This window comes from Lycium barbarum, chromosome 11 (genome assembly GCF_019175385.1).
Source record: "Lycium barbarum isolate Lr01 chromosome 11, ASM1917538v2, whole genome shotgun sequence".
In the NCBI taxonomy this organism is placed as follows: Eukaryota; Viridiplantae; Streptophyta; class Magnoliopsida; order Solanales; family Solanaceae; genus Lycium; species Lycium barbarum.
In genome coordinates, this window is record NC_083347.1 from 50,100,528 (window position 1) to 50,172,616 (window position 72,089).

At 40.7% G+C, this 72,089-nt stretch overlaps 1 long non-coding RNA gene across 1 annotated transcript; it reads left to right on the forward strand.

Annotated features, from left to right (window-relative positions):
• Nucleotides 1-31,360: 31,360 nt before the first annotated feature.
• On the forward strand, nucleotides 31,361-34,231 carry LOC132617882 (uncharacterized). The gene is made up of 3 exons (XR_009573859.1): nucleotides 31,361-32,221; nucleotides 32,305-32,603; nucleotides 32,914-34,231. It is a non-coding gene; the product is annotated as an uncharacterized LOC132617882 (long non-coding RNA).
• Nucleotides 34,232-72,089: the final 37,858 nt, after the last annotated feature.

Below are 72,089 nucleotides of genomic sequence, written 5' to 3' on the forward strand. Positions count from 1 at the left end.
ATTTTCTTTCGAACAACATTCGGAAACATAACAACTAGAGTCTTCGAATATCACAAATATGCATCAAGCCGTATAAATAACTTATGGAAGTCAACGATGGTCGTCATCCTCGTGGCTCTAAGAGTAGGATTTCATTTATAAGCGTACATATACATTTTTGTTCATTTCCAAAAGGATCGTGCCAAAAGAAGGAAAGGTTAAGCCTTACATACCTCGATCGCTCGCTAACAAATCTCGATCACTCGCCAAGCAAATGCTGACTCAAGTCTCGGGCTCTCCAATATCTACAATAACGTTATTAATTACCAAACATTAGCTACAAGTACTTAGAAATTTAATTCTAACTAGTACTTGTCTACAGAAATTTCGGCAGCACCTCCCTTGTAAATTCAACATCCTCGAGAATTTAACTCAGCCAAATTCATCAACAACCATACCAACAATACCAACAACCATACCAATATCATCAATAATCAATTCAAAACCATTCTAACATTAGTAACTTTCTTTTCAACATAATTCATCATTATTCAATTCAACTACGAAATTTCAAGTCGATTCCAATGTTCACATATTCATTACTCATTCAAGATCAACCAACTACAATTTAAAGCATTTCATACAATTCTATCAAACATACAACAATCTCGCCAAAAAATATAATTCACCCGAAGCCTCCAATCTTCGACACAAACATTCACAACACATTTTAGTCCTCCAATTTCATCAACAACAACAACAACAATAATTTACACCTTAACAACTTCATTCCCATAATTACATAAACTTATAATAAAATCACATAATTTTCCTACAACAACTTGCAACAAATTTTCATGCCAATCTTGAACCATAAATCTTCCATTCACATCACAAGGCCACAACAACACAATTAACATACTAAATAAATTTAATTCATGTTCCTCCACCAACTTGATACACACGGCCATACCCACACACACCCACAACACACAAATTTCATACTTTTCATTTATTTCCACATACTACTATATATATATATATATATATATATATATATATATATATATATATATATATATATATATATATATATATATATATTTCTTCCAAGACAAAAGGATAGAATCTTTACCTTTTTCCAATTTTTTTCCACTTGCTAAAAAAGTACTTTCTTGCCTCGAAATTTATATCCCGTTGAAGAGGGTCTTGAGCTTAGTAGGAATTCAAAGAGAGATGAATTTTTGAACCAAAGATTAAGGCTCCAAGAATATTTTTTTCTCTTCTTTTTTTTCTCTATGGCCCTGTGGCTCTTTTTTTTTGTGCTTTACAATATTTGTTTTTCTTGAACACTCTAGAATGAAGACAAGTAAAGGCCCTTCATTTATTTATAACTTGGATGAAATTGTTCCACATGGGCCTTGGGCCATTGGATCCATGGCCGGCCACCCCCTTGAATTTGGGCTTCTCTTTTTCTTTTATTTTTTTGATTTTTAAAGCCCAATTTCTTTTAATCCACATTTTGTAATTCACGAGACTAACTTCCAAAATTCCCATTTTGCCCTTAGCCTTCCTCGATATTTCCGCACCAATATTTTTCATAAACAACATATATATATATTAAATAAAATCAAAATATGGCCTTATCTCTTACAAGTCACAATTATTTCAATTTATCCGAATGTACAAAATTACGGGATATAACACTTCAGCTCCAACGCCTATGGCTACCGTTCCTCCACCGGCCGCTTTGGGTCAACAAATGACCGTAGCTATTAATTTATTGACACAGTTAGTTGCCGCTCAGGCACAGTGGCAGAGTATGGGCCCAAGCGACAGAGCGGCTAGTACTCGAGCCCAGGACTTTATGAGTTTAAACCCTCCAGAGTTTTTCGGGTTAAAGCCGGATGAAAACCCGCAAGGTTTTATTGATGAAATGTTGAGAACATTGAAAATTATCCATGCCTCCGAAACTGAATCCGTGGAGTTGGTATCTATAGAAGGGAATCGAGGCAGTTCTATTCTAGATACTCTGGCCAGTCGGTGATTAGTACACCTCCCTGGTTTGCAGGTAGGAGATTTGACCGCTCCATTCAGTCAGGGAAAGGTCTGAGCTCGAGACCTTCAGGTTCCTAGTTTGGGGGTGATTATAGCAGTGGAGACCACCGGTCTCACGATGTATTCAGTGCAGAAAGTTACATTCGGGGCCATGTCGCCAAGGTACAGATGCTTGTTATGTTTGTGGACAGACTGGTCACGTAGTGCGTGATTGTCCCTCGAGGTACGGTAGAGGTGGGGTTCAACCCACAGGCTCAGCAGCTGGTTCTTCTTCTGTACGCCTGATAGGGCAGACTCCCCAAATTCCAGCAGGTTGAGGTAGAGGCAGAGGGGGAGCATCCAGTTCAGGTGGTACCCAGACCCGTATCTATGCTTTAGCCGGACGACAAGATCTTGAGTCCTCCCCGGATGTGGTTACAGGTATATTATCGATATTCTCTCATGAGGTTTATGTATTGATAGATCCGGATTCCACGTTTTCTTATATTACCCCTTATATTGTTGGCCGTATTAGGGTGAACCCCGAGCCAATTAATCCTTTCGAGGTATCTACTCCGGTTGGTGATCCCATGATAGCTAGACAAGTATACAAGAATTGTATAATTGTAGTATGTGATCGTCAGACCAAAGTTGATTTAGTTGAGCTGAAGATGTTAGATTTTGATGTGATTATGGTTATGGATTTGTTGGCCTCATGTTGTGCCAATGTCGATTGCCGAGGGAAAGTAGTTCGATTTCAATTTCTGGGAGAACCCGTACTAGAATGGAAAGGTAATACAGCGTCTCCCAGAGGTAGGTTTATTTCCTACCTTAAGGCAAGAAAGATGATAGCTAAAGGCTATATTTATCACCTAGTCCGAGTTCATGACACCGAAGCAAAGCCACCGACCTTTCAGTCTATCCCGGTAGTGAATGAATTTCTGGATGTATTTCCAGATGAACTCCCAGGTATCCCTCCGGAAAGAGAAATTGATTTCGCTATTGATGTGTTACCGGACACCAAGCCTATTTCTATTCCTCCTTACCGAATGGCTCCTGCAGAATTGAAAGATCTAAAGGTACAACTGAAAGATTTGCTTGAGAAGGGTTTCATTAGCCCCAGCTCATCGCCGTGGGGAGCACCCGTCATATTTGTGAGAAAGAAAGATGGTTCCCTACGGATGTGCATTGATTATAGGCAGTTGAACAAGGTGACGATAAAGAACAAATATCCTCTCTTGAAAATCGATGATTTGTTTGACCAATTATAGGGTGCCAAGTAGTTTTCCAAAATAGACTTGAGATAAGGTTATCATCAAGTAAGGGTTATGGAAGAAGATATTCCCAAGACAACTTTGAGGATGAGATATGGTCATTATGAATTCCGGGTGATGTCATTCAGGTTAACTAATGCTCTGGCAGTGTTTATGAATTTGATGAATAATGTATTTAGGCCTCTCTTGGATCTGTTCATGATCGTGTTCATTGATGATATTCTAGTATACTCTCGGACAGAATCAGAGCATGCAGACCATTAGCGTATTGTCCTTGGGATTCTTCGGACTCATGAATTGTATGCAAAATTTTCTAAATGTGAGTTTTGGCTAAATTCTGTGACTTTTCTGGGTCATATTATTTCAGCTGATGGTATTCGGGTGAATACTCAGAAAATTGAAGCTGTGAAGACTTGGCCAAGGCCTACAACACCTATAGAAGTTCGTAGTTTCTTGGGATTGGCAGGTTACTACTGAAGGTTCGTGGAAGGATTTTTCTCTATTTCAGCCCAATTGATAAAGCTAACCAGGAGTCAGCTAAATTTCAGTGGACTGATGCTTGTGAATGCAGTTTCCAAGAATTGAAGGATAGGTTAACTTCAACTCTTGTCCTGACACTTCCAGAAGGACAAGACAGTTATGTTGTGTATTGTGATGCCTCTGGTGTTGGTTTAGGATGTGTGTTAATGTAGCACGGTAAGGTCATTGCCTATGCTTCAAGGCAGTAGCGAAAACATAAAAAGAACTATCCAACTCATGATCTTGAATTGGCTGCGGATATTCATGCACTAAAGATGTGGAGACATTATTTGTATGGTGTTCATGTTGATATTTATACGGATCATAAGAGTCTCCAATATATTTTCAAACAAAAGGAGTTAAATCTTCGGCAGAGGCGGTAGTTAGAGCTGTTGAAGGATTATGATGTGATTATTTTATACCACCCCGGAAAAGCAAATGTAGTAGCTGATGCACTGAGCCGCAAATTAATGGGTAGTCTATGTGATATCCCTCCGGGGAAGAAAGAATTAGTCTGTGAGCTACATCGGCTAGCCATCCTCGGAGTTCGTCTAATTGATTCAGGCAGTCCAGGAATTGACATTAATAATCCAACCGTTTCATCTTGGGATATGGAGATAAAAGAGCGTCAATATGAAGATCCTCAGTTGAGTCATTATAGAGATACATTTCATGAGAAAGAGAAGTCTCAATTTGAAACTTCTTTAGATGAAGTTCTTAGATACCGAGGCAGGCTATGTGTTCCGAATGTTGCGGAATTATGTCGTCAAATTATGGAAGAAGCTCATTATTCTTGATATTCTATTCACCCAGGAGCAACAAAAATGTATCATGATCTCAAGCTAATGTATTGGTGGGATGGAATGAAGAAGGACATAGCGGAATTTGTAGCTCAATGTCTAAATTGCCAACAAGTAAAGATTGAACATCAAAAGTCAGGAGGATTATTACAAGCCATGGAAATCCCTACTTGGAAATGGGAAGTGATTAACCTAGACTTCATTGTAGGGTTACCTCGTTCCCGAAGTAAGTACGACTCTATATGGGTGATCGTGGACAGACTCACGAAAGAAGCTCATTTTCTTCCAGTCAGAAGTACATATTTAGCAGAAGATTATGCAAGGTTATATCTTAAGGAGATAGTGCGGCTCCATGGTATTTTGATGTCTATTATCACAGATCGAGGAGCACAATTTACAGCCAAATTCTGGAAGTCTTTCCAAGAAGGTTTGGGTACTCAGGTAAAGCTTAGCACAGTGTTCCAACCACAAACTAATGGGCAAGCCGAACGCACTATTCAGACCTTGGAGGATATGTTACGAGCATGTGTGTTAGATTTCGGTGGTAGCTGGGATGGCCACTTACCTCTCATTGAGTTTGCATACAATAACAGTTATCACTCCATTATTCAAATGGCACTGTATGAAGCTCTATATGAAAGAAAGTGTAGATCCCCAATTGGATGGTTTGAAGTAGGAGAAGTATAGCTAATAGGCCCTGAGCTGATTCAACAAGCATGGAAAACGTCAAGGCTATCCGAGATCGGTTATTGACAGCCCAAAGTCGCCAGAAATTCTATGCTGACAACCGTCGACAAGACTTAGAATTTCATGTCAATGATTGGGTGTTCTTAAAGGTATCATCGATTAAAGGAGTGATGAGATTTGGTAAGAAAGGGAAGTTGAGTCCTCGATACATTGGACCTTATAAGATTGTCCGCAAAGTGGGTCAAATAGCTTATGAATTGGGCTTACCCCCAGAACTAGAAGCAGTCCACCCAGTTTTCCATGTCTCAATGCTCTGAAAATGTGTCGGGGATCCTACTAGAATTATGCCAGTAGCAGATGTGCAAGTTACGGAGAAGTTGACTTATGAAGAGGTACCTATTGCCATACTAGATAGGCAAGTACGGAGACTCAGGAACAAAGAAGTAGCTTCAGTCAAAGTCTTGTGGCGAAACAATAACCGAGAAGAAATGGCTTGGGAAGCGGAAGAAAATATGAAGTTCAAGTACCCACACTTGTTTTCACCCCCTGGAAGAGGTCTAAGATGAGGCATAAACACTATGAGGTATGTATGATTTCTTTTTATGTTTTTGGTCGTGTGTGGCTATAATTTCTTGCTACTATGTTATGGCCCTGGGAGGCATTGTTACTGTAGGCTGTTGTGATAGGACGGTAGTGCCCTATTACAGGAGAAACTCTGGCGAAATTTTCGTAGAATTTCTGAGAACTTAACATTCGAGGACGAATGTTTTTAAAGGGGGGAAGAATGTTACACCTCGGAAAAATTCCATGTCGTTGTGCAGTGAATAGACTAATGAAGGGTATGAATTACATGATGTTTCCATAAGTAAGAAATAGTATTTAATGGTCCTAATTTAAGAAATAGTATTTAATGGTCCTAATTGAGATTTCAAAGACGTTTGAAGCAAGAGAAGAAAGTTCGTCAAGAAAGGCGAGGTATATATTGTGTATCGGAAAGGATTTGCAAAGTACCAAGTTAATGATGGCTAAATGGTGTCTTAGAGAAGAGTTATAATATCTCTTAGATCATTAATGAAGTGTTAAACAAGTGTTAAGAAGGTTCCATAAGGATTGGAGATCAAACGAGTCGACGAGAACAAGTTTCGAAAACTGTGGATTGTACGGTCCACTATACGGACCGTATAAAAGATACTGGCCATATATTAGACCATATAAGCTGCCCAGAATTGGAGCCTTCACTGGACCAAAGATACGGTCACACATACGGCCTATATAAATTATACAGACCATATGTGTGTCCGTATAACCGAGTTGGGACAGATTTTTAAGTTGATATACGAGACCCCAACCTCATTTATTTCATTTCATTTTTCACTCCACACCTCAAGGACTCTCTAGAATACTCTCTACACTTCTTCTACAAGAATCCAAGAGAAGTTAAGGATCAACTTCATCAAACCAAGAAAATTAAGTGCAAGAAGCTCTCTAGGGTTCATCCAAGACAAGAAGTCCCTTTGGAAGTGGAACGAGGGTTTTGTTCAAGTAGTATTTCCACCTAAAGATCATTCCCACACTATCCAATGTAAGTTTTATGATCTATTCATGTCATTTAAAGTATTGAGAGGTTGAAAGACTTGGATTATGGAAGGGAATAGGAAATGGGTGACAAATATAAGAATAGTGACATAGTTGAGTAGTAGCTTAATATGAATCATGATTCTTGATATGTTGTGATTATAATTACGTTATAAATGATATTAAGAGCATGGGAGGAACATTATATAAGACTGAATGTAATATTGCACTTTGGCCATGGTTATGGATGATTTGAAGTGAAATTAGGAGACTTGGATGATGTAAGGTGAATAAAGATTGTTGCTTATGATATTATGAATGTTATTATTGATTCTTGGGAGTTGATATATGATATGGAGAAAGTTGTATAAATAAAGGAGATGCTGCCCAATTTTCTCTAGCTTTAGTCAAGTATGCTTAAGCTATCGATTATCTAATGTTAGTATGAACTCTCTTGAAGGTAGAAACGTGAATATTGGAGGGGAACGTTCAAGTGATAGAGTAGCTAAACGAAAAGGTATGTAAGGACAGTCCCTTCATTCTAAGGCATGATTCCTATGGCATGAATCGTCCTATTTTTCCATGACTTTCTTACATTCCGAAAATTATGAGTCTATAATTACACCGAGCCTGTAGGGCCGGGAATGACACTGCTAAGGCGGGCTGCTTATGATTACACCATGCCTAGAGGGCCGGACATGACACCACTAGTGGGCGGCGTGTGATGGTTACTCAGACGTGGGTTAACGATGACGGTATACAGGATATGTTGATATATGTGATATGTATAGCATGTGTTCTCTTTAAAAGGTTAAGCAGGTTATATCTTCATCTCATGTTTCATGATTTCTTTATTATGTCGATTTTGTTCATGCATTACATACTCAGTACAATGTTCATACTGACGTCCTTTCTTTTTGGTCGCTGTGTTCATGCCCACAGGTAGACAGGGAGGCGACCCAGACTCATAGGAGCTGATCAGCAGAGTCACGAGAACACTCCATTATTTCAGAGGTGATATTTGATTTATTGTTTTGTCTACATATTTGGGCACGATGGGGTCCTGTCCCGTCCTTATGTCTATTACTCTAGTACAGGCTCGTAGACACGTATGTGTGGTTAATATGGTCTCATGATTTCCTCATTGTATGATATATGATTTTTGATAGCCGAAGGGCTTATGAATATAAAAGTAGTTATGTTCTTAGAAGTGATAACGGGTTTCCCTATGATTAGAAGTATGGGTATAATAAATGAATGCAGGATAAGCATGATGGGTAGTAGAATGTGTGGTGCTCGGTAGTTAGACGGGTCGTGACAGGCCAGGCAAAATAAAAATGTCTCACTGACCAAGTGGCCAGGCTAAATAAAATGTCTCACTGACCATGTGGCCAGGCTAAATAAAAATATATGTATATCATGCATGTGCTGAAAAGTACCGATACTGTAACGTGTCTCTTCTGCCTCTCAATGAACTCATGAACATAGGGAGCGGATATGGCCCCTCAGAAAGAATAACATAGCACTCAAAACTATGCGACAATATGACAAGCTCTACTTTAATAAATCTCTAGTCATAATGTTCATTACCCTCTTACCTTATATGGAATCATGCCAAGAAAAGAAAGAACAACCTTAACATACCTGAAGCTTACTTCCCGACTTTCCAACCTACTTCCTATCTTACAATCTTCATACGATCATTCGTAATCTCGTAATCTACACATAAAACCATTCATACTATTGTTAGGCCTATCGTCATGTGCTTGTCTTAAGCCTTCAAATTAAATCCTCTTAGATCCTGCTGAAATTCGGGTAGCACCTCCTCTATTTATATCCCTAGCCCAAATTCACAATATCAACAACTAACAACAACAAAAGCAACATTAACATCAACAACATCATTATCAATACCAAAACACTCCGTAAAACATCCCACACGATGTTTTTCCAACTTCTCTATCAACTAATCCATTATACGACTATTTAATAGCTCTATCTTCATAAGTAAACCTAAATCAATATCAATAAGGAGATATTCATGCGTTTTTCTTACTAGAACAACAATATTTTCAATATTCACCTTGAATCCAAGCCAAGATCCACCGCAATACGATACTATAATCAAAACTATACGCTATTCGGGCCTCGATTAATACTCCGCCACTCGAAATCACCCCAATTCCTCACTTTTATGATACACACACTCCTATATGGTACTGGGTTTGAAACTCCCCCTAATGTCACCCTGCTGATTAGTAGTCCTAGCCCTCTTATGATGCTTCCTCTCTATCCTCTCAATCGCCTACCGCTGGCTTCTACGATCCTCGCTGTTATATCCCGTATTTTTGAACGTCGGATTATTTGTAAGCTGAGGTGGGGCCCACACGTCAAGATTTTTTTTGGAACATGTAACAAGTTATATGAATCACATATGTAAAGTTAAACACAACTCATGAAGGACCCTTGGGCCGAATCAAAGTGGAAGCCCTCCAAACGAATATTTTTAAGAAAACGTTTTCGGGTGATCTGACTTCGAGGGGCAAAAACGGTATTATAAGTTTGGAATTTGGAAAAATACCACGAAATAGAAGTTGTAGATAATTGAATTAGCTTTCCAACCATAGATCGTGGGTTCCCAGGTGACGTCTGTACAATGAGATATGGACGTTTTAAGGTCAAAAGGTCAGTGGGCTAGGCCCAACTCGGGGCCAACCGGGTTAGGCCCATGACAAAAAAAAAAAGAGAAGAAGAGGCCCAATAGAGGGCCATCCGGCCATGGTCCATAAAAAAGGACCAAGTCCATGGGTTTTAATTATTTTCCATGTGACAAATTAAATATAAAGGGAGTCTTAGTCATGGAACTTTCAAGAGAAGTTGAGAAGGAGAAAAAGTAAACAAGAAGAGCAAAAAAATTGAAGGCCATACGGCCATGACCCAGGAAAATTCACCCCTTAAAATATTCTCCCAAAAATTATTTTCTTGTGGTATTCCTACTAATTCAAGGGTCCTCTACAACGTGGCATAATTGTTTCGGAAGATAAGTCATCCGTTTCGTCGTTTCCGCATTCTAGTCCAGTGAAGAAGTTGAAGAAGAAAGGTAAGATTTAATCCCTTTTTATTATGTTATGAAGGTTTGTTTATGTTGTAATATGTAGAAATGAGTAGAATTTATGGAAATATGGAAGTTTGCAAAGTGGGTGTGTATATGGGTATATGGCCGTGTATATGTATTGATGCATAGGCAATATGAGTTGAATTTTATGTAGTATTCTAGTTGTGTTGTTGAAACTTTGTGATGGAAATGGAAGAAAATGGGTTAAGATGGCATGAGAAATTGTTGAAAATGATTATAGGAGCTTATGTGATTTTAATGTAGTTTTTATGTAATTATGGGAGTGGAGTCCTAAATGAGAATTATTATGTTAGTTGGTGAATTTGGAGGGATGCAAGTCCATATTGGCATGAAAGATTGGTTGGTAAGTTGTTATGGGGAATTTTGTGATTTTATGGAAGATTTATGTAATGATGAAAATGAAATTGTTAAGATGTAAATCATGATTATGGTTGATGAAATTGGAAGATGGAAATATGTTATGAATATGTATGTTGAAGATTAGAAGTTTTGGATGGATTATGGTTTTGGTGAAAAATTTGTATACTTTGTATATTTTGTGAATATTTCGTAGAAATGATATGAAATATTTCCAAATTGTATTGTAATGATCTTGATTTGTAAATGAATATGAGAAGGTTGGTAATGATTTGAAAATGTGAAGTTGGAATGAAAACTATTACACTATGTTGGAAAGGAGACTAGTTATGCTATATTGTGTTTTGTGATGATTATTGGTATGGTTGTTGATATTTGAGCCGAGTTAAATCTCGGGGATGTTGTATGTATAGGGGAGATACTACCCAAATTTTTGTAGACAAGTATTGGTTAAGATTGAAATCTTAAAGCCTTACAATTAACATTTGGTAATTGTGACCAAATTATAGATTTTGGCGAACTTGAAACTTGATTTTGGAGACGTGTATGAAGCGGAAAAGGTATGTAAGGCTTCACTCTTCCTTCTTTGGCATGTCTTAGACATAATAGGTTTGAATACGAGCCTCGGGGACGATCCTATCCCTGGAAATCCGAGATTGAAATTAGCCCTTTTTCATTCAATAGAATTGAATTAAGTTTTTCATATCTTATTGAACAATTGCATCTAACATCTATAACTTGTCAAATGAAATCGGATTACACTAAAACCTTCATAAGTGTTATAATTACTCTAATGAGAATATTTCGATGATGATTATGACGGATATGGTTTCATAGTCGAAAATCTCGAGTTATGGGCTCAATATGAATATGAGATAATAGAGTTAGTTCCTAATCCTCAATCTTATTTCTTTGAACTTGACTCTACTTTCTAAAGACTTCAAGAATACAAGTTGACGCCTTATGAGGGTTGTGATCTTATTATGTGTCTTCTCTTAATACTACTCTACGTTTATGGTCTCGCTTTATAGTAATAGTTCCTCCAAGGCGAGACAAAGTGATCATGGTTATTCCATAAGATAATCGGAGCCTACCGACCTTATGTCACTCCAATACGGACATGATTTTCTTTAGGCTCTCATGCATGATGTTTATATGTTATAAGTATATGTATATGTATATGTATATGGGGAAGATTGGAAAAGGGAAGGCGCTATAGACGCACAACCACCTGATCAGTTGGAGTATGGTACATGATATCGTCCCGGACGCGGGATGCCCGGACGCGGGATATATGGTTAAATGGATCGGAGCCGACGCCTCGGTAATATGACATGTTCTATTTTCTATATATATGAAAAGAAATGTCTTCCTAAGAAAGTAAAGTAATATATGTATATGGACCGGGCTGCACGTTCCGCAGCAATATGTTATAGTATATGCACATATGGATCGGGCTGCACGTTCCGCAGCGTCAAACATGCATGGTATTCGCCCAAGGGCACTTATATGCACATGTTATTTTTCTACCTCATGATATGCTCAGTATTTCTTTGATGTCGTTATCCATGTTCTATATTTCCTGTATGTTATTATTCATGCCTTACATACTCGGTACATTACTCGTACTGACGTCCCTTCTTGTGGACGCTGCGTCTCATGCCACGCAGGTGAGCAGGCAGACAGGTTTGGTTCCTAGGAGCCCTATCGGCGGTACACTAGCAGAGCTCCAGTTGTTCCGGAGCCTCAGTTTCTTGGTACCTTTTTTTTGGTGTACATATTCGGGCACGGCAGTACCCGGCCCTCCTTGTTACCATATGTATTTTGTTTAGAGGCTCGTAGACAGACATGTACAGTAAGATGTTTCATAATCTTGGTTGTCCCCGTCGATGTATATTAAATTAGTAAAGTTTATTAGTACATGCTTATAATAATGTTATTAGTGATAATGCTAAAAAAAAAATAAAAAAAAAATAACGGTATAACTTATGTGGCCCACTTAGTAATAAAAGTATGATGCGAGATAAGGGGTGCTCGGTACAAGTATCGAGTACCCATCGCGGCCCCTAGTCGGGTCGTGACACTCGTAGTTCTACGCGAATAGCTGGATACGAGCAAAGTCCATATTATCACTCACCGCCGCGGTGGTACAGGCCTCAACATAATCGGGGTGCAAACCCGCTATGAACCTTTGAATCCTGGCCAAAGAGTCAAATCGGAGGCAATAATCACGAACGCTGGAGCTGCCTTGATGAACAGTCAAGAACTGATCTACCGACGCCTCTCGTATCTCTAATAGTAATTAAATGATCAAGAAAGGCCTCTAAAAACTCAGACCAATGCGCTGGAGGTGCCTCAGGACCTATGGCATTCTCCCACCTCTCATTCCACAAAACTGCTATATCACGAAGCCTGAAAGCCACTAACTCTGCTGCCTCGGTCTCGGTAGCATGCATGACCTTAAAATAGAATGAAGCTTATCAACGAAGTTCTGCGGATGCTCATCCCGCTTAATCCCTGAGTGCTCCGGGGGGTCAAGTTCTAAGAACTCACAAACCCTCGAACTGCTGGACCCATCAGTGGTCACTGTTCTAGCAGGTGCTCTCGGCTGCCTCTGTGTTGCCACAAGCTGAGTTAATAAGTGCACCGCACTCCTCGGATCCTAGTCTGTCAGTGGGGGAGGGGGTACTGGAGGTACTGCCTCCCTCGGGAGCTCCTCAAGTGGTGGAGTTGTCGATAATGGCTGAGATAGGGTCTCACCCTGGCCCTCGAACAGGGCCTCAGCTCTCGAGTGTGTCCTACTGCTTCCCTCACCAGTTGTCGTATCACCTCTTCGGTTAGCTACAGCCTTCCTAGTCACCAGCATAGCTGTGTACAGATATGGAAGGGTAAGTTTAACCCAAATCTCCTATGACTTGGCTCTATAACACGATTTAGATCTGAAAGAAAGGTAACCAATTCCTAAATGACCTGTAGCTTGCTGTTTATATGACATGGTGCATAACACATCTATAAACAAGACTCTACCAGACACGACTTGTAGACTATCTAGGACAGACCTACTCTGATACCAAGTTTTTCACACCCCAAATCTGGAGTGGCGTGACCGGCACTCGATGCCCAACTAGGCCCGAGCGAACTACTCTAAATCTGAAACTTTGGGGAAGTAACCCGCATCTTGAACCGATAAGGCTTACCTGCACACAGATAATATCAACACACCAGCGAGGCCATAATCTGGATGTATATATAAATAATAACTATATCATCTGACTAGGTACACACACCCAAAATATATATACACAATTGAGCAAGCCGATGAGACTACTATGATCGTACAAAGCCAGCAGTATCCAAACAGGTATACAAGCCGACAAGGCTATCACACATACACACTATACACATGACTCGTCTACAATCCAATAGGGAAAGTATGACTGTACCACGACCGAAACAGGGCCCCAGCCGTACAATCTGTAATCAAAAGGGAGAGACTCCAAAGACCTGGCAACTCCGAACAAAAAGGGAGCTCACCAATAAGCTTATATCAAATCCTGCATACTGGGGAGGTCTATCGATCTGTCGGTCTGTACCTGCAGGAATGAATAAAGTGCCCCCCCCCCCCCCCCGTGGCAAAAGGGACGTCAATACGGAATAATGTACCGGGTATGTAAGACAAATGATAACTGAAACTGAATAGAAAACAATACAATCTTCAGGCCAACGGATGCCCAAAATATCTCTCTGCCCTGCCTCATATGAAATGCAATACAATACTATCATATGTCTCACTGACCAAGTGGCCAGACAATTGTAAAATCTCACAGACCCGTCGGCCAGGCAAATCTATCTCACTGACCTGTCGGCCAGGCAAAATAAAACTGTCTCACTGACAAAGTGGCCAGGCTAAATAAAATGTCTCACTTACCAATGGTCAGGATAAATAAAATGTCTCACTGACCAAGTGGCTAGGCTAAATAAAAATATATGTATATCATGCATGTGCTGAAAAGTATCGATACTGTAACGTGTCTCTTCTGCCTCTCTATGAACTCATGAACATAGGGAGGGGATATGGCCCGTCAGAATGAACAACATAACACTTGGAACTATGCGACAATATGACAAGCTCTACTTTAACAAATCTCTAGTCATAAAATTCATTACGCTCTTACCTTATATGGAATCATGCCAAGAAAAGAAAGAACAACTTTAACATACCTGAAGCTTAGTTCCCCACTTTCCAACCTAACTCCTGTCTTGCAATCTATATACGATCATTCATACTCTCGTAATCTACATATGAAACATTCATACTATTGTTAGGCCTATCGTCATATGCTTGTCTTAAGCCTTCAAATTAAATCCTCTTAGATCTTGCTGAAATACGGGCACCTCCTCCTCTGTTTATATCCCTAGCCCGAATTCACAATGCTAACAACCAACAACAACAACAGCAACACTAACATCAATAACATTATCATCATTACCAAAACACTCCGTAAAACATCCCACATGTTGTTTTTCCAATTTCTCAATCAACTAATCCATTATACGACTATTTAATAGCTCTATCTTCGTAAGTAAACCTAAATAAATATCAATAAGAAGAGATTCATACCTTGTTCTTACTAGAACAAAAATATCTTCAACACTCACCTTGAATCAAAGCTAAGATCCACCGTAATACGATATTATAGTCGCAACTATACGCTATCCGGGCCTCGATTAATACTCCGCCACTCGAAATCACACCAATTCCTCACTTTTATGATACACACACACTCCTATATGTTGCTGAGAATTTTGGGAAATAATTTGGGTGAAAAATGAGGGATTTGACCCTTATATATTGTGTGGAAGTTAGTGGAAACCGACTTAAAAATTGCTCTGCGTGTTGGCGCAGCCTTGGGGCGCGTTTGCGTAGAGTTGCTCAGTGCTCCTTTGCGCGTTCGCGCCACTCCTAGGCGCATTCACGCAGGGTTAATGTTACACCTCGTAATTTTTGCACATTAAGAGTCGCTAGGTGTTAGTGGTTTTATTGCGGACATTTGAGGTACCTCCAAGGATATACGAGATTATATGCGCTTATCTTATGGTTATGAGGGGCAATTTCGGTCTAACTTGGAGAAAGAAAATCTCTTAGTATATGAAGGGTTTTAAGGTAGACTAAAAGCCTAAATTGAAGTTTGGGAAGTCTAGTTTCCAACACAACAAACCACGCATTGATAGACATCGGAATCAACCTCTATGAGCATTTTAAGACGGACTGCTAGAGCAGGAATCTACTTTGCGCGAACGCGCCTGGAGGTGGCGCGAACGCGCAGAAGACTGAGGGTTCGCGCTGAGTAATTTTTAGGTCGGTTCAGGAAAAATCTGGAACACTATAAAGGGGTGCTCACCCCCCCCCCCCCCCCCCCCAAATTTTCCATCCAAAAACACTCCAAACCTCTCCAAATTTCTGGAAACTTTCCTCCAACTTCCATTCATCAAATTTTAGCCCAAATCCAATATAATCTCCGAATTTCGTTCGGACAGCGTATAATTGCGATTATAATATCGTATTGCGGTGAATCTTGGCAGGAATTCAAGGTGAATATTGACGGGATTGTGGTTCTAGCTAGAGTAAGGTATGAATCTTCCTTTATTGATATTGATTTAGGCTTATTCACAAAGGTAGAGCTATTAAATAATCGCATACCAAATTTGTTGGTTGAGAAATTGAATAAACATCATGTGGGATGTTTTATGGAATATGTTGGGATGGATGATGATGTTATTGGCGTTGGTGTTGTTGTTGTTGTATTGATTGTTGGTATTGTGATTTCGGGCTAGGGATATAAACAGGGGAGATGCAGCCCGAATTTTGGCGGATTCTAAAGGAGTTTAATTTAAAGACTTGAGATAGGCATATGACGATAAGTCTAACAGTAGTATGATTTCTCTTGAATGTAGATTTACGAGTTGGGGAGAATAAACGTTAAGTAGTTGGAGATCAATCAGGTATGTTAAGGCTAGTCCCTTTCTTTCTAAAGACATAATTCCTACGTTATGATTCCACACATGTCTTCCACATTATCGGGTCTTCCACATTATCCTTGTCCCGAAAAGCTAGAAGTTCCATTCCTGGTACTCAAGGTTTTGTGATGTTAAAGACAAGATGTTTTCTATGATGACCATGATGACAATAATGACTCCTTTCTTGTGAACCCATATATGTTTTCCATGATGCTCTTAGTCCCACAAGCTAGAGATTCATGATTCTAAAAGTTTTTATGACGCTAAAGATGATTATGTTTTCATGATGATAATGATGATGATGATGATCCTATTTCTGGAAGTTTCAAAGTTTATGATTTTAATACTATCATGAGATTATTGAGTACATTTCAGGATGTCATTGATGTTACTCATTGTTGTTGGCCTCACCTTATGTTACTTGTTCCTTCAAGGTGAGATGTAACGATGACAATTATTCCATAACATAAATCGGAAGTTACCGACCTTATGTCACACCGATAAAGTGGTAACTTTTATTTTGGCTCCCATGCATGCTACTTATATATATATATATATATATATATATATATATATATATATATATATATATATATATATATATATATATATAGGGGATATGGGGAAAGGTGAGGCGTTATATACACATCCTCACTCCCTGTCAAATGTGCCTTTTCATATTTATATATCTTTCTCATCACAATGTATTTCTATTCCACAATCAATAAAGAATGTGAGCAATCAAGAATCAATATCACGGAACACAAGTCATATCAAGACTCAAAAATCAATTCATCAATAATTATAAATAAGGGATTACTCCAAGTTAACAAGAAGAGTATATATGAACTCCTTCTTTGTCATTTCATATCAATTCATCATATAATTAATCAATCTATATCAAACTGTAGGAATTATCAACCACACTTTATGTTCGAAGCCTTAATCGTGCTTCTCTTATGACCAGAAAATGGGAGTCCTTCCACAAAGTCTAAGGCTATGTCATTCCAAGAAACCTCAGGGATTGGTAGTGGTTGTAGTAACCCAGGTGTACAAATGTTTTCAGTCTTAATCCTCTGACACACATCATATTCAAAAACCAACCTAAAAATATCCTCTCTCATCCGAGGCCAATAGAATAATATCTTAATTTTTTTTATGTACCTTGTTGACCAGAGTGCCCCCCAATTGGAGATTGGTGAAGGGTTTCAAAAATGGTTTGTCTGAGAGCATTACCCTTACCAATGACAATCTTATTGTCATATCTGATCAAACCTTAGTCTAGAGTGCAGTGGGGTTTACAACCAGGGGCTGCAATCAACTCAGTCAAGAGTTGTAATGAAGGGGGGTCATGTTCATAGCTGAGCATCACGTCCTTCATCCAGGTGGGTTCAAGGGAAGTAGGGGCATAAAAAGTAGGCTCCTCCTCGTGCCTTCTAGACAAGGCATCAACTACTCTATTTTCTGACCCCTTTTTGTACTGTACCTCATAATCCAAGCCAAGTAACTTAGTAAGTCCCTTCTGCTGCAATGTTGTAGTGACTCTTTGTTCTAGTAAGTATTTAAGACTGTGATGATTAGTCTTAATGATACAACCTTGTAGGTAGTGTCTCCACCTATCCACAACAACCATGAGTGCTATGAATTCTTTCTCATAAGTAGGTAAGCCAAGATGTTTGGGTGAGAAAGCCTTGCTGAAAAATGCAATTGGTTTTCCTTCCTGCATCAATACTGCCCCAATCCCTTTAGCACAAGCATCTGCCTCAATAGTGAAAGTCTTAGTGAAATTAGCAAGGTCCAGAACTAGTGCAGTAGTCATGGCACCTTTTAACTCTTCAAATGTTGCAACGGCTTCCTCAGTCCATTAAAATGCATTCCTCTTCAATAGATTGGTCAATGGTCTACTAATCAACCCATAAGACTTGATGAACCTCATATAATACCCTGTTAACCCTAAAAATCCTGTAAGTGCTTTCAAAGTTTTGGGAACAAGCCAGCTTGCCATGGCATGTATCTTAGCAGGGTATGTAGCAACTCCTTTACCAGAAATAACATTGTTACATCCGGTATTTTTGTATATTCGAAAAATTCGAGATAACTTGACTTGTAATGAATAAGGCCATATTTGGACCTTACTTGGTATGAATGTGTCGGTCGTGAATACATTGGTGTGGAATTACGAAAGGTGGCCAAGGGCAAAATTGGAATTTTGGAAACTTGCTTCATGAATTACAAAAATGTAACCAATTGGACTAAAAAAATAAAATAAATGAGGCCCAAAGTGGGAGGCCCAACCGGCCAAGATGGCCTTTGGCCCAAGCCCACCAATTAGTCATGTGACTAATTATATTAAGGGATAAGCTCTTAAGAAACTTCAAGAGAAATCAAGAACAAACAAGAGAGAAAAGAAGAGGAGGGCTACGGCCAAAGAGAAAGAGAAAGAGAAAAAGAAAGAAAAATTCTTGGAGCCAAATCCTTGGTTCAAAAATCCATTTCTTGTGGGATTATTACTAAGTGCAAGATCCTCTACAAAGTGATATAATTATTTTGGCAAGAAAGTAGTTTTGGTGGCAAGTGAAGAACTTGAAGGAAAGGTAAGGATTTTATGCTTTTGTTATGTTATGGAAGGTGTATGTATGTTGTAGTGTGTGGAAATGAATGAAAATCATGAAAATTTTGTGTGTTGGGATTGTATGCATGTTGGCCGTGAGTATGCATATATATTGCATGCCTATGATGACTTGAATTCATGTTTGAATCTTGTTGTAGTTATAGTAGAAATTGTATTGGAAATGAAAGTTGAATGAATTAGTGGAAGTTGGAAAATGTAGTGTGTGGCCGTGTGGTGTATGTTGATGATGGAAGGTGAACTAAATTTTGTTAGTATGATAATTGTGTTGATTATGAAGTGAATGAAAGAATAATCGTTTTGTTGTCATGGAAAATTTGTTGTTAAGTCGTTGTAGGAAGTTATACAACTTTATGGTATCTTATGTAAATGTGGAAATGAAAGTAGGAAGATGCAAATTATAATTATCATTGATGAAGTTGGAAGATAGAAATATGTCATGAACATATATGCTAAAGATTGGAAGTTGTGGGTGAAATATGACTTTGGTAGTAAGCTTGTATATTGTGTATACCTTATGAATATTTTGTGAAAATGGTATGATACGCCTCCGAAGTATGTTGTAATGACCTTGATAAGTGATAAATATGAAAATGGTAAGATTGGTTTGGAAATGTAAGGTTGGAATGAAAGATGTTATGTTAAGTCGGAAAGATGGCTAGTTATGCCATATTATGTGCTTTGTGATATTTGATGTTGTTATCGATGTTGTTGTTGAATGGTTGGGTTGCTGTGTTGATATATTGAGACGAGCTAAGTCTCGGGGATGTTATATATATAGGGGAAATGCTGCCGAAATTTCGGTAGGCAAGTATGTAACAAGTTTGGATTATTGAAAAGCTTGAATTTGACTTTTGGCAAACTTGACCATTTGTAGATTCTGGACGAAATTGGAAGTGAAGCTAAGCGAGTATAAGGCGTTATTGAGGTATGTAAAGCCTTCCCCTTTATTCTTAGGCATGTTCTGAATGCAATAGGCTCGGCCGCGAGCCTTAAGTACGACTCCGTTCCTCGGAATTCGAGATGGAAATCCGCTCCAATTCCTTCAGTAAGATTGAATCATTTTTCTTATAACTTGTCCCTAAAGTGAACTTTTGTATAAAACTTTCCTAAACGGAGTCGGAATACTTCCATATGACTATGGATGACCTCATAAGGTCTATTAACAATAATTTACGTATGTCGCCTCGAGTTGGTCCGAGGTGGGCCCACGGAGCCCCGATACCTATTGTATGATCTAAATTGTCTAGTTTCTGTCCGATTTTCACAAGTAACCTCTGGACTATTATTCTGATCACGATATGACTACTTTTTATATAAATCTTATAAAATGGTTTTGACATCTGGAAATCTGATTCTGGTAATAATCTGTCGTGCCTTCCCAAGTAGGATATAGGCGCGTATTATGAATACCATCCGAATACTCTGATTTGACTCACCGCATGGCATACTTCAGTTTGATTGAGTCTGTATGTGTGTGGTTTCTCATTAATCTGTTCGTGGATGTCTCAATGCTTCCTTCACTGCGTCCCGGGCCAGGTTCTGTTATCGTGCATATTCCTCTGCATTGTTCACCGCGTCCCTCAGTGTGCGGGCCGGGATCTGTTTATATCAGTATGATATTATGATCTGTGTATGGGGATGGCGGCCAAGATGGCACATTATCTGATTCTGTCTGTCCACCGCGTCCCGTACTACGAGGGCCGGGTTTTGTTTACCGCGCCCCCGTGACAGGGCCGGGATCTGCATGTATGTATGTATGTGCTATCAGCATTTATATAAGCACATGACTCTGTATGATTCTGTATGACTCTGCATGCATAATTCTGTCCGGCACACGTCTGTCTGTTTGTATGTATTGTGATTTTGTCTGTCCGTATGTATTATGATTCTGTCTGTCAGTCTGGACCATGATTCTGTCTGTCCGTCTGGATTGTGACTCTATCCGGTATACTTCCGTCTATCTGTTCGGCTTATGATTCTGTCTATTATATTTCTGTGTTTCTGGTCCAGATTATGATTATGTTTGATACATTTCCGCTTTACATACTCAGTACATTTTTCGTACTGACCCCCGGTTCTTCGGGGGCTGCGTTACATGCCCGCAGGTACAGACGCACCTGGAGATACACCCGCCAGTCTAGGACTCAGATTCTGCTATTTTGAAGAGCTCCTTTGATCCGGAGCGAATACTTTTGGTATATATCTTCTGACATCTGTATATTCTGTATGTATGACAATTCTGGGTACGGCGGGGCCCTGTCCCGTCATCTGATTCTATATGTCTGTTAGAGGCCTGTAGATATGTATGTGGGTTACGGGTTACATCTGTTCAGGTAGGTGCGTACGATTTTGTGACTCCGTCTGCTATGTTAGCCTCATCGTCTTATGCAAAAGTTTCAGTATGCATATGTATATATATTTTCGCGCGCGTCGTATCTGTATTGGCTTGAATCTGTAAACACCTATTTGAAATATTCTGTCTGGTACGCCGATTCTGTTAGGTAGGGACGTATGGGTATCCAGTTAGGATACCAGTCGCGGCCCACGGGGTTGGGTCGTGACAGAAGTGGTATCAGAGCGGTTAGTCCTCGGTATGTCTACAGGCCGTGTCTAGTAGAGTCTTGTTTATCGGTGTGTTGTGCACCACATCTATAAACAGGAGGCTACAGGGCATCTAGGATGTTACCCTTCTTTGAATCTTAGATCGTGCGATAGAACTGTATTAGTAGGATGATCCCCTCCTGACGATTTGTTATGTTTTCAGCGATGCCTCCGAAGAAGGCAACAGCTGCCCAGAAGGGCAAAGCGGGGGTCGAGGTAGGAGAAACCAGCCAGGCCCAGAGAGTCACCAGGGCCAGTGCGCGGTTAGCGCTTGAGGATGAGCCCCTGTCAGCCGGCTCTGTTACACCGCCCTTATTAGAGGAGATTGGAGCAGCAGCAGCTGCTGATCAGAGGGCGGCTCCACCGCGAGCTCCTGGGGTTCCAGTGCCCGAGCCTCCAGCTCCACAGCCAGGGGCGGAGGACAGGGCCATGCGAGATGCGGTTCAGTTATTGACCACGCTGATGACAGAGCAGGTTCGCAGGCATGGATTTGGGGGTGGTCGTGCGGACAGATATGAAAGCTCCAGGGCTCGCGAGTTTTTGACATGTAATCCTCCAGAATTCTCCGGGACAAAACCCGAAGAGGACCCCCAGGAGTTCATTAAAAAGATGGAGAGTACGATACGGTTGATTAAGGCTTCGCCGACTGAGTCCGTCGAGTTGGCTTCGTATCGGTTATATGAGGTAGCGGCGAACTGGTATGAGTCCTGGCAGCTATCCAAGGGTGACGATGCTCCCCCAGCAGGATGGGCCGAGTTTACTAAGGCCTTTCTTGATCATTTTCTATCTCCAGAGCTGCGGAGAGCTAGGGTTGATCGATTCTTGAACTTGAGACAGAACGGTAGAAGTGTTCGAGAGTATAGCCTAGAGTTTGACTCACTGGCTAGGTATGCACCCGCTATAGTAGCTGAGATGGCCGACAGGGTGCACCGGTACGTGATGGGGCTGGACCCTTATTTGATTGATAGTTGCCTGGCGGTGGCTTCTCAGCCAGGGATGCATATTGCCCGGGTACAGGCGCACGCCCAATACATGGAGGACCGACGTAGGGAACGTCGGCCTGATAGGGGTCATGACAGGAGCCGGCCTAAGAGAGCCAGATCGGCCGGGTATTCAGGGGGATTTCAGAGCGAGTTTTCTCAGCGGCAGGGTAACAGGTATTCGTCCTAGCCAGTACACAGTACGCCCCCACAGTTCTCAGGACAGAGCTCCAGAGTTCCAGGCTCACAGGTGAGCAGAGGTCCCGGTCAATCGAGGCCACCTATGCCCCCTTGTTCTTACTGTGGGAGACCCCACCCGAGGGAGTGTTATCGCGCTACAGGCGCTTGTTATTTTTGTGGCAGCCCATATCATCATGTCAGAGAATGCCCGCATAAGGGTGGTTCAGGTTCAGTCCAGCCTGCTGGGTCAGTTGCTGGCTCATCTTCTCCTTCGGCAGCCATACGCCCCACGGGGCGAGGAGCACCAGCACCAGCACCAGCGCCAGCGAGTCGTGGCAGAGGTCGTGGTGCAGCTTCTGGTTACAGCGGTCCTTCGAACCGCGTATTTGCATTGACCGGCCGGCAGGACCCAGGAGCGTCTTCAAGCGCACACCCAGGTATGTTAGTGATCTTTTCTTGAGGAATATGTGTATGAATGGGTCTATACTTTATCATATTATGTGATTTTCTTCTTCTGGGTATTAATAAGAGCAAGATAGTTGTTAACCTGATAGACATTGAGAATTCGGAAGGGCGATATGGAAATTGTATGGTCTAGCCCGGGGTGGGACCCACTATGAGAATTTCCCGAAAATTTATTAAGACCCCGATCTGCCCTAAATTACGTGACAAAGGTCGTGCGGGGCAATCGACGAAATTATATTAGCCGTAACGCGCCAAAATGCATGAAAGTTTCGAGGTTAAGCGTGCTAAAGCCAGAGCAATTCTGGGATGGGTGACCCCCCCTGGGAAGTAATGCAAATTTTTTTTTTCACAAGTGTAAGTATGATAAATATAAATGGAAACTTGGGGTAACCTAAAGAGAAAAAAAAAAAGCGAATGTGTGGAGTAACTAGTGCCCTTACAGGAGTCGCGCAGACCGATGCAGACTAAATGGGCAAAAAGAAGAAGCGCAATACCGCTCGAGAAATTGAGCAAATTTGAATAATGGTCGGAGACGTTAGCAAGTAAGATATTAGTAAATGTATATGTAAGTGTGTATTTGTATGTGTATGATCTTCGTCTGGTGCCCATGTGAATCAAGAGACGAGTCCCGGCGACTAATGTTGTGATAGACGAAAGGTTTTACTAAACCGAATACATGAAACAAAGCAAAGACGAGGATACGAATGTTGTCAAAAATATATATAATAGATAAACTCCGGTTACGTTACCACTTAGTCTAGTGCGACAATATCCGAAAAAGAAAATGAGTATGGATAGTAGGAAAGATGAAGAATAAGAAATGTGAATAAACGGAATCCTTGAAAGAGTTGACAAGCGACGCGTAAGAAGATTTGTACGACAATTTGACGAACAAGTTTATGAATGAGTGAACAGGTTCCAATGAGATAATCTGTGACACAATGGTCGGAGTGAATAACGAGATGCCGACAAAGGGAAATTTTCGTGAATCACTGGAGCCTTAATAGGAGTGGTCTGATTCTAATCAAAACTCTGTTTGTTGTACTTCTACACCTCTGATTCTGATAAGGCTCTGTCTATTACGCCTCTGTACTTCTGAATCCGATTACGTTTCCGTCTGATATACCTCTGTCCGATTGACTCTGGATATGAATCTGTCTGACATATCTCCGTATGTCTAACTCTGATTACGAGTCTGTCCAACGCATCTCCGTATGTCTGACTCTGATTGCGAATCTGTCCGATACATCTCTATATGTCCGACTCTGATAACGAATCCGTCTGATACATCTCTGTATGTCTGACTTTGATCACGAATCTGTCTGATACATTTCTGTCCGTCTGACTCTGAACATGGATCTGTCTGACATACTCCCATACGTCTGATTCTGACTACGAATCTGTCTGCCATAATTTAGTACGTCTGCCTCCGATTGGGAATCTGTCTGATATGCTTCTATGCGCCTGATCCCAGTTGTGAATCTGATTGGTATGACATGGGAATACTATGATGTGGAAGGAACCGAGAAGTGTATCAAGAAAGGATATGGATTATGATGTCTGAAAAGCTTGGAAGGAAAGGAAGAAGGGACACAATGTCTGTGAAAGAGCGAAAAGCATTCATCTGTTACTAGAATACAATTCATGGCCCAGCGATTATATGGGATATGAGAAAACACGTTATGAGAGCATATGAGTCAGTAATGTGAAGAATTACTCCGCCATATTGGTAAAGAATCCGTATCGAAAAGTCGACAAAGGACGATTATAAAAAGGACCCTCCTGAAATAGTATGACGCCCCATGAGGTCAATTTAACATTCGAGGACGAATGTTTTAAAGGGGGGGGGGGGGAGGATGTTACATCCGGTATTTTTGTATATTCGAAAAATTCAAGATAACTTGACTTGTAATGAATAAGGCCATATTTGGACCTTACTTGGTATGAATGTGTCGGTCGTGAATACATTGGTGTGGAATTACGAAAGGTGGCCAAGGGCAAAATTAGAATTTTGGAAACTTGCTTCATGAATTACAAAAATGTAACCAATTGGACTCAAAAAAAAAAAATGAGGCCCAAAGTGGGAGGCCCAACCGGCCAAGATGGCCTTTGGCCCAAGCCCACCAATTAGTCATGTGACTAATTATATTAAGGGATAAGCTCTTAAGAAACTTCAAGAGAAATCAAGAACAAACAAGAGAGAAAAGAAGAGGAGGGCTACGGCCAAAGAGAAAGAGAAAGAGAAAAAGAAAGAAAAAATTCTTGGAGCCAAATCCTTGGTTCAAAAATCCATTTCTTGTGGGATTATTACTAAGTGCAAGATCCTCTACAAAGTGATATAATTATTTTGGCAAGAAAGTAGTTTTGGTGGCAAGTGAAGAACTTGAAGGAAAGGTAAGGATTTTATGCTTTTGTTATGTTATGGAAGGTGTATGTATGTTGTAGTGTGTGGAAATGAATGAAAATCATGAAAATTTTGTGTGTTGGGATTGTATGCATGTTGGCCGTGAGTATGCATATATATTGCATGCCTATGATGACTTGAATTCATGTTTGAATCTTGTTGTAGTTATAGTAGAAATTGTATTGGAAATGAAAGTTGAATGAATTAGTGGAAGTTGGAAAATGTAGTGTGTGGCCGTGTGGTGTATGTTGATGATGGAAGGTGAACTAAATTTTGTTAGTATGATAATTGTGTTGATTATGAAGTGAATGAAAGAATAATCGTTTTGTTGTCATGGAAAATTTGTTGTTAAGTCGTTGTAGGAAGTTATACAACTTTATGGTATCTTATATAAATGTGGAAATGAAAGTAGGAAGATGCAAATTATGATTATCATTGATGAAGTTGGAAGATAGAAATATGTCATGAACATATATGCTAAAGATTGGAAGTTGTGGGTGAAATATGACTTTGGTAGTAAGCTTGTATATTGTGTATACCTTATGAATATTTTGTGAAAATGGTATGATACGCCTCCGAAGTATGTTGTAATGACCTTGATAAGTGATAAATATGAAAATGGTAAGATTGGTTTGGAAATGTAAGGTTGGAATGAAAGATGTTATGTTAAGTCGGAAAGATGGCTAGTTATGCCATATTATGTGCTTTGTGATATTTGATGTTGTTATCGATGTTGTTGTTGAATGGTTGGGTTGCTGTGTTGATATATTGAGCCGAGCTAAGTCTCGGGGATGTTATATATATAGGGGAAATGCTGCCGAAATTTCGGTAGGCAAGTATGTAACAAGTTTGGATTATTGAAAAGCTTGAATTTGACTTTTGGCAAACTTGACCATTTGTAGATTCTGGACGAAATTGGAAGTGAAGCTAAGCGAGTATAAGGCGTTATTGAGGTATGTAAAGCCTTCCCCTTTATTCTTAGGCATGTTCTGAATGCAATAGGCTCGGCCGCGAGCCTTAAGTACGACTCCGTTCCTCGGAATTCGAGATGCAAATCCGCTCCAATTCCTTCAGTAAGATTGAATCATTTTTCTTATAACTTGTCCCTAAAGTGAACTTTTGTATAAAACTTTCCTAAACGGAGTCGGAATACTTCCATATGACTATGGATGACCTCATAAGGTCTATTAACAGTAATTTACGTATGTCGCCTCGAGTTGGTCCGAGGTGGGCCCACGGAGCCCCGATACCTATTGTATGATCTAAATTGTCTAGTTTCTGTCCGATTTTCACAAGTAACCTCTGGACTATTATTCTGATCACGATATGAATACTTTTTATATAAATCTTATAAAATGGTTTTGACATCTGGAAATCTGATTCTGGTAATAATTTGTCGTGCCTTCCCAAGTAGGATATAGGCGCGTATTGTGAATACCATCCGAATACTCTGATTTGACTCGCCGCTTGGCATACTTCAGTTTGATTGAGTCTGTATGTGTGTGGTTTCTCATTAATCTGTTCGTGGATGTCTCAATGCTTCCTTCACTGCGTCCCGAGCCAGGTTCTGTTATCGTGCATATTCCTCTGCATTGTTCACCGCGTCCCTCGGTGTGCGGGCCGGGATCTGTTTATATCAGTATGATATTATGATCTGTGTATGGGGATGGTGGCCAGGATGGCACATTATCTGATTCTGTGTCCACCGCGTCCCGTACTAAGAGGGCCGGGTTCTGTTTACCGCGCCCCCGTGACAGGGCCGGGATCTGCATGTATGTATGTATGTGCTATCAGCATTTATATAAGCACATGACTCTGTATAATTCTGTATGATTCTGTATGACTCTGCATGCATAATTCTGTCCGGCACACGTCTGTCTGTCCGTATGTATTGTGATTTTGTCTGTCCGTATGTATTAATTATTCTGTCTATCAGTCTGGACCATGATTCTGTCTGTCCGTCTGGATTGTGACTCTGTCCGGTATACTTCCGTCTGTCTGTTCGGCTTATGATTCTGTCTATTATATTTCTGTGTTTCTGGTCCAGATTATGATTATGTTTGATACATTTCCGCTTTACATACTCGGTACATTTTTCGTACTGACCCCCGGTTCTTCGGGGGCTGCGTTACATGCCCGCAGGTACAGACGCACCTGGAGATACACCGCCAGTCTAGGACTCAGATTCTGCTATTTTGAAGAGCTCCTTTGATCCGGAGCGAATACTTTTGGTATATATCTTCTGACATCTGTATATTCTGTATGTATGACAATTCTGGGTACGGCGGGGCCCTGTCCCGTCATCTGATTTTGTATGTCTATTAGAGGCCTGTAGATATGTACGTGGGTTACGGGTTACATCTGTTCAGGTAGGTGCGTACGATTTTGTGACTCCGTCTGCTATGTTAGCCTCATTGGCTTATGCAAAAGTTTCAGTATGCATATGTATATATATTTTCGCGCGCGCCGTATCTGTATTGGCTTGAATCTGTAAACACCTATTTGAAATATTCAGTCTGGTACGCCGATTCTATCAGGTAGGGACGTATGGGTATCCAGTTAGGATACCAGTTGCGGCCCACGGGGTTGGGTCGTGACAAACATGACCCAAGTACTCCACCTTTTCTTGACCAAAAGAGCACTTAGACAGTTTATCAAATAAGTTCTCTTTTCTCAGTACTTCTAGCACTTTGCTGAAATGGAAAAGATGTTCAGAAACTTATGCACTCTATACCAAAATGTAATAAAAAAACACTAGTGCAAACTTTCTTAGGTAAGCAGAAAATACATGATTCATTAAACTTTGAAAGGTTGCAGGGGCATTGGTCAAGCCAAATGGCATGACTTTGAATTCATAGTGCCCTAAATGAGTTCTGAACCCAGTCTTATGTATATCCCCTTCTCTCATTCTAATTTTGTGATACACTACTCTAAGGTCAATCTTAGAGTAGATACAGGAACCACACAATTCATTCATCAAATCATTTACTAAGGGTATGGGAAATTTATTCATTATATTATTCAACTCCCTATAGTTAATGCAGAATCTCTAAGTTCCATCTTTTTTTCTTAACTAGTATGACTGGGGATGAGAATGGGAAATGGCTGGGTTGAATGAATCCACTATTAAGCATCTAGTTGACCTATTTTCAATCTCATTTTTTTTTTGAAGTAACAGTATCTGTAGGGTCTAATACTTTCTGGGGATGCATCATTTTTTCGGGGTATGAAGTGATCATTCTCCCTCATGGGTGGTAAGCTTTTTGGCTCAGACAACATATCAGGGAACCTAGTTAACACTTGCTGAATTTCTCCAAGTACAGTTTCCTTTTCTCCCACCTCCATAGCTGATATTGTAAATAAGTGTGCCTAGATAGTTTGCCCTTTCTTAAGGAACTATTTCGTCTAACTAGTTATCATTTTCTTTAGTTCCTCATGGTGGTACATGCCTCTCAACTCAACCCTTTTGCCCTTATGAGTCACCTGAACCTTATACTCTAGAAAATCTAAGAGTACAGGGTTGTGTTGTTTCATCCAGTCCCCTCCTAATATCGTTTCATTTCCCCTAGCCTGATCAACCTCACATTATCTTCAAACTCAATCCCATGGATCCTCTATTTGAATGCAGGAAAAGTATGTTTGCTGTATATCCAATTCCCATCAGCCACAGTAATTCGCATGGGAGCTACGTGGCTAATACTGCACCCTAACCTCTTGACAGTGTCTGAGTCTAGGAAGCTATGAGTGCTTCCTGAATCTAGCAAAGTTGTGATCTTGTTCTTCTTTGATTACCCTATCAGTCTGATTGTGTTAGGCATTTCCACTCCTGGTAGTGCATTTAGAATAACTGCTTCCTCCATTACCTCACCTCTCTAAATGCCTTCAATCTCATCCAACTCTGTGATTTCTCTTTCTATCAACTCTCCTACTGTTTGGTCCACCACAACATCCATAGTATTCAGCTATTTTGGTTTGCATTAGTGACCCATAGTGTACCTTTCTCCACATTTAAAGCACAACCCATTTGCCCTTCTACACTCAAATAGTTTGTTGTTCTGGTTGTTCAAATTGGGCCCAGTGCTCATTCCATAGCTAACAGTGTTCTGGTTTAACCCTGTAGCTCCTCCTTTAGTCCATTGACCTTTTTCCTTCTTCTCTTGTGCATTGAGCAACCTCTCCTGATGCCTAGCCTTGTCAATGGCTTGAGTGAAAGAATAAGGGTTGAGTAGCTATATGGTGTTTCTTATATACTCCTTGAGTCCTTCCAAAAAAAAAAAAGAATTCTAAGAAGAATTCTTCAGGAATTGTAGGATTCCTTATTAGCACACTTGTTTTTAGCTCTTCAAACTTCTCCAAATACTTATCCACTGTACCCCTTTTGCTCTGTCTTCTCGAACTCTCTAATTAAATTCATTTTGCTATTACTAGCCCCTTCAAATCTCTTACAAATTTCTTCACTAAACTCCTTCCAACTAACTAGCCCCTTGTTGGCGTGGTAGGCAAAGAACCATGCCTCTGCCTTTCCAGTTAAGTGCATTACAACAATTTCTAATTTCTAGTCAGACTCTAGGATGCGATTGTATTGAAAGTATCTATCTTCCTTTCTCAACCATGAATAAGGGTCATTCCCATCAAAGTAAGGAAACTCAAACCTTGGATGCTGCTCTCTAGGAGATTTTTTGTTTTGTATACTCACATGTTTCTTCTCTTGCAGATCTGTTGTGTACTGGGTCCAGTGGTCGAAATCCCCTTGGTGCACTTCCCAGAATCCCTTCTTGAGTGGGTGTGTTGCATGAAGAAGTGTTACCTCGTGTTTCCTCTATATCCGGTGCCAGTTTTTCTAACAAGATATACTCTTTTTACCTAATTCTTCCATTTTCGAGTCGTTCGACTCAATGTGAGTTTGTAATTGAGTGTCTAACTTTTTTTACCAATTCTTCTATCATTTTGGATCGTGTTTCTAGGACTGTCATTGTGGCCAGAAATGGGCTCTGATACTATTTGTAACAACCTTGTACCTAACTCACACCCCCAAAAGCTAGCTATTAAGGTGGGAGAGCCCAAGGCTATTTAAACCCACATAAGCACGTTATGCCCACTGATGTGGCACATAACAAACCACCATGCTTTATATTGTCATCTTCGACGGCTATGCGCTAGACATTACTGGCCCCAGGCGAACACTGCAAAACAGGCGTCACCATCCAAGGCACGAAGGACACGAAGGGCTGTGGGTGGCTCTGATACCAATTGTAATTTACATGTGAATTAATAGGCAAAGTGTAGTGTAAAAATGGAAATGATGCTGAAATTGGGCTTTATTAATGGTCACTGAATGATTATATCAACCAAATGATTGTAAGAACACAACCAAATGATTGTCACCAAATGATTATAAGAACACAACTGAGGAATCAATACAAGTGAATAAACTCGAATTCAACCTGCAATGGTAGAATTAAGGAATAAGAATTGAGAGGTAGAAGTTTAGAGAGAAGACTAATAGAAGAAATGTGGACGAGAATGAGAATTGCACCAGCCCAAAAACCGAATCTGTATCTGTTGGCCTAATTAGTTATAAGAGCCCAACAATCAGCTGTTTATAAATAATCTCCACCCTTCGTTATTAACCGGTTTACGAGATTGATCCTCAGCCATTGATGAATTTAACCAGCTCACTTGCCAACTGGCTTACCAATTAGGTCTAGCTGTACCTCTTATTATCTGCCACAATGCACCTCTTTACACACTCAGACTAAACATATACACAAAATCACTCCACTTTCCTAATTCACAAACCCTAGCCGTTCATTACAATCCTCAATCCTTTGTTGTTGCCTTTACCCTTCTACTATGCGAATATAGTTGAGTTGTTGCTTCCCCGTTTTCCCCTTTTACTGTGTTTCTCTCCAACTCCTTATTGTTCTTGTCTTCTTATACTCTGCTTATTTTTCCACTCAGTGATTTTTCAAGGCATAGTGGTCTTTTCTGCCTGCTGCTTAGAGGAAATATTTGCCCTGTGAATACTTATTGCTCTTTACCTATTTGTGAATCTGCCTGAATGAGACATTACCTTTGTGGCTTTTCTTATGTAGCCTTCTGTTTCCCCTGTTGTTGTCAATTTTATGCTTTAGGCTTCATAGAATGCTTGACTTAACTTTTGCCTTATACGTCTCCAGGAAAAAAATATATTCCAATGAATCTCATATTAGCTTTTCTCATTGATTTGTTCGACAATGGTTCTTGTAATAAGCTGGAGTAAATTTTTATAAATACTCTGTTACAATTTCTTTTGTTACAATTTCTTTTCCCTTTCATTTGTCGCACATCTAACTATCGAAAAAGTTGTTCGCATGATGACTTAACATATTGTATGTCTGAATATTGTTTGTTTTACAACTTTATCATTATATATTAGAACGACGCTCACAAAATGGAGCAGAGACTTAACATCGTAGCAATCACACCGATGACTAAAGACTGGACTTGTAAACTCCAGGCCGTAGATAAAGTTCGCCCAAGGGAGAGCAGGGATCAGCTGACACGCTTTCAGATAATTATTGTCCAGGATGAGCACGTACATCCGCATCTGTTGTAACTATATAATAGTATCCACCACTATTTATGAATTTGAACGTTGTCAACTTTTACGAACTGCAGGAAGAACAGGTTTGCCTAATATTGTATGGAGATGATATTGGTCACTATGCCAGAATGAATTGATGCCTGTTGAACATATCAATCAACAACTTAAATATAAACTTTTCAGGCTTCAGTTACAAAAATTGTTATTCAGAACGCCAGATAAAATAGCTAGTACCTTGGTTGTTCTTTGTTGTTCTATCATATACTCCACAAGAAACCATGTTTTTGGCAGAATCTTCAGCATCTACATCATCGGACGACGAAACCAAGAAATAAAAAACGGAAACAACTACTCCATCGAAAATTCATCAGAGGTTAGAAATATCAGCTGAATATTTTACCTAAAGTGTTGAGAAATTTGTTATTAAGACATGATGTTGAAACTGAAATTACCCCAATTTGTTGTTAACTGAACTCTCAGCTGTAGAGAAATTACATGGTTGTAAATTGTTTTCCGTAACAGAGGTAGGAACAACTGCTTTGAAGCTATATTATACCTCTTTCTGTGCATTCAAGTAGACTTTATACTGTATGAATAGAATTATTTCCCCGACATTACGTTGATATGAATGTACACAGTTGCATACACCTTATAAATGACTCATTTTTTTGGTTTATATACAGCGTAGAGAACAAAAGCTACACCTGATGAGCTCACCCAGATGGTGTGGCGTGTACAACTGCATTTTCCTAGGCCGCACTGATCGTTACACTAGTAGTGCTTGATGGAAGCTTTGGTGTTTGATAGAAATTTCAAATGCTTGCCCGAATCAACAAAATGCTCAGTTTTTTTTTTTTTTTTTGTGTGTGTACATTACTGTAAATAGTGTGTACTTATGTTTGTAAGCACAGGCTTTAGATGTAGGAAACAGTTATTTCACTTGAGCGACTTTTGTACAATGTCTTATCTGCGAGCTTCTATTTTCCCTTTACGTTTACTGGGAAAAGACATATGTCTAACGTAGCAACATATTAGCTGTGGATTCGCTTGCATAGTACAATGACTGCCTGCCTGTAAGCTCATACAGTGGAGTTTTTAAAGATGGTCTTATTGACGAAATTATACAACAGAATTGATATAATAAGATGGAAAACTAAAACAACGATGTGAATTTTGTTCATAAATCATTCTTGATTTTAATACAACTTAATATTCATAATCGATAATCTTAGAATTTACATTTACAAGTTTTAAAATATCTTTACACCTTCACAAATTTGTTGCACCTCTGATCTCACACTTATCTATTTGTAGCTTCAAGATAAGTACAACTTTCCAATTGAAAATGAATTACTAAAGTATTACAAATTAACTGTATGGATAATCACATAAGAAGAATTTTATCTATTACATGTATAAAAAGCTGGCAATACAATGGTAACATGATAAGAACTTCCAGCAAAAAAAAAAAAAAAGACCTTTGTTAGATGTATAACTATACTAATAGAAAATATTATAGAAATTACCCTAGAGTCGGCTGCTTATACTAGAAGCTTTCCTACATCTTACACCTACTATACACAGTGACCACCTCATTTTATTTCTATTTACCACAATCAAAATTTCCACCCATCTAAAATTTCCACATTTTATGCACCTTCCACATACGCTTGGTCTCATACTGTCAATATTACAAACACTGTACAAGTTCACGTTTCTGTCAATAAATCTTCATGTTAATGACACGGTGCAACAATTCTAAACAATGTGCTTAAATTATCCAACAGCAGAAATTACATATCAAAACATACAATTTTAAAACGCAACATAACTGTTGTAGAATCTATTGCCAATCAACATAAACTGTGTGATAAAACATCTTGTTAGTTGCCCAAATAAGAAAAAAATTATCATTAATTTTTTTTGACACGGCTGTAGGCATTTTTTAGCTTGAAGTGCAAACCCATATTTGTTGTACCATGGTTTTGGAATATTCGAACAATTTTCTTAAAGTACATCTTGGATGCTTGAATTCAATTATAATATGGTAGTAAATATATGAAGGTTGTACGAGCTACAGAGCTAATGATTTCTACAGAAAAGAATAAGCATCTCTGTCCAACAAAAACAGATACTGAGATGAAGCTTAGACGACATGAAATTTATAATAGATATCTGTGGGAAAAAAGGAAGCCCTTCTGCTACAACGATGAAAAAAAGGCAAAAGTTCAAAAGAAATACTCTTTCTGAGGATGCAATTGTTGGTGTACAACGTGCAGTTGAGTTTCAACATTTTTGCTCTGCACCTCAACAACAGATGCCTCAGCGGATGAACTTTTCTCCTACTTCTACAACAGGTCATATCACTAAACTTTCATTGTTAACTTTTTTGGTTCAACTAAGTTAGGGAATTTCTACATGTTCTTACAATCGAATGACACTGACTGTGTGTAGATTATATGTGTTAGCCAATAAATCTCCTTCTGCGACTTTGCCAGTTACTTCCGACAAGCAAAAGAATATAACTCCTTCATTCTGTGTGTATGAAGTAGGTTAGTACCACAAAATACTGCTTTTATCTTCTGATACAATTACTATACAAAACTAACTTATTAACTCCTGACATTAGGTTCGACCTCAGGTACATCTAACTCACAATGTCATAGCACTTCAAAGATCGTTCAAAACAAAGGTTCGCGCCAATTATTTATTGTTTGTTGTGATATTATCATACATTACATGTGACTTAGTTCCAATGATGTGTTGTGCGAACATAGGTCTAGCTACAATCAGACTACGAGCCTTTGAAGATTGTCCCTAATTGTAAATTTTGTGGTGCGAAAAGGTTTGAATATGAGGCGCCTGGATTGTGTTGCAATAATGGTTCAATTAGGTTAGTTTCTGACCAGGTACCTAGTGAACTGTACAATTTATATTTTGGGAATACTGAAGAATTTGAACATTTTCGAACATACATTAGGACATATAATTGATAATAGAAACGATTAGAACTGTTTTCTATCTTTATTCAATAATACCATAGGAATATATATAGATATACAACTGTAGGGTTAAAGTCCTATTCTAGGAAGGAGTATATATTATAATAACTATACAATCAAAGTCCTATTCTAGGAAGGAGTACATATTGTACTAACTATACAATTAGTAATTAAGTCCTATTCTAGGAAAGAGTATATTTTGTGATAACTATACAATTATAATATTGACTAACATCCCCCTCAAATTGATACTGGTGATCATACAGTAGCAATTTGGACATAAGATAGTGATGTCCTGCGCGGGTCATCACCTTTGTAAATAAATCGGCAAGCTGATCTTGAGAAGAAATGTGTTGTAGAGTGATGAGCCGATCAATGACCGATTCCCAAATGTAGTGGCAGTCCACTGTATATGCTTTGTGTTTTCATGTTGCACTGGGTTTGTGGCTATTTTAATTGCACTAGTGCTATCATCATGTAACACTGTAGGAGCTGTAAAAGCAACACTGAGCTCAGATAATAGGCGTTGTAGCCAAACAATTTCTAAACTTGCTGTCGGCATAGCCCGATACTGAGCCTCCGTAGATGATTTAGACGTACGATATTGTTTCTTACATTTCCAAGATATCAAAGATGTTCCAAGAAACCTGCACCAACTAGTAATGGAGCGGCGAGAATCTAGACAACCAGGCCAATCTGCATTAGCATAACCTTCAAGACTTATAGGAGCATCAGAATGGAAAAGAACACCTCGACTCATAGAACCCTGAACATACCGAAAGACACAAAGTAATGTCGTGTAATGTACATAGTAAGGATTAGCCACAAAATGACTTAGAATTTATAATGCATATGAGATGTTCGGCCTTGTCATAGCGAGATGAACTAATGATCCCACCAACTGCCGATACAATGTTGGATCACTGAATGGTTCTCCATCTGCCTCCTTATTCTAATGACTCGTTTGCTCGTTATAGTTTTTTCGGCGTTTTCGCCCACTCGTGAGCATTGATTAGCTCCCTTTTGATCTAAGGGGACCGTTGATACGCTTCCCAAGATATCTAGACTAGATTCGAGCAATTTTGGTAAAAATATGGGCTTTATGTAAAAAGGGTTGACCCGAAGTTGACTTTTGGGCAAACAGACCTTTTTATATGGGTCCGTTTTTTGTATGGGTTTAGGTGGTCGGGTTTTGAACAGATGGCCTTGGGAATAACCAGAAAATTCGATTGAGAACTTAGAAAATTATGGGAATTCTGGTGTCTGGTGCCCGCAATGGCGGCACCAGAGCCGCCCCAGCGTCACCACTGTGGCTGTGTGATGACCGCTGGGGCGGTAATGTGTAATAGGAGCCATACCGTTGCGGCGTTATCCCAGCTACCGTTGCGGTGCTGCTATCGGTATTCCAATCGCTGTGGCAATGACAGGCAGTTATATTTCATTAAATGTGTCTTAAATAAGTCTTAGACCCTCATTTTTTCATATCTCGCTATTGTAGCTTAAAGAAGCTGTTCTGGGAGATAAATTAAAGAAATTCTTGGAGGTAAACTTTGCATAATTCTTTACTCTTCCTTAATCACAATCATTCTAGATTCTTCCATTCCCTTTAACATTTCCCTATAGATGGAATTTGGAGGAGGATTTTGGGAAACTTTCCTTAGGGTCATGTATGATAAATTGATGATGTTAATGCTAAAATTTGATGAATCTATGCTTATTGATCATATATCTACCACTTTTAACATTAAATTTCGGATTTAGAGATCTAGGGTTTATACCCGATTTGGGGATTTTTATTTGAAATCAGATTTAGACCAATTCTTGAGTTAAATCAACAATTAATGGTTGGGTAATGATTCCCTAGTACTTAATTTCATATTTTTCTCATGAATTTCCCGTTTTGCCCTTGTGGGCCCATTTCCCCAATTACTAGTGTTAAAATGGACCTAGTTGATATCATAACAATCTTAGTATCATTCGTCATGATTTCTAATATGGAATTCGATTATGCTTAGACTACTTTGGTTCTGAGCTTGAGAGGAAGGGCAAAGCAATATAGTGACTTGGTGGTGTTGCAGTTCAGCAGTCCAGATAGGTTATGGTTTATTTTGATAAGACTTGAATCACATATTTAGATTATGAGGTCGGAGACAGCATGTGAACTATTAGGTACAAAGTTGGGATGGATATTGCCTTAGGTTGGGCCTTGATGTATGTTGGGACTAGCCACCCAGTTATGTGTGTTTGATTGATTAATTTTCTTGGCTTGATGCCATATGTAGTTGATAGATATTGAGTCCTTCTTGTCATACTAATTTTGATAGAATGGACATACCGTTGTTAGTATTTGTGCTCGATATATGTTGGCGTACCCACTGTTAGTACTTAAGTTATTGATATGTGTTGGCGTACCCACTGTTATACTTGATTTGATATATTTTGGCATACCCACAGTGATGTTGTGAGGCAATACGTTGTTTGCATACCTCATTGTGGTATTTGTGACATTAAACATGATTGTTGATGATTGACATATGTATTGCACGCATTCCCTCATATTCATGCATGGCCGATACCGGGTGATGATCCGACATCGTTGATTGAGGAAAACTGATATTTGATAAACTCCTTTACTTAAGTGATTGTGGAAAGGCCAATGTCCAAAGATCCATTCCGGAATCGTTGTTTATATGAAACTGATATTTGATAAACTCTTTTACTTGAGTGATTGTGAGAAGGCCGATGTCCGAGGTTCAATTCCAGAATCGTTGATTTGTGCAACTGATATTTGACAAACTCTTTTGAGTGACTGTGAGGAGGCCAATGTCCGATGGTTATATTCGGCCATCGTTGTTGCATGGCCGATTCTAATGTTATCCCAAAATCGTTGTTAATGCATGGACTCTGCAGGTCCCCTAGGGTGGTGCCCGTGAGACTCCCCCTGTGAGCAATTAGCCAGGATGTCTGTCTGTTGGGCAAAGATCCAGGATGGGTGGCCCTTATACTTCACGAGTCACGCTGGATTGTGCTACCAAGATGTTGATATTTCCGTCCAGAGTACATGTGTACACCTCATTTGCATAGCATGAAATCACATTCATACCATTATTGCACTGCATTGCATTATTACTTGATCGAGTATGGTGATGATTGGATTGTGATGTTTTTGTTGTGATGATTGGATTGTGTCGATTCTATTGTGGTTATCAGATTGGATCAGGTATACTCGGACTTATCATATTAGGGTTTAGATGCTTACATAGGTGATGACGGATATTCGGTTGCGATTATATTGTCTCATGCTAGATTTTTTTATTTGCTTATCTTCTTTATTTTCTGAATTGTGTTAACTATGCTTAGTCGGCCGATGATGCCTACCAGTATTGTTGTTTGTACTGACCTGCACTTGCTATATTTTTTTATGAATGCAAACTATCAGGTCGGATCTACTTCTCTAACTCGTGGCTGATGGACTCTTCAGCTTCCACTTTAGTTTTCCAGGGTGAGCATGGTGTCCGCTGACCTCGAAGACTTTTCTATTACTTATGTCTTGCTTTCCATTCAGAGACATGATTTGAGACTACTTATGTATTATTATTCAAACTTTAGTGTTCAGATTTAGATGCTCTTGTATGACCAGACCAGATACTGGGGTGGATTTCATTTACTTCCGCACTTATTAACATTATATTATATTATGAGACTTACGTTATTTTACTTTCTTCCGCTATTTTCTATTATTGTTAATGTTGAGCTAAGGGTTCGCCTACCGAGGTGGGAAAGGTAGGTGCCCGCATGACCTAGGCTAAAATTGGTCGTGACAAGTTGGTATCAGAGCCCTAGGTTACCCGATCTTTAACACAAGAGCATGTCTAGTATAGTCTCGTAGATCGGTGCGATGAGCTCCGTACTTATCTGCGGGAGGCTATAGGACATTTAGGAAATCTCACCTTCTTTTTCTCCATCGTGCTTTCATTATTCAAATTGGTATCTAGAAAGACCAAATTGGCATTTGACTCTTATCTCTTCTCTCACAGATAGTGAGGAATCGAGCTACTATGGCCCGAGGTCAGGTGCCAGAGCCCACTGCTACTGCTGACACCCAAGGGCGAGCGACAGCTAGAGGGAGCGGCAGAGTGAGAGGCTGCAGAGCTTCCCCTGCCAGAGGTAGAGCTCCGACGGTGGGCCAGCAACGAGAGAGGTCTCCATCTCCTGAGCCCGAGTATCAGCCGGGTAGAGACCAGACTGCAGAGAATGGTGGGCCCCAGCATGGACATAGCCTAAGGTTACTTCTGATCAGGCCATGTATAATACTATGGCCAGAGTATTGCTTCATCTCGATGCCCAGTAAAAGGCCGCCGGCGTTACTACACCCGGCGGGGGTTCACAGACTAGGGTTGGGGTGCAGACTCCTGAGCAGGGACCTACGCGGGTAGCACATCCCGCCGCAGCTATGGCTCCCCGCATTGATGCTATACCTGCCCCTAGTGAGGATATTAGGCCCATGGGTGGTGCCGTTATGACTACTGCTGATCAGGACCTGGTGGGGAGGTTCAGGAAGTTAAAGCCATCGAGGTTCTCTGGTACTTCGTCTAAGGATGCCTATGAGTTTATTCTTGATATGCATGAGCTGCTGCACTGTATGGGTATAGTGGAGACCCACAGCGTTGATTATGTGTCCTACCAGTTTCGCGGTGATGCGAAGACGTGGTGGAGGTATTTCGTGGCGTGCACACCTGAGGGTTCTCCTCTTTTGACTTGAACTCAGTTCTACCGAGCCTTCCTTGAGAAGTATGTGCCCCGGTCTTTGAGAGAGGCTCGTAGGGAGTAGTTTTTACACCTTGAGCAGAGGGGCATGTCCTTGGAGTCATATGTGACTCGTTTCCTCTACTTGGCCCGCTATTATACTCCGTTTATCCCTACTGAGGCCGATAGGATTAGACGCTTTATGGGAGGACTAGTGGGCTCTCTATAGATTCCTTGCCTTCAGATGAAGTCTATGGGGGCTTCCTTCCAGTCTATTATTGAGCATGCTTCTATGGTTGAGGGCGCCACTGCCCGTGCTTTTAGTGGTGATGACAAGAGGCCACGTCAGACTGGAAGTTTTGGGGGTTCTAGTACGAGGGGCGCCGGTCAGTTTTCGAGGCCATCTTAACCCTATTCCGGACGTCCCGTGCATTAGGCATTACCGATTTTCTCTAGTGAGCCACCTAGACAGAGAGCTCCTGATATTTCGTTCTCTAGACCAGTGTACAGGGCTGCTTCATCCGAGCCTTCAATTTTCTTGTTTCTGCACTTGACTCCTCTTACTTGTTTCTCTTGTGGAGAGGTTGGGAATATTACCAGGAGATGTCCCCGACCTAGGTGGGATTATCAGCCGCCGAGGACTCCTGTATCATCCGATGGTCAAGGAGGGACTTCTCATATAGGCAATGCTCAGTCAGGCCACAGTACTTTTCATGGTTCTAGAGGTGGGTCCCAGCCGGCTAGAGGTGGTACACAGAGTGCGATGGGGGGATCCTAGACTGGGCGTGATGGAGCCCATTGTTACTAATTTTCTGGTAGGCCCGAGGTAGAGGCCTCAGATGTTGTGATCTCAGCTACCATTTATGTCTGTCATAGAGCAGCATCTGTGTTATTTGATCATGGATCCACTTATTCGTATGTATCTGCATTACATGTCATTGGTTGGGATTTCCCCTGTGATAGCATAGATATACCTGTTCATGTGTCTACTCCAGTCAGATATTCTGTGGTTGTTGATCGAGTCTACCGGTCTTGTTTAGTTACTTTTATGGGGTATGACACTTGGGTAGATCTGATGATTCTTGATATGGTGGACTTTGATATTATATTGGGTATGTCTTGGCTTTCTCCTTATCATGTGATCTTGGACTATCACGACAAGACAATCACTTTAGCAATGCTGAGCATTACTAGGCTTGAGTGGAGAGGTACTTCTAGTCCTACTCCGAAGAAGATTATTTCTTTCCTTCGGGCGAAGAAGTTAGTAAGTAAGGGGTGTTTAGCGTATTTGGTGCATGTTCGTGATATGACTGTTGCATCTCTACCCCTTGAGTCTATCCCTATTGTGAGTGAGTTCGCGGAGGTATTTCCGTCAAATTTGCCAGGTATGCCACCCGATCGTGATATTGATTTCTCTATCGACGTAGACCTGGGTACTCATCCTATTTCCATCCCACCATATCGGATGACCCTTGCCGAGTTGAGAGAGCTTGAGGAACAAATGCAGGATTTATTGAGCAAAGGGTTCATTAGACCAAGCGTCTCCTCTTGGGGTGCTCCTGTGTCATTTGTGAAGAAGAAAGATGGGACTATGAGGATGTGCATTGGTTACCGCCAGTTGAACAAGGTCACTATTCGGAACAATTGCTCTATGCCTCGAATTGATGATCTGTTTGACCAGCTTCAGGGTGTTTCTGTGTTTTCGAAGATCGATTTGCGTTCTGGCTATCACCAGTTGAAAATCAGGGCAGAGGATATTCCGAAGACAGCATTTCAGACGAGATATGGCCACTATGTATTTCTAGTAATGTGTTTTGGGCTTACCAATGCCCCGGCTGCATTTATGACTTGGATGAATGGCATCTTTAGGCTGTTCCTTGATTCTTTTTGTGATTGTGTTTATTGATGACATCTTGGTGTATTCTAAAAGTAGAAGGGAGCATGAGAGCTATATTCGTACCGTCCTTAGGTTGTTGAAGAAACATAGTTTGTTTGCTAAATTTTTTAAGTGTGAGTTCTAGTCCGAGTCTGTGGCATTCTTGGGACTTGTGGTGTCCAAGGAGGGGATTATGGTTGACCCATAGAAGATTGAGGCTGTGAGGGGTTGGGCGAGCCCACTACTGTTATCAAGATTCATAGTTTTATAGGTTTGGCCAGTTATTACCGTCGTTTTGTAAAGGGTTTTGCTACCATTGCTTCGTCCTTGACCAGACTGATTCAAAGAGATGTTCCATTCCAGTGGATGGATGATTCTGAGGAGAGATTTCAAAAGCTCAAGCTTCTTTTGACCACAGCCCCGATCCTAGTCTTACCTGTGGAGGTCAAGGACTTCGCTGTCTATTGTGATGTTTCCTGTATAGGTTTGGTTGTGATGTTGATGCAGGAGGGTAAGGTGATAGCTTATGCCTCCCGTCAGTTAAAATTTCACGACAAGAATTACCCTACCCATGATATGGAGTTATGGGCCGTAGTCTTCGCCTTGAAGCTTTGGAGGCATTACTTGTACGGTGTCCATTGTGAGGTTTTTACCGATCATCGTAGCCTTCAGCATGTGTTTACCTAGAGAGATCTTAATTCCAGGAAGCGCCGATAAATGGAGCTCCTAAAGGACTACAACATCTTTATTCTGTATTACCCTAGTAAAGCCAATATGGCTGATGCTTTGAGCCGCAAGGCAGTGAGTATGGGGAGTTTGGCTCGATTGATCATTTTCAAGCATCCATTGGCCATGGAGGTTCAGACTCTGGCCAACACTTTCGTCTGTCTTGATATTTCAGCCCCGGGCAGGATTTTGGCTTGCATAGAGGCGAGGTCATCGTTATTGGATCAGATAAAGGATCATCAGTTTGAGGATGCTAAGTTGAGCAAGATTCGAGATAGGATTTTGAGGGTGAGGCCAAGGAGGCCGTGATTGATTCTGAAGGCATACCGAGGATTAGAGGACGTGTTGGTGTTCCTTGTGTTGGTGATCTGATTCAGTTGATGTTATCTGAGGCCCATAGTTCTCGCTATTCCATTCATGCGGGAGTGACCAAGATGGACCGTGACCTGAGACAACACTATTGGTGGCATCGTATGAAGAGAGATATAGTTGACTTTGTGGCTAAGTGTGGAAATTGTCAGCAAGTGAAGTATGAGCACCGGCGACCCAGTGGGGTGCTTTAGAGGATGCCCATTCCCGAGTGGAAGTGGGAGAGGATTACCATGGATTTTGTCACAGGCCTTCCGAAGACCTTTGGCAAGTTTGATTCTATTTGGGTGATAGTGGATCGGTTGACTAAATCCGCTCACTTTGTTCCGGTTCAGGTTTCCTATACCACGAAGAAGTTAGCCAAGAGGTATATTCGGGATATTGTGAGGTTGCATGGGATCCCTGTTTCTGTTGTATTCGATCGGGGTACTATCTGCACTTCCCGATTCTGGAGAGCATTCCATGTTGAGTTTGGCACCCGATTGGACTTTAGTATAGCTTTCCATCCCCAGACCGATGGCTAGTCCGAGCGGACCATTCAGGTGCTCGAGGACATGTTGAGAGCATGTGTTATTGACTTTGGTGGTCATTGGGATCAGCACTTGCCCTTGGTGGAGTTTGCATACAACAACAGTTATCATTCGAGTATTAGTATGACGCCTTTTGAGGCTTTATATGGTAGGAGGGGTAGATCTCTAATTGGTTGGTTTGATGGGTTCGAGGCTCGACCCGGGAGCACGGATCTATTGAGAGAGTCCCTTGATAGAGTGAGAGTTATTCAGGCAAGACTCACGACAGCTTCGAACCGGCAGAAGATGTATGCAGACCGGACGGTTCGGGATTTGAAGTTTGCTATTGGTGATCAGGCTCTATTGAAGGTTTCACCCATGAAGGGTGTTATGAGGTTTGGTAAGAGGGGAAAGTTGAGCCCTAGATACATTGGCCCGTTTGAGATCGTGGATTGCATCGGTGATGTAGCTTATGAGTTAGAATTGCCACCAAGCTTGGCAGGAGTTCACCCGGTCTTTCATGTTTCGATGCTGAAGAAATACCATACCGACGGTACCTACATTATTCATTGGGATTCCATATTGCTTGATGAAAATTTGACTTATGAGGAGGAGCCTATCGCGATCTTGGATAGGCAGGTTCTGAAGTTGAGGTCCAAGGAGATTGCTTCTCTGAAGGTGCAATGGAAGCACCGTCCTGTGGAAGAGGCTACTTGGGAGACTGAGTCCGATATGCGTAGCCGATATCCCCAGTTATTCACTGATTCAGGTATTTCCCTACTTTTCTTCTTTTCTTTGCTCGAGGACGAGCAATGGTTCAATTGGTATCTGATGTAACGACCCGTTTGGTTGTTATAGTTCTTTCGGCATTTTTTGTTATATCCCGTATTTTTGCGTATTCGGGAAAATTCGGAATAATTATGATTTGTAAGGAATAAGGCCATATGTTGATTTGGATTACTGTATGTGTGTGTTGTTCATGAAAAATATTGGTGTGGAAACACGGAGAAGGCCAAGGGCAAAATTGGAATTTTGGAAATTAGTTTCGGGAATCGCAAAATGTGATCCATAAGTCATTGGGCTCAAATAAATAATAATAATAATAATAAAAAATTTAGGCCCAATTGTGTAAGGGGTGGCCGGCCATCACTTGGCCCAAGCCCACCCACTTAATGAATATTTTCCATGTGCAAAAAAATGAATATAAGTAGTCATCATCTCTTAGAATGTTCAAGAAACAAAACAAAACAAGAGAATGAAAGAAAGAGTAAGAGGGGTGTTCGGCCCCCTTCAAGACAAAAGAAAATTTTTCCAAGTCCATGGATTTTGATCCAAAAATCATACTTTTCTAGCAATATTGCTAATTAAAGGATGCTCTTCAACATGGGATAATTTTTAAGGCAAGAAAGTGCTTGTGTTGGCAAGTGGAAGTTTGAAGAAAAAGGTAAGATTTCTATCCTTTTGTGTTATGGAATGACTATATATGTTATGATGATGAGAATTATGGAATTGTGATGTGCATAGTGTGAGCCGTGTGTGTGTGCAAGTGTGTGCATGGCCGTGTGGTAGAGTGTAATGAAGGGGAGGTGAATTAAATTCCATTTAGCTTGTTAGTTGTGTTGTTGTGGTGTTTATGAGGTAAATAAGGGTTTAATGAAGCAAGTTGGTATTGAAAATGGTTGTAGGTTGTTGGGGGAAATTATGTGACTTTTATATATTTTTTTATATATATATAATTATGAAAGTAAGATTATAAATGTGAATTATGATTGTTGTTGATGAAGGTGAAAGATGGAAATATGTTAGGAATATGTGTGTTGAAGATTAGAAGCTTCGGATGAAATGTGACTTTGGTAGAAAGTTTGTATATTTGGTATATCTTATGAATATCTTATGGAAATGATATGAAGTGCTCCCGAATTGTGTGGTAATGATCTTGATTAGTAAGGAATACAAGAATGTCAATGTTGAATTGAAAATACGAAGTCGGAATGAAGGTTATGACATTATGTTGGAAGGATGCCTAGTTATGTTATATTGTGTTTTATGGTAATTGTTGTTGTTGTTGGGTTGTTGTTGATGGTTTTGACCGAGTTGAATTCTCGGGGGTGCTATATGTATAGGGGAGGTGCTGCCGAAATTTCGGTAGACAAATATGAACTTAGGTTGAATTCGTAGAATCTATAACTCACAATTGGTAAATGTGACCATTTGTAGATTTTGGACGAAACGGGAAGTGAACTTGGAAAGGCGTAAAGTGCGTAAAAGGTATGTAAAGCTACCCCGATTCTTCTTTTGGCATGTCCTAGGTGTACTAGGGTTTGATTTGCACCTCGGAAGACATTCTGCCCATCTGAATCCGCATTTGAAGATACTCCTTTTTCGTTCAATAGAATTGAACCCCTTAAGCATGCTTTATTGAAAAATTATGCAAGCTTCTCCAAACTGCCTAGAAAGCTATGGAATCCCCCTAAGTCCTCTGTAGGTGACCCCATAAGCTTAAGATACGTAATTTGAGCCCCCCGCTTTGTTTGTCCCGAGATGGGCCCACTATTTTCGATTTTACCCTTATGGTAATTTGTGACCTGATTTCAAGCGATTTTCAAGGAAACGTCCTAACTACTTTTCCAACTACTAATGATACTTACCTTAAATACTTTATTGAGTCTATGTAAAATTACGATATGCTGGGTTGCATTTAGTCTCCCACTATTCCCGCTTAGCTCCTATTTGTACTATTGTCTTATTTTCGAACAATATAAAATGAAACGTTTTAACTATCCTTTTAACTACTAAAGAAAATTGTTTTAGTGATTCCCTCGAGTTTGGTAAGCTATTTTGGAATATGAAAATGATTTCAGGAGGATTATTCTTCCGCAACTCATTATGACATATGACATACACTTACTATGATTCCGTCCGACTTCATTGATTTGATTTGTCATTCGATATTCCTCATTGAGTCTCTGAAAATCGATGATATTTTTATTGCACTTAGTTTCTCACTACTCCATTCGTGGATGCCTCAATGTTTCCCACACTGAGCCCGGGCCAGGATATGTTGTCAAGCGTATTCCACTGCATTGTTCGCCGTGCCTCGATGTGAGGGGGCAGGTATATATGTACATGGGTTTTGGAGTATGCTGTGCCATGTACACACATTCTGATATGATATGATCTGATATGGCCATCTGATATGATATGTTGTGTGACGGGGTTATCCCCTACTCTGTTCCTTATGTATGGTGGCACCAGCGTCGGGGGGTGGCCACGTTCTGTTTGCTGAGCCCCTTGGCAGGGGCCGGATATGATGTGATATATGTTTCTGTACACACTCCTCATGTTTTGAAAATATGCATTTGATACTTCGGATGTCACACTCACTTCTCTGTAAGTTCTGTTTCGGTTAAAATCTTGTTCCGCAATGGGACCAGGTACGACATATGTTTTCAACAAATGCTATTTATGCTTTATGATCAGTATTTTGCTAATCTGGATATTCTGTCCATTATCTGTACCTTCTGCTTTGATTAAGACTTTGTTTACTACGTTCTGTGCTTTACATACTTAGTACATATTTCGTACTGACCCCCTTTCTTCGGGGGCTGCGTTTTCATGTCGCGCAGGTATAGAAGACAGATTTGCTGACCGCCTGCCTAGGACATCTATTCTGCTATATTGGGAGCGCTCTTTTGTTCAGAGCCGGTATATTGGTACAGTCTGCCGCTATTATATATGTGTATACTATTCAGGGGTATGACGGGGCCCTGTCCCGTCTCATGAGTCTGTCATGTTCTGTAGAGGTCTGTAGACATACTTTTGTGGGTTCTGTTTATGTTCGGGTATGATATGATCTGCGACAGCCTCACCGGCTTCCATGTACTGTGTCGGTTCATTTATGATCATTACTAACGCCAAATGACTTTTATATTCGAAAATATTCTGTCGTTTGCTAACTTGGGTTATGGGCGACGTTTGGGTGTCCAGTACGGACACTAGTCGCGGCCCACGGAGTTGGGTCGTGACAAAAGTGGTATCAGAGCGGTTCGTCCTCGGAGTGTCTATAGACCGTGTCTAGTAGAGTCTTGTTTATCGGTGTGTTGTGCACCACATCTATAAACAGGAGGCTATAGGACATTTAGGGTGTTACCTTTCTTTGATTCTTAGATCGTGTGATAGAGCCAGCTGTAGGAAATGAGTTTCTTTCTTTACTAACCCTTGATTGCATCTGGAGAACGGTATCGACGTAAGACAGCGACTGCTGATGTTGGAAGCTACACAGTACTCCGGTAAGCAATGGTATGAAAGACGTATGCTGGGTAAGGTATTCTGTAGTACGATTAAAACATAAAGTCGAACATTAAAAAGAGAAACAAACATGGAAAGTGTAGCAGGTGCAGTTCGAGTTGGGTATGTGAGGTAAGCCTCGACATTCTGATACTTTTTATTTGGAATTGTTAGCCCCGTGTGGCTGTGATGCGACGTGATATGATATGTATATACGTATATGTGTTGGCCCTGTGAGGCATGGTTGGTATTTCCTGTGTACAGGTTTTGGGATAGTAAGAAATACAGAGGAACCTCTGCCCAAATTTTTCTAGAAATACGGAAAGAGGAAATGAGATATAAATTCTTAACATGTCTTGAGGGTCGATCCCGATAGGATAAATCTATTATGGTGGATTAAAATTTTAAGAGGCACCCTCCATGTCATTTGTAAGAAGCATTACCCTTATCGGGAAAATTTTATCTCGAGAAAGCATATAAGAGTAGAGAATTCGTAATTTAATTGGAGGGACCAGAAATATGTTCTAACCCTATTTTGTTTTAGTATAGCCCACGTGAAGGGCAAAAATGTCCGACGATCAAGTTTCCTCTAATTGAAAGAATACAAAGCGTATGACAAACAGTCGGGAATTGAGCGGTTCGCTCTCGACTCAGAAACACATAAATGAGTATGGGGGTAATTATATAAATTAAGTACAAAATTCCGCGAAGTTCGTCGGACTTTAGTTTTCCCGTGCTGATGATCGTAAAATGCCTTACAGTAGCATTTTATCAATTTCCATCGACTAATTGGAGATGGAATTTGTAGGATATAAATTTAAACTCGTGGGCTGACTAGAATTATATATATATACGTGGAGGTAAGTATTGAAGACGTACAAGGGGCGACACAGTGACGATATAGTCAGAAAAATAAGAGAATTCTCGCTAGGTCAGGGTGGGACCCGCTACGAGAACGTTTTGAAAAGTTGTTGAGATCCCGATATGTCTTAAATTACGTGACGAAGGCTGTGCGGTGCAATCGGTGTAATTATACTGGCCTTAACGTGCCTAAATTCATTAAAGTTGTATGGTTAAGCGTGCTAGGGCCAGAGCAATTCCGGGATGGGTGACCCCCTGGGAAATGTACAAAATTTTCGCAAACATAGATGTAAGAGACGAATAGGATATTCGGGGTAACCTAAAGGGAATTAGAATATGTGGAATGGTTAGAAACTTTATAGGGGTCACGTGAGCTGAGACGGATTGGATTGCTAAAAAGAAAGAAAAAGCAACGCAGCTCTGAAATTAGAGTAAATTTGAATAAATGATTGGAGATGTATTGTAAAAGAAATAGCAGTGATATATATACGTATGTGTAGGCCCCCCCCCCCCCCATTTATGATGATATCGGTTGATTGGTGAACCCTAATAGCCAGTGTTGTCATATACGAAAAACATTAACTGGAGAGAATGTACGAGAAAAGGGGAAAGGTGTGGTACCAATGTTACGAAATAGATTGATACTTATTTTGCTACCGGTTGAGATTGGAAGATCCAAATGTCAGGAGAAGTGAACCGTGAGAAACGTAATTAAGCGGAGCCTCTGAAAGAGTCGACGGGCAAAGCACGAAGTTAATTGCGAAAGCAAACTAAAATTGAATAGTACAGGGCAAAGAAAAACTTACGACATGAAATGATGAATCATGTGAATATCAAATAATTCGATTGTCGAGAAAATAGGACGACAGATAGGGAATGGGTATGAAGAAAGTATGTGGTTACTATGAGATAAGCAACTACCTTAATTATATCATTTGAGTGCCAACTATCGAGTAAGATTGTGTACTATGTGATTATGATTCTGTTAAGGTTTCGTACGAAGATAATCAAGTTGTAGGTTAGAAAGAAAAGATTCGAATATGGTGTAAGTATAACCCCAAGGAGGGGGAGCGAATGAAAGTAAAATAAATTAAGCATGAACGAAAACAACTGACATACAGAGGATTGAATCGATAAAGGACTGGTCTAGACCTTCGACATCGACTGAAATATGTAGTTGTCTGGAAATGGTCAGATTATGGCCTATGTCCCTCGGCAGCTCAGACCGCACGAGGAAAAATTATTTCGCCCATAATCTGGAATTAGCTACGGTGATTCATGCCTTAAATATATGGCGGTATTACTTACGTGGGGTGCGCGTTGATATTTATACGAATCCTAAGGGCTGCCAGTATACGTTTTAAGAAAAAGGGAGCCGAATTCGCGGCAGAGAAGATGGTTCAATTATTGAATGATTATGATGTTAATATTTTGTGCCACCCTAGAAAAGCTAAAGCTGTGACAGACGCACTTAGTCGTGAGTCTACAGATGGCTTGACCGGCGTACATTCAGAAATAAAGAATTGGTCTGTAAAACTCATTAGTCAGCTAGCCTTAGAGTCCGTTTGGTCGGTTCTGAAGATATTGGAATTTTGACCGAAGAAGTTACTAAATCATCGATCATGGGAAAGGTAAAACAGCGTCAGTTTGAGGATTCTATTCTAGTATCGTACAGAGATACAACCTTTGACAAGGAAAAGATCCAGCTCGAGGTTTTACCGGATGAGTATTGCTATACCGAGGCAGATTATGTGTGCCCGACATCGTAAGACCCGTTGACCAGTGCCCAAATTGTCAGCAAGTTAAAAATTGGGTATCAGAAACCGGGTGGACTGTTTCAGGAAATGAAAATTCCGACTTGGAAGTGGGAGATAATTAGTATGGATCTCATTACGGGTTTGCCTCGCGCTCCACGGAAGTATGATTTCCGTATGGGGTATGGTTGATAGGCTGACGAAATCAGCCCATTTTCTTCCCGTCAGAACCACTTACTCAGTTGAGGATTGTGTCAGACTATATGTATTAAAGGAATAGTGAGACTCCACGGAGCTCCTATATCTATTGTCACTGACAGAGATACTCAGTTTATGACTAATTTCTGGAGATTTGTTTCAGGAAGGTTAGGGGCTCAGGTAAGTCCAAGCACAGTATTCCATCCTGAGAGTAACGGACAGGCCGAGCACACTATACAGACGCTAGAAGATATGTTGCGAGCCTGTATTATTGATTTCGGAGGTAGCTGGGATAATCGTTTGCCGTTGATACAATTTGCTTATAATAACGGCTACCATTCCAGCATCTAGATGGTTCCGTACAAGGCTTTGTTTGGCAGAAAATACAAGTCACTGATCGGCTGGTTTGATATTGGCGACATAGAACTAATGGGCTCAGATATGGCCCAACGGGCGGTTGATAAGGCGAAACATGTCTGAGAGAGACTATTAGCAGCTCAGAGTCGACAGAAGTCATATGCTGATAAACGACATCAACCCTTGGAGTTCCAGGTCGGAGATTGGGTATTTTTGAAAGAATCGCCTATGAAAGGCGTAATGCGATTCGGCAAAAAGGGTAAGCTCAGTCCGCGATATATCGGACTTTATCAGATTGTTCAAAAAAAAAAAATGGGGAATTTCGCCTATGAGCCTTATAAGTTATTTTGGAGTATGAAGAAGCAATGACCTTGGAAGTGGAGGACGGAATAAAAAAGAAGTGTCCTCACTTGTTCCCCATGCCCACAGGTAATCTAAATCCCTTACTTGGTTGTATTTAATAATGAACGTATATCAATTGTGCTGGCCATAAAAAGAAACTCCCCCGAAGTACTTACAGACCCTATAAGACTAATCTAACATTCGAGGACGAATGTTCTAAAGGGGGGGAGGATGTTATATCCCGTATTTTCGCGTATTCGGGAAAATTCGGAATAATTATGATTTGTAAGGAATAAGGCCATATGTTGATTTGGATTACTGTATGTGTGTGTTGTTCATGAAAAATATTGGTGTGGAAACACAGAGGAAGGCCAAGGGCAAAATTGGAATTTTGGAAATTAATTTCGGGAATTGCAAAATGTGATCCATAAGTCATTGGGCTCAAATAAATAATAATAATAATAAAAAAATTTATGCCCAATTGTGTAAGGGGTGGCCGGCCATCACTTGGCCCAAGCCCACCCACTTAATGAATATTTTCCATGTGCAAAAAAATGAATATAAGTAGTCATCATCTCTTAGAATGTTCAAGAAACAAAACAAAACAAGAGAATGAAAGAAAGAGTAAGAGGGGGGTTCGGCCCCCTCCAAGACAAAAGAAAATTTTTCCAAGTCCATGGATTTTGATCCAAAAATCATACTTTTCTAGCAATATTGCTAATTAAAGGATGCTCTTCAACATGGTATAATTTTTAAGGCAAGAAAGTGCTTGTGTTGGCAAGTGGAAGTTTGAAGAAAAAGGTAAGATTTCTATACTTTTGTGTTATGGAATGACTATATATGTTATGATGATGAGAATTATGGAATTGTGATGTGCATAGTGTGAGCCGTGTGTGTGTGCAAGTGTGTGCATGGCCGTGTGGTAGAGTGTAATGAAGGGGAGGTGAATTAAATTCCATTTAGCTTGTTAGTTGTGTTGTTGTGGTGTTTATGAGGTAAATAAGGGTTTAATGAAGCAAGTTGGTATTGAAAATGGTTGTAGGTTGTTGGGGGAAATTATGTGACTTTTATATATTTTTTTATATATATATAATTATGAAAGTAAGATTATAAATGTGAATTATGATTGTTGTTGATGAAGGTGAAAGATGGAAATATGTTAGGAATATGTGTGTTGAAGATTAGAAGCTTCTGATGAAATGTGACTTTGGTAGAAAGTTTGTATATTTGGTATATCTTATGAATATCTTATGGAAATGATATGAAGTGCTCCCGAATTGTGTGGTAATGATCTTGATTAGTAAGGAATACAAGAATGTCAATGTTGAATTGAAAATACGAAGTCGGAATGAAGGTTATGACATTATGTTGGAAGGATGCCTAGTTATGTTATATTGTGTTTTATGGTAATTGTTGTTGTTGTTGGGTTGTTGTTGATGGTTTTGGCCGAGTTGAATTCTCGGGGGTGCTATATGTATAGGGGAGGTGCTGCCGAAATTTCGGTAGACAAATATGAACTTAGGTTGAATTCGTAGAATCTATAACTCACAATTGGTAAATGTGACCATTTGCAGATTTTGGACGAAACGGGAAGTGAACTTGGAAAGGGGTAAAGTGCGTAAAAGGTATGTAAATCTACCCCGATTCTTCTTTTGGCATGTCCTAGGTGTACTAGGGTTTGATTTGCACCTCGGAAGACATTCTGCCCATCTGAATCCGCATTTGAAGATACTCCTTTTTCATTCAATAGAATTGAACCCCTTAAGCATGCTTTATTGAAAAATTATGCAAGCTTCTCCAAACTGCCTAGAAAGCTATGGAATCCCCCTAAGTCCTCTGTAGGTGACCCCATAAGCTTAAGATACGTAATTTGAGCCCCCCGCTTTGTTTGACCCGAGGTGGGCCCACTATTTTCGATTTTACCCTTATGGTAATTTGTGACCTGATTTCAAGCGATTTTCAAGGAAACGTCCTAACTACTTTTCCAACTACTAATGATACTTACCTTAAATACTTTATTGAGTCTATGTAAAATTACGATATGTTGGGTTGCATTTAGTCTCCCACTATTCCCGCTTAGCTCCTATTTGTACTATTGCCTTATTTTCGAACAATATAAAATGAAACGTTTTAACTATCCTTTTAACTACTAAAGAAAATTGTTTTAGTGATTCCCTCGAGTTTGGTAAGCTATTTTAGAATATGAAAATGATTTCAGGAGGATTATTCTTCCGTAACTCATTATGACATATGACATACACTTACTATGATTCCGTCCGACTTCATTGATTTGATTTGTCATTCGATATGCCTCATTGAGTCTCTGGAAATCGATGATATTTTTATTGCACTTAGTTTCTCACTACTCCATTCGTGGATGCCTCAATGTTTCCCACACTGAGCCCGGGCCAGGATATGTTGTCAAGCGTATTCCACTGCATTGTTCGCCGTGCCTCGATGTGAGGGGGCAGGTATATATGTACATGGGTTTTGGAGTATGCTGTGCCATGTATACACATTCTGATATGATATGATCTGATATGGCCATCTGATATGATATGTTGTGTGACGGGGTTATCCCCTACGCTGTTCCTTATGTATGGTGGCACCAGCGTCGGGGGGTGGCCACGTTCTGTTTGCTGAGCCCCTTGGCAGGGGCCGGATATAATGTGATATATGTTTCTGTACACACTCCTCATGTTTTGAAAATATGCATTTGATACTTCAGATGTCACACTCACTTCTCTGTAAGTTCTGTTTCGGTTAAAATCTTGTTCCGCAATGGGACCAGGTACGACATATGTTTTCAACAAATGCTATTTATGCTTTATGATCAGTATTTTGCTAATCTGGATATTCTGTCCATTATCTGTACCTTCTGCTTTGATTAAGACTTTGTTTACTACGTTCCGTGCTTTACATACTCAGTACATATTTCGTACTAACCCCCTTTCTTCGGGGGCTGCGTTTTCATGCCGCGCAGGTACAGAAGACAGATTTGCTGACCGCCTGCCTAAGACATCTATTCTGCTATATTGGGAGCGCTCTTTTGTTCAGAGCCGGTATATTGGTACAGTCTGCCGCTATTATATATGTGTATACTATTCAGGGGTATGACGGGGCCCTGTCCCGTCTCATGAGTCTGTCATGTTCTGTAGAGGTCTGTAGACATACTTTTGTGGGTTCTGTATATGTTCGGGTATGATATGATCTGCGACAGCCTCACCGGCTTCCATGTACTGTGTCGGTTCATTTATGATCATTACTAACGCCAAATGACTTTTATATTCGAAAATATTCTATCGTTTGCTAACTTGGGTTATGGGGTACGTTTGGGTGTCCAGCACGGACACTAGTCGCGGCCTACGGAGTTGGGTCGTGACATTTTTGCCCGCTCCCGAGCATTGATTAGCTGTCTTTTGACACGAGGGGACTGTTGATACGCTTCCCGAGGTATCTAGACCGAATTCGGACAACTTTGGAAAAAATATGGGCTTTAAGTAAAAAGGGTTGACCCGAAGTTGACTTTTGGGCAAACGGACTTTTTTCGGAGTTTCATCGATTTCGAGAGGTCTGGATAGTCGTTTAGAACCTGTATGTGTATTTGGATCGGTTCCCTATGCATTCAGATGCATTTCAATACATAGGATGGGAGATTGGAATTAGGCATCGGGGGTTGACTCAATCAACGAGGCCTCCGTTGGAAATTCTGAGACCTCGAGTGTGTTCGCAGCGCATTTTTGCAAGGGTTTAAGTGGTCGGGTTTTGAACAGATAGCCTCGGGAATAACCAGAAAATTCAATTGAGTACTTAGAAAATTATGGGAATTCTGGTATCTGGTGCCCGCAATGGCAGCACCAGAGCCGCCCCAGCGTCATCGTTGTGGTGGTGTGATGACCGCTAGGGCGGTAATGTGTAATAAGAGCCATACCGCTGTGGCGGTATCCCAGCCGTCGTAGCGGCACTGCCGTAGCGGCATTCCAACCGCTGTGGCGGTGATGGGCAGTTATATTCATTAAATGTGTCTTAAATAAGTCTTAGACCCTCATTTTTTCATATCTCGATATTGGAGCTTAGAGAAACTGTTCTTGGAGATAAACTAAAGAAATTCTTGGAGGTAAACTTTGCCTAATCCTTTACTCTTCCTTAATCACAATCATTTTTTATTCTTCCCTTCCCTTAAACATTTCCCTAGAGATGGAATTTGGAGGAAGATTTTGGGAAACTTTTCCTTAGGGCCATGTATGATAAATTGATGATGTAAATGCTAAAATTTGATGAATCTAAGATTATTGACCATATATCTCTCACTTTTAACATTGAATTTTGGATTTGGAGACTTAGGGTTTAGACTACTTTGGTTCTGAGCTTCAGAGGAAGGACAAAGCAATATAGTGACTTGTTGGTGTTGCGGCTCGGCAGTCCAGGTAGGTTATGGTTTATTTTGATGAGACTTCGTATAGTGAATCACATATTTAGATTATGAGGTCAGAGACAGCATGTGAACCTTTAGGTAAGAAGTTGGGATGGATATTGCCTTAGGTTGGGCCCTGATGTGTGTTGGGACCAGCCACCCGGTTATGTGTGTTTGATTGATTAATTGTGTTGGCTTGATGCCATGTGTAGTTGATAGACATCAAATCCTACTGGTCGTCCAGATTTGGATAGAATGGACATACCGTTGTTAGTATTTGTGCTCGATATATGTTGGCGTACCCACTGTTGGTACTTGAGTTATTGATATGTGTTGGCGTACCCACTGTTGGTATTTGACTTGATATATTTTGCATAACCACTGTGGTGTTGTGAGGCCATACATTGTTGGGATACCTCATTTTGGTATTTGTGACATTAAGCATGATTGTTGATGATTGACATATGTATTGCACGCATTCTCTCATATGCAGTCATGGCCGATGCCCTGTGATGATCTGGTATCGTTGATTGAGCAAAACTAATATTTGATAAACTCCTTTACTTGAGTGATTGTGAAAAGGCTGATGTCCGAAGATCCATTCCGAAATCGTTGTTTAAATGAAATTGATATTTGATAAACGCTTTTACTTGTGTGATTGTGAGAAGGCTGATGTCCGAGGTTCAATTTTCGGAATCGTTGATTTGTGAAACTCATATTTGACAGGCCCTTTTGAGTGACTGTGAGGGGCATCGTTGTTGCATGACCGATTTCGATATTATCCCGGAATCGTTGTTAGTGCATGGACTCCACGGGTCCCCCATGGTGGTGCCCGTGAGACTCACCTGTGAGCAATTAGCAAGGGTCTCGTTTGTCTGTTGGGCAAATATCCGGGACGGGTGGCCCTTAGACTTCGCGAGTCACGCTGGGTTGTACTACCGAGATGTCGATATTTCCGTTGGAGTACATGTGTACACCTCATTTGCATAGCACGGCATCACATTCATACCATTATTGCACTGCATTGCATTATTACTTGATCGAGTGTGGTTTGGCTTGTGATGTTTCCGTTGTGATGATTGGATTGAGTGAATTCTATTGTGGTGATCAGATTGGATCGGGTATACTCGGACTTATCATATTGGGGTTTAGATGCTTACATAGGTGATGACGGATATTCGGTTGCGATTATATTGTCTCATACTTAATTGTTTTATTTGCTTATCTGCTTTATTTTCTGAATTGTGTTAACTATGCTTAGTCGGCCGATGATGCCTACCAGTACTGTTGTTTGTATTGACCAGCACTTGCTGCATCCTTTTATGAATGCAGAGTATCAGGTCAGATCTACTTCTCTGACTCGTGGCTGATCGACTCTTCAGCTTCCACTTGGGTTTTCCAGGGTGAGCATGCGTCCGCTAACCTCGAAGACTATTCTATTACTTATATCTTGCTGTCCATTCAGAGACATTATTTGAGACTACTTATGTATTATTATTTAGACTTTAGTATTCGAATTTAGATGCTCTTGTATGACCGGACCAGATACTGGGGTGAATTTCATTTACTTTCGCACTTGTTAACATTATATTATATTGTGAGGCTTATGTTATTTTACTTTCTTTTGTTATTTTCTATTATTGTGAATGTTGAGCGAAGGGTTCGCCTACCGAGGTGGGAAAGGTAGGTGCCCGCATGACCTAGGCTAAAATGGGTCGTGACACTTATACTTCGTATTAATCTCCATGGGGGTGTATACAACCTTATCTTTAGTAAGACCAGCCATTGCAACAAGATCACTAGCATACTTTTGTGGTGTAAGCATGATCCCAGTAGGCAAGTATAAAACCTCAAGCTAAAGAAAGTATGCCAGTCGTCCCAAGTCCTTCATCTTAAATGAGGTATGCAAAAATTCTTTCAACTTAGTAATATTCTCTGGATCATTTCCAGTGATAATGATATCGTCAACATAAATAAGAAGTATTGTGATACCTGTAGGAGAAGTACGAAGAAATAATGAATGATCTGAAGAACTCTGATAGAAGCCCGCAATTTGAATTGTGGACCGATATTTATCAAACCAAGCTTAGAGATCCTGTTCTAAACAGTATAGAGATTTCTAAAGATGACAAACTGGATTTGGTGTTATACCCCGTAAGAGTCCGTGCTATTTTAATTAAGACAAGAAAGAATGAGTTAAGAAAGTTCAAGGAAAGTTAATCGAGTTAGTAAGAATATCGTTATATATATATGGTTGCCTTAAGTATCCCGAGGTGACATCGTAACCTAAAGGATTTGATATCGCGTTATGAGCGTATATGAGTATGTATATGTATGTATAAGAGGTTACATGAGGGTCGGAAGAGGATTAGAAGTTAAACGAAGCTGAACGAAATGAATCCAAACAACTTCAGAAAATATCTCGGACCAGATTTTTAGCCCATATTGTTGGAGGCATATCTCCTAGTATATGAAGAGTTTTAAGGTGTTTCAAAATTCTAAAATGAAGTTCATCGAGTATAGTTTCTAACGCAACAAACCGCTCGTCAAAACGATATCTGAATAAGCAGATATGGACGATGCAATTTGGGCTGGCGGGGCAGAAAATTGTGACCCGATCCAAACATTCACCTTTCGGCCCATGAGGCCCATTAACGTCAAGTATATAAGGAAAAATTATTTGAGGGCTTTTCATTTAACATAAAATCTTCCAAGAACATTAGAGAGAGAGAGAGAGAAAACTTCAAGGCTAAGAAGGTCATTTTGATCAAAATCCGAGCCCCGAATCCCGAAGCTCATGAAGAGAAAAGCATTGTACGTTGATGTCACGACCCAACCCCGTGGGCCGCGACTGGCACCCTAGCTGGGTACCCGTACATACCTACCTGACCGAATTTCGTATCGTACAGATTTTTTTTTTGAAACAGAAATTACAAAAGTAGCCCGATACAACTACGGCACGCGCGCAAACATATATATATCTGAACATACAGAAACATACGGATAAGCCGACAGGGCTAACATACAGACGAAACCCGTAACCCAGACATCTATCTACAGGGCTCTACAGACATACGGAGTCATATGATGGGACAGGGCCCCGCCGTACCCAGAATATCCATACATACAGAGTATACAGAAGACAGGAGATATATACCAAAAATATACGCTCCGGATCAAAGGAGCTCTTCAAAACAGCTGAATCAGAAAACTACGCTGGCGGCGTATCACCTGGCGCTTCTGTACCTGCGGGCATGTAGCGCAGCCCCCGAAGAATGGGGGTCAGTACGAAAAATGTACCGAGTATGTAAAGCAGAAACATAACAGATATAAGCATAGTCCGAACCGGAGTCACAGAAATATAACGGACAGAACCATAAATCAGATTGACGGACAGAGTCATGATCCAGACAGACATACAGAATCGTGTGCCATACAAATAAATCGAATTATGGTTCGGACAGACAGACGAAATCATAATACGGATAGACGAGCAGAATCAGAATCCATACGGACATACAGACATAGTCGTAATTCAGACGGACAGACAGAAGTATGTCGGACAGAATTATGCATGCAGAGTAGTACAGAGTCATACAGAATCATACAGAGGCATGTGCTTATATAAATATAGATAGCACACGCATACATTCATACAGATCCCGGCCTTGTCTTGGGGCGCGGTAACAGAACCCGGCCCTCTTAGTACGGGACGCGGGGGACAGATAGAATCAGATCAGATCATATGCCATCCTGGCCGCCATCCCCATACACAAATCATAATATCATACAGACATACAGATCCCGGCCCGTACGCCGAGGGACGCGGTGAACAATGCAGAGAAATATGCACGATAACAGAACCTGGCCCGGGTCGCAGTGAAAGAATGCATTGAGACAGACACGAACCGATAAATGAGAAACTACTTACATACAGACTCAACATACAGACTCGATCAACCTGAAGGGTGCCAAATGGCGAGTCAAATCATAGTATCCAGATAGTATGCATAGTACGAGCCTACATCCTAGTCGGGAAGGCACGACAGATTATTATCAGAATTAGAATCTCAGATGTTCAAAAATCATTTCGTATAAATCGCACAAAAATGGTTATATCATACACAAAATAGTAGTCCAAGGATTTTTTTAGAGAAAATCGGACAAAACGGAAATATTTAAAATTTTTACAGAAGATATCGGGCCTTGTGGGCCCGCCTCGGACCAACTCGAGGCTACATAGGTAAATTATTGCTAATAGACCTTATGAGGTCATCCATAGTCGTTTGGAAGTGTTCCGACTCCGTTTGGGGAAGTTTTGTACAAAAATTCACTTTAAAGGCAATTTGTAAGAAAATAGCTTCAATTGAATTGAAGGAATTGGAGCGGTTTTCCGTCTCGAATTCCGGGGAACGGAGTCGTACTTAAGGCTCGCGGCCAAGCCTATCACATCCAGAACATGCCTAGGAACATAGGGAAATGCTTCACATACCTCGATGGCGCCTTATGCTCGCTTGGCTTCAATCCAAATTTCGTCCAAAATCTGGAAATGGTCAAGTTTACCATTTGGTTAGTTTCAAACTTTCAATATTCCAACTTTACACATACTTGCCTACCGAAATTTTGGCAGCATTTCCTCTGTATATACGACATCCCCGAGACTTAGCTCGGCTCAATTCATCAACACAACAACCCAGAAATGACATCAAAACATCAATGGATATTAAAACATACACTAAGGCATCATTAGCCATCTTTCGACATAACGAAACATTTTTCGTTTCAAAACTTGCATTTCCAAACCAAACTTATTATTTTCATATCCATTATCCATCAAAATCATTACGACATACACCGGAGGCATCCATACCATTTTCACATAATATTCATAAGATACACAAACATTCCAACTTTCCATTAAATCACTACTTTTCCAATCTTTTCCTAACTTTCAACATACAAGTTCATAACACATTTCCATCTTCCAAATTCATCAACAATAATCATAATTTGCCTCTTGATACCTTCATTTCCATTTTTACATAAATCATAACAAAGTTGCATACTTTCCTACAACAACTTGATAACCATTTTTCCAAAACAATAAAGATTGTTATCTTTTCCATTCACTTCACCATAACATACTTAATATACAAACAAGATCAAATTCATACTCCATCAACACATGACCATACCACACGGCCACCTCCTACATTCTTCAATTTTCACTAATTCATTCCACTTCCATTTCTAATACAATTTCCACCACACTACAACTAAATTTCAACATGAATTCAAATCATCCAAGATATGTAATACATATACATATATTCGGCCAACATGCATATCTTTCCACACACAAATTTCCATGTTTTTCATTCATTCACACATACTACAACATACATATACCATTTATAACATAACAAAAGCATTAAATCCTCACCTTTCTTCAAGTTCTTCACTTGGAGGATAGAATTGCTTTCTTGCCACAATACTTATACCAACTTGTAGAGGGCTTTGCACTTGGTAATATTCCCACAAGAACTTGATTTTTAAACCAAAGATTAAGCCGCAAAAATTTTTTCTTTCTTTTTCTTTCTTTTTCTCCTTCAAACCCGAAATGCCTCTTTCTCTTCCTCTCAATTCTTTTTCTTGATGCTTCTTTGGATAAACATGTATTATTACCTCTTTATATTAACTAGTCATGTGACTAATCACATGACTTATGGCCATGGATTTTGGGCCAATATGGCCGGTTGGGCCTCCAAGTTTGGGCCTTGTTCTCTTATTTTTTTTTGAGTCCAACTTGGCTAATTTTGTAATTTATGGAACAAGTTTCCAAAATTCCAATTTTGCCCTTGGCCTCCTTCCGTAATTCCACACCAACGTATTCATAACCTACACATTCATACCAAGAAATGTCCAATAGTGGCCTTATTCATCACAAGTCCATTTATCTTGAATTTTTCGAATAAGCGAAAATGTCGGATGTAACATCCTCCCCCCCTTTAAAAACATTCGTCCTCGAATGTTAAATTGACCTTATGGGGCATCATACTACTTCGGGAGGGTCTCTTTATAATCGTCCTTTGCTGACTTTCCGACATGGCTTCTTTACCAACATTATGGGGTAATTTTTTTTTCCACATCACTGATTCAAATGCCTCCATAATATACTTTCTCATACCCCACATAATCATCGAACCATAAGCTATATTCTTGTAACAGACGAACGCTTCCCAGATATCATAGTCAATATCATTTCTTGTTACTCTGCTGAGTTCCCTACCACATTATCGTAATCCCTCTTCATACCAGACACTTCATACCAGCAGCTTCCGAATTAGGACCGGACGCGTAGAAGCATATCGGACGGATTCGTAATCGGGGGCAGACGTACTAAACTATGGCGGACGGATTCGTAGTCGAAATCAGAGGTACGGAAGTATGTCAGACAAATCTGAGATCGGAGTCCAACGTACAGAGAGGTATCAGACAGATTCGAAATCAGAATCAGACGTACAGAGGCATATCAGACGGATTCATATCCAGAGTCAGACATACAGAGGTGTGTCAGACAGAAACGTAATCAGAATCAATCATACAGAAGTATGTCGACCAGAAACATATTCAGGATCGGATGTACAAAGATTTATCAGGTGGGAACATAATCGAGTTCAGAAGCATAGAGGCGTAGTAGACAGAGCCTTATCAACATCGGAAGTGCAGAAGCAATACAGATAGAATCTGAAGCCGAATCAGATCACCCTTAGTAAGGCTCCAGTGATTCATGAAAATTTCCCTTTATTCGTAAACTTGTTCGCCAAGTGGTCATACAGATCGTCGTCCCTTCTTCGCTTCATGTATTCGGTTTAGTAAAACCTTCCGTCTATCACAACATCAGTCGCCGGGACTCGGCTCTGGATCCATACAGGCATCAGACGAAAATCGTACACATACACATTCACATACACATACACACATACAGATATATCTACTAATATCTTACTGGCAAACGTCTCTGACTGTTATTCGAATTCGCTCAATTTCCCGAGCGGTATTGCACCTTTTTATTTCCGCCCATTTAGTCCGCATCAGTCTGCGCGACTTCTGTAAGGGCACTAATTTCTCCACACATTCTATTTTCCTTTTGGTTACCCCAAATTTCCATTTATATCTATCATACTTACACTTGGGCAAAACTTTGCATTACTTCCCAGGGGGTCACCCATCCCAGAATTGCTCTGGCTTGAGCACGCTTAACTCCGAAACTTTCATGCATTTTGACGCGTTAGGGCTAATATAATTTCGTCGATTGCCCCGCACGACCTTTGTCACGTAATTTTAGGTCAATTCGGGGTCTTAGCAATTTTTCGGAAATTTTTTGTAGCGGGTCCCACCCCGGCTAAATCGTACAATTACCATGACGCCTTTTGAATCTCGGTATCTACCAAGTTAACATTTACCTTACTATTTCTAATACCCAGACGTATAAGATCACGTAATGCAGCAAAATACAGACTTATCCATACATATATCTCTCAAAAAGAATCGCTGGCATACCTGGGCGTGCGCTCGAAGACGCTCCTGGGTCCTGCCGGCTGGTCAAAGCAAACACGCGGTTCGAAGGACCGCTGTAACCAGAAGCTGCGCCACGACCTCTGCCACGACCTGCTGGCGCTGGTGCTGGTGCTCCTCACCCTGTGGGGCGTATAGCTGTCGAAGGGGAAGATGAGCCTGCAACAGACCCAGCAGGCTGAACTAAACCTGAACCTGAACTGCCCTTAAGCGGGCACTCTCTGACTCGATGGTCTGGGCTCCCACAAAAATAACAAGCGCCCGTAGCGCGATAACACTCCCCCGGGTGCGGTCTCCCACAGTAAGAACATGGGGGTATGGGTGGCCTCGACTGACCGGGACCTCTGCTCACCTGTGGGCCTGGGACTCTCGAGCTCTGTCCTGAAAACTGTGGGGGTGTACTGTAGGCTGGCTGGGACGAATACCTGTTACCGTGCCGCTGGGAAGGCTCGCTCTGAAATCCCTCTGAATATCCAGCCGATCTGGCTCTCTTAGGCCGGCCCCTGTCGTAACCCCTATCAGGCCGACGCTCCCTACGTCGGTCCTCCATGCCCTGGGCGTATGCCTGTACCCGGGCTACATGCATCCCTGGCTGAGAAGCCATGGCCAAGCAATTGTCAATCAGATAAGGGTCTAGTCCCATCACATACCTGTGCACCCTGTCAGCCATCTCGGCTACTATGACGGGCGCATACCTAGCCAGTGAGTCAAACTCTAGGCTGTACTCGCGAACACTTCTACCATTCTGTCTCAAGTTCAAGAACCGATCAACTCTAGCTCTCCATAGCTCTGGTGGTAGAAAATGGTCAAGAAAGGCCTTAGTAAACTCGGCCCATACCGCTGGGGGAGCATCGTCACCCCTGGAGAGCTGCCAAGACTCATACCAATTTGCCGCCACCTCATATAATCGATACGAAGCCAACTCCACAAACTCAGTCGGCGAAGCCTTAATCAATCGTAGTGTGCTCTCCATCTTTCTAATGAACTCCTGGGGGTCCTCCTCAGGTTTTGTCCCGGAGAATTCTGGAGGATTACATGTCAAAAACTCACGAGCCCTGGAGCTCTCATACCTGTCCGCACGACCACCCCCAAATCCATGCCTGCGAACCTGCTCCGTCATCAATGTGGTCAATAACTGAACCGCATCCCGCATGGCCCTACCCTCCGCCCCTGCCTGTGGAGCTGGAGGCTCGGGCACTCGAACCTCAGGAGCTCGCGGTGGAGCCGTCTCCCGATTAGCAGCTCCTGCTGCTCTGACATCCTCCGGCAAGGGGGGTGTAACAGATCCAGACGACGGGGGCACATCCTCAAGTGCAGGCTACACACTGGCCCTGGTAACCCTCGGGGCCCGGCTGGTCTCTCCTGCCTCAACCCTCGCCTTGCCCTTCTGGGCAGCTGTTGCCTTCTTCGGAGGCATCACTGAAACATAGTAGATCGTTAGGAGGGGATCATCCTAATCACACAGCTTTATCGCACGATTTTGAAACAGAAATTACAAAAGTAGGCCGATACAACTACGACACGCGCGCAAACATATATATATCTGAACATACAGAAACATACGGATAAGCCGACAGGGCTAACATACAGACGAAACCCGTAACCCACACATCTATCTACAGGCCTCTACAGACATACGGAGTCATATGACGGGACAGGGCCCCGCCGTACCCAGAATATCCATACATATAGAGTATACAGAAGACAGGAGATATATACCAAAAATATACGCTCCGGATCAAAGGAGCTCTTCAAAACAGCTGAATCAGAAACCTACGCTGGCGGCGTATCACCTGGCGCTTCTGTACCTGCGGGCATGTAGCGCAGCCCCCGAAGAACGGGGGTCAGTACGAAAAATGTACCGAGTATGTAAAGCAGAAACATAACAGATATAAGCATAGTCCGAACCGGAGTCACAGAAATATAACGGACAGAACCATAAATCAGAATGACGGACAGAGTCATGATCCAGACAGACATACAGAATCGTGTTCCATACAAATAAATCGAATTATGGTTCGGACAGACAGACGGAATCATAATACGGACAGACGAGCAGAATCAGAATCCATACGGACATACAGACATAGTCGTAATTCAGACGGACAGACAGAAGTATGTCGGACAGAATTATGCATGCAGATTAGTACAGAGTCATACAGAGGCATGTGCTTATATAAATATAGATAGCACACGCATACATTCATACAGATCCCGGCCCTGTCTGGGGGCGCGGTAACAGAACCCGGCCCTCTTAGTACGGGACGCGGGGGACAGACAGAATCAGATCAGATCATATGCCATCCTGGCCGCCATCCCCATACACAAATCATAATATCATACAGACATACAGATCCCGGCCCGTACGCCGAGGGACGCGGTGAACAATGCAGAGAAATATGCACGATAACAGAACCTGGCCCGGGTCGCAGTGAAAGAATGCATTGAGACAGACACGAACCGATAAATGAGAAACTACTTACATACAGACTCAACATACAGACTCGATCAACCTGAAGGGTGCCAAATGGCGAGTCAAATCATAGTATCCAGATAGTATGCATAGTACGAGCCTACATCCTAGTCGGGAAGGCACGGCAGATTATTATCAGAATCAGAATCTCAGATGTTCAAAAATCATTTCGTATAAATCGCACAAAAATGGTTATATCATACACAAAATAGTAGTCCAAGGATTTTTTTAGAGAAAATCGGACAAAACGGAAATATTTAAAAATTTTACAGAAGATATCGGGCCTTGTGGGCCCGCCTCGGACCAACTCGAGGCTACATAGGTAAATTATTGCTAATAGACCTTATGAGGTCATCCATAGTCGTTTGGAAGTGTTCCGACTCCATTTGGGGAAGTTTTGTACAAAAATTCACTTTAAAGGCAATTTGTAAGAAAATAGCTTCAATTGAATTGAAGGAATTGGAGCGATTTTCCGTCTCGAATTCCGGGGAACGGAGTCGTACTTAAGGCTCGCGGCCAAGCCTATCACATCCAGAACATGCCTAGGAACATAGGGAAATGCTTCACATACCTCGATGGCGCCTTATGCTCGCTTGGCGTCAATCCAAATTTCGTCCAAAATCTGGAAATGGTCAAGTTTACCATTTGGTTAGTTTCAAACTTTCAATATTCCAACTTTACACATACTTGCCTACCGAAATTTTGGCAGCATTTCCTCTGTATATACGACATCCCCGAGACTTAGCTCGGCTCAATTCATCAACACAACAACCCAGAAATGACATCAAAACATCAATGGACATTAAAACATACACTAAGGCATCATTAGCCATCTTTCGACATAACGAAACATTTTTCGTTTCAAACTTGCATTTCCAAACCAAACTTATTATTTTCATATCCATTATCCATTATCCATCAAAATCATTACGACATACACCGGAGGCATCCATACCATTTTCACATAATATTCATAAAATACACAAACATTCCAACTTTCCATTAAATCACTACTTTTCCAATCTTTTCCTAACTTTCAACATACAAGTTCATAACATATTTCCATCTTCCAAATTCATCAACAATAATCATAATTTGCCTCTTGATACCTTCATTTCCATTTTTACATAAATCATAACAAAGTTGCATACTTTCCGACAACAACTTGATAACCATTTTTCCAAAACAATAAAGATTGTTATCTTTTCCATTCACTTCACCATAACATACTTAATATACAAACAAGATCAAATTCATACTCCATCAACACATGACCATACCACACGGCCACCTCCTACATTCTTCAATTTTCACTAATTCATTCCACTTCCATTTCTAATACAATTTCCACCACACTACAACTAAATTACAACATGAATTCAAATCATCCAAGACATGTATACATATACATATATTCGGCCAACATGCATATCTTTCCACACACAAAATTTCCATGTTTTTCATTCATTCACACATACTACAACATACATATACCATTTATAACATAACAAAAGCATTAAATCCTCACCTTTCTTCAAGTTCTTCACTTGGAGGATAGAATTGCTTTCTTGCCACAATACTTATACCAACTTGTAGAGGGCTTTGCACTTGGTAATATTCCCACAAGAACTTGATTTTTAAACCAAAGATTAGTCCTCAAAAAAATTTTCTTTCTTTTCTTTCTTTTTCTCCTTCAAACCCGAAATGCCTCTTTCTCTTCCTCTCAATTCTTTTTCTTGAAGCTTCTTTGGATAAACATGTATTATTACCTCTTTATATTAACTAGTCATGTGACTAATCACATGACTTATGGCCATGGATTTTGGGCCAATATGGCCGGTTGGGCCTCCAAGTTTGGGCCTTGTTCTCTTATTTTTTTTTGAGTCCAACTTGGCTAATTTTGTAATTTATGGAACAAGTTTCCAAAATTCCAATTTTGCCCTTGGCCTCCTTCCGTAATTCCACACCAACGTATTCATAACCTACACATTCATACCAAGAAATGTCCAATAGTGGCCTTATTCATCACAAGTCCATTTATCTTGAATTTTTCGAATAAGCGAAAATGTCGGATGTAACAGTTGAGTTGCCTTCAATTTGAGCTAAATATTGGTCTTGGGGAATGAAATTTTCGTGTTTGAGCTGCTTCTAAGGTATTTATAAGATTCATTTTATATTTTTAAAATGTTTATTTAGAGTTTTAACGAATTAGAACGGAGAAAACAACATTATAAACTCGTTTGTTGTTTTGTTGAGATTTATGGATTAGGGGCTGTTTTAATTGAAATTGATGGACTGATTTGAATTAATATTTTGGTTGTTGTAATCATAGATTATGTGATGAGAATGAAGGAATTTGAAGGTTAGAGTTGGAGTTAAAAATTGTTGTGGGTTGTTGTAAGGATTATAGAGATAATAATGTGGTTTAGTTGCATATGAATAGATGATGTGGTGTCGTGTGGTTGCTGTTGTATTTCTCAGAAATTTGCTGAAAAGATTGCATGGAATAAGGTATAAGAAGTGCATACGGGCTGCTTGGTGTATTGCAAGTGTTCGTTAGAATTTCGGGCATCGTTATGTTATAGTTGGGGGTTGTTTTGATATTGTTATGTCCCGTATTTTCGTATAACGGGAAATCGAGAAATAAATAAGACTTGTGTGTGTTGAGGAAATAATTTGATTCAAGTTGGTATGCTCATATTGATCATGAAATCATTGATGTCAAGACCTCGGGGAAGGCCGAGGGTAAATTCGGAATTTTAGAAATTAGTTTCGGGAATTACAAAACGGGACGTTTTATGAATTGGGCCAAGAAATTGAACAAAGAAATTGGGCCCAAGATTTTGTGGGGTGGCCGGCCACTTGGTTGGCCCAAGCCCATCTTTAAATGTCATGTGCTATGCACATGACACTTAGTAGTGGATATATATGATATGGACTTAACCTTATCAAGATCAAAACAAGAAAAAAATTCAAGAACACCAAGATAGGTGCTCTCGGCCAAAGAGAAAAAAAAAAAAAGAGAGAAAAATTTTCGTGCCTTGTTTCTAATCCAATCACCTAGTCTCTTTTGGAATAATTGATGAGTTCGAGGTGCTCTTCGTGGTGGTACAATTAGTTTGACGAGAGGACGACGTTTGCAGCGAATCGGAATTTAAAGAAAGAGGTAAGATTTCAATGTTTTTATGTTATGAAAGGGATACATATGTGTTAGTGATTGAATTAGCATGAAGATTTTGGAATGGTGTTGTGTTTGTGCATGGTGTGTGTGTGTATAAAGGGTGTGTTTGGCCGAAAGTGAGGGAGGTGAAAGGCCTAAGAATTTGAGCTTGTTTAGTTTGAATAATGTGTTGTTGTGGTCATTATGTTGTAAATGATTGATTAAGGAAGTAAGTTGGTATTAGAAAATAATTTTTGACGTTATCGGAAAGTGTATACCCTTGGTATATTTGTGTATATCATAGTATATTTATGATACTAAAGACTTTGAACATGATTTATGGTTGATGATAATGAGTTTGGAATGAAAATTGGAAAGTAGTGAATTTTGGGGATGTTTGTATGTGGTTTGGAACTTGTTTGTTATGTAGTGGAATAATCTTGAATGAATGAATACAATAATGTGGATATGAGTTGAAATTGTGAAGTTAGGAAATAGGATTACCAACTTATGAAATAAAGTGCAATTGTGAAGTTAGTGTGTTTGATTGTGATTCGTATTGTGTAATGATGTTTGGGCTGTTGATGTTGTTATATTTTGAGCCGAGCTAAGCCTCGGGGGTGTTAGATTTATAGGGGAAGTGCTGTCGAAATTTCGGTAGCCAAATATAGCCCAAAGACTAGAATGTTAATTCTCATGAATAGTAACTGGTAAAAGTGACCATTTGCAGTTTCTGGGCGAAACGGGAATTTCGATTTGAGGAGCGTAAGGCGCCAACCAGGTATGTAAAGCCTACCTATCATTCTTTTGGCATGTCCTAGTCCTACTAGGTTAATATCGGAATCTCGGGAATAACCCTGCTCTTGGAAATCGAGGTTCAAGTTCGAGTACTATTCACTCAGCGCGATTGACCCCTTTTCGCCGCATTTGGTTAAAGGAATGTACGTACCTCCATAACTTGTGCTGTCGTGTCCGAAACTCTTCGAAACTTTTGTAGATGGCTCTATGGAGCCGAAGGTCTGTGATTTGTGTCCGCCGCCTCAATTTGACTCGAGGTGGGCTCGCGAGCCCCGAGGCTCCCCTTATTCGGTTTGTTTGATTCGTTTGTGTCCGTTATGATCCGCAACCGTCTGTTTATGACCCAAGGATGTGTTTGAAACTTCCTATGCCATTAATGTACGTTCTGTACTTTGAATGAGGTGAGATTTTCGGAAAACGACTTATGAACAGTTTTCTTGCGAATTTGGCAGTTGGGAACTTCGTAACTTTTATACGCATACTTTGATCAGTCTGATTCCTACTCCGAGCCTTCGGGCGTCAGTATATACCTCTACGTAAACTATATGTTGAGTCCGACAAATTATTTTTGATATGCATATGGTTTCTGCACTACTCTGTTCATGCTGTCTGCTATGATTTCGTTCGTCGGTACCCGGGCCGACTTTGTGATCGTGCGCGCTATAATATATTCGGGAGTTATGATGTGTTACGGTTTCCGAGGCCTCGCCATAGGGCCGGTTACCGTTTATGGAGTTATGATGTGATATGGCATTTGATATGTTCTGATGATATGATGTGTGTGTGATACGATGTGTCTGGAGATTGTACGGAGATTTGAAACCTTCTGGAGTTATGATGTGTTGTGGCACCAGCGTCGGGGGGTGACCACGTTCCTAAACCCTATACATGATTTGATTTGCATTTGTACGTTCGCCTCCCGCACAGGTGTGCTTTGTTGCGATGTTGGTGTGTTTGTTCTTTCTGACTCTAGCTGTGTTTGTGATTTCTGTACCTTCTGCTTTACATACTCAGTACTTCTCCCGTACTGACCCCCGTTTCTTCGGGGGCTGTGTTTCATGCCCGCAGGTACTGAAGCTCGTTTGGGTGGTCCTCCAGTTTAGGCTACTCATTCTGCTGTGTTGGAGAGCTCCCTTTTGATCCGGAGCCTACTTTTGGTACATATCTTTTGTTGTGTCTGTATTCTGTATATTTGGATGAGTGGGTACGGCGGGGCCCTGTCCCGTCCTATGTTCTTATGTTCTGTTTTGTTTAGAGGCCTGTAGTCAGATTTATGGGTCGTGGGTCCGGTGTGTTTGCATGTGAGTCTGTTTTGCGATCTTAAGCGGCCCGTACGCTACTATGGCCAAGTCGGCCTCTGAGTTTGTATGTGTGTGTATGCATTTGGGGGCGATGTACATTCCGCTACCCCTCTGATGTGTGTGTGTGAAATTTGGCAATGTATATTCTGCCTCCTTTCTGATTTGTGATTTGTCTGATCTGTACGGGCGACTGCTTAGGATAAGTGTTCGGTAGATATCTGATTGCGATGTTGAGTTCGAATAACGTATGTTGAGTTTGGACGAGGCTGATTACGATGGTTTGGGTGTGAGTTCGTTTGGGGTGTCCCAGAAGGGCACCAGTCGCGGCCCACGGGGCTGGGTCGTGACAGATATGTTGTTGTTCTTGTTGAAATAAAAGAATTGAAGATATGGTTGTGTCCATATGTTATTGTTGGTATTTCTGTGTCAACAGGAGAGCAATTGGAAATTCGGATAGGCGAGTTTATAGGGGAAATGCTGCCGAAATTTCGGTAGGCAATTATGTGATTAAGCTTAGATTCTTGAAAAGCTTGAAATTGACAATTGGTAAACATGACCATTTGTAGATTCTGGACGAAATTGGAATTGAAGCCAAGCGAGCATAAGGCGCAATCGAGGTATGTAAAGCCTTCCCCTTTGTTCTTTGACATGTCCTAGGTGTGCTAGGTGGAGATTTTAGCCTCGGGGGCAATTCTGCTCATCGGAAACCGAGATTGATTTCTTGGTACTATTCATTCAATTCAATTGAACTTCAAAAGGTGCTTTTGTTGAAAAAAAGTGGTTAAACCTCTATAACTTTCACAAATGTAATCCAATCACTCCGAAACTTTCCTGGATGACTCCGTAGAGTCTAATGGGCGTGATTCATGTCTGCCACCCCGACTTGACCCGAGGTGGGCCCGTTACCCCCGGCGCCCTTCCTATGGTTTTGTTTGTCTCACTTCGGTGCGACAAGTCTAGGGACTTATGGCTATTGTCCCGACTACTAAACGGGAGATATTTTATCTATCCTGAGACGGATTTTAATTATTATTGAACCAACTGCGGGGACAGAAACCCTGATATGTGCTGTATGGCTTTAGCCAATGTACTCTTGTCCGGAGTTCGC